This window comes from Rosa chinensis, chromosome 5 (genome assembly GCF_002994745.2).
Source record: "Rosa chinensis cultivar Old Blush chromosome 5, RchiOBHm-V2, whole genome shotgun sequence".
Classification (NCBI taxonomy): Eukaryota; Viridiplantae; Streptophyta; class Magnoliopsida; order Rosales; family Rosaceae; genus Rosa; species Rosa chinensis.
In genome coordinates, this window is record NC_037092.1 from 64456228 (window position 1) to 64528111 (window position 71884).

The 71884-nt window shown below is 38.3% G+C and overlaps 5 protein-coding genes and 1 pseudogene across 18 annotated transcripts; 2 read left to right on the plus strand and 4 right to left on the minus strand.

The window, feature by feature from the left end:
* Positions 1-4630: 4630 nt before the first annotated feature.
* LOC121053116 lies at positions 4631-5731 on the minus strand. Its single transcript, XM_040519577.1, has 2 exons — positions 5048-5731; positions 4631-4905 (listed from the first exon to the last, which is right to left on the minus strand). Exons 1-2 carry the CDS (start codon positions 5640-5642, stop codon positions 4847-4849), a joined length of 654 nt encoding a protein of 217 aa, XP_040375511.1. The 5' UTR covers positions 5643-5731; the 3' UTR covers positions 4631-4846.
* A 1932-nt stretch (positions 5732-7663) lies between these two features.
* On the plus strand, positions 7664-10610 carry LOC112167522 ((-)-germacrene D synthase). The gene is made up of 7 exons (XM_024304550.2): positions 7664-7823; positions 8037-8304; positions 8569-8944; positions 9045-9266; positions 9486-9624; positions 9761-10009; positions 10260-10610. Exons 1-7 carry the CDS (start codon positions 7701-7703, stop codon positions 10554-10556), a joined length of 1674 nt encoding a protein of 557 aa, XP_024160318.1. The 5' UTR covers positions 7664-7700; the 3' UTR covers positions 10557-10610.
* Positions 10611-18524: 7914 nt separating this feature from the next.
* On the minus strand, positions 18525-22323 carry LOC112166118 (carnosine N-methyltransferase-like). 12 transcript variants are annotated; one of them, XR_005800610.1, is made up of 9 exons: positions 22018-22322; positions 21704-21796; positions 21483-21614; positions 21243-21349; positions 20654-20768; positions 20062-20135; positions 19494-19562; positions 19350-19403; positions 18525-18954 (listed from the first exon to the last, which is right to left on the minus strand). XR_005800610.1 is itself a non-coding variant. In XM_040507142.1 (5 exons), the coding sequence occupies exons 1-5, from the start codon at positions 21327-21329 to the stop codon at positions 19651-19653; spliced, it is 324 nt and encodes a 107-aa protein (XP_040363076.1). In that variant the 5' UTR covers positions 21330-21349; the 3' UTR covers positions 19570-19650. The 12 variants fall into 12 exon arrangements, 1 of the variants encoding a protein (XP_040363076.1); XR_005800609.1 differs by having other exon boundaries at positions 21480-21614; XR_005800605.1 differs by adding an exon at positions 19053-19175 and having other exon boundaries at positions 21243-21614; positions 22018-22321.
* Positions 22324-22672: 349 nt separating this feature from the next.
* On the minus strand, positions 22673-23368 carry LOC112163835 (F-box/kelch-repeat protein At3g06240-like). Its single transcript, XM_024300088.1, has one exon. It carries the CDS (start codon positions 23366-23368, stop codon positions 22673-22675), a length of 696 nt encoding a protein of 231 aa, XP_024155856.1.
* Positions 23369-33463: 10095 nt separating this feature from the next.
* Positions 33464-37209, plus strand: LOC112202519 (F-box protein At5g07610). 3 transcript variants are annotated; one of them, XM_024343528.2, is made up of 2 exons: positions 33464-34800; positions 37041-37209. In XM_024343528.2, exon 1 carries the CDS (start codon positions 33658-33660, stop codon positions 34795-34797), a length of 1140 nt encoding a protein of 379 aa, XP_024199296.1. In that variant the 5' UTR covers positions 33464-33657; the 3' UTR covers positions 34798-34800; positions 37041-37209. The 3 variants fall into 3 exon arrangements, with proteins under 3 accessions (XP_024199296.1, XP_040375506.1, XP_024199295.1); XM_040519572.1 differs by lacking the exon at positions 37041-37209 and adding an exon at positions 36393-36411; XM_024343527.2 differs by lacking the exon at positions 37041-37209 and adding an exon at positions 35117-36351.
* Positions 37210-50528: 13319 nt separating this feature from the next.
* Positions 50529-55660, minus strand: LOC112168238 (annotated as a pseudogene).
* Positions 55661-71884: the final 16224 nt, after the last annotated feature.

Consider the following 71884-nt stretch of genomic DNA (forward strand, 5'->3'; position numbering starts at 1 on the left):
TCCCTTCACAACCTCTCTCCTCCTGAAGGGAAGACTGAGAAGCTCCCCCTGAGTAATATGGCTCAAATTCACGGAATGAGACATCAAGAGATATATGTACTGTGTTGGTGATTGCGTCATGACATCTATAGCCCTTCTGAAACTCTGTATAACCCATAAAAATACACTTCTTTGCACGAGGATCAAGTTTGCTCTGTTGTGGCTTTGGTATATGGGCATAAGCTGTGCACCCAAACACTCGGGGCTTTGATATTTCTCAGTAACCGGTCCGGTTTGGATAAACGTGGATCTGGAAAAGTTGAAGCCTTTGCCGAATTGAGTATCACGAACTGGTTGTCGGTTATCGATTTTCTCAGTTTGGATCGGCCTAATTTTGGCTAGTTTGGCCTACTCGGCTGATATTGCCAACCTTAATTTGTATTAGTTGCATACCTAACTTAGAGGTTTGTTCGACTTTTCCATACCTATTCTACCCACGTTAACTTGTAGGAGTTGGTAAAACACCTGACTTTTAGGTCAGAAATAAAAAGAAATGTATGTAGTAGGTATCACTTTAAGGTTTTGAAAATTTAATGCCAACTGGTTTTTTTTTTTTTTTTTTAAATTTTGTGAGTTTCATTGTTTACCTTTTTTTTAAATGTATGACATTTAGCGATGTTCATGCTATGTGCTTTGTTAAATGCCTTGTCAAAAAGTATATAGTTTTAGGCATCTCATTACTATGTGATTTATTGGTTACCTATTCTAGAGATAATGTCATGGGTATAATGTATTTTTAATGATATGAGTTTATTTTGATGTCTGGTCAAGAAGTATTTGCTTTTAGATACCTCATTGATATGAGCTTTATTGCTTTTCAATACCTCATTGAGGCTATTTTTTTTTGTTTTTACTTCTTTTATTTTAGAGAAATGTAGGATAATGGTGTTGCTATTAGTTTTGATCATTGGTTACTTATTTCAAAGGTCTGACATATAGCGATTATCAAAGTTATGAGGTAGGTGCAACTTCCCATTACTTATTTTTTCTTCATCCAACTTCCCATTAAGAAACGCATTCTTCATATCAAACTTGTGCGAAGGCCAATCTTTGTTTGCTACAAGTGAGATTAGAATCCACACAGTATTGATCTTTGCCATAGGTGCAAAAGTTTCCTCATAATCAATCCCATAGCCTTGTGTATATCTCTTGGCAACCAACCTCGCCTTGTATCTATCAATAGTTCCATCAGCATTAAGCTTCACTATAAACACCTAACGGCATCCTACAGTCTTCTTTCCAACTGGCATAGGTACTAGCTCCCATGTTGCATTCTTCTTAAGAGCTTCCAAGTCTTCATTCATCGCCTTTACCCATTTTAGATCCGTCAATGCATCCTGCACGTTACTAGGAATAGATACAGTAGATAATTGATCAATAACAAGTGCATGTGACCCAGAAATCCTATGGTTAGATATAAAGTTAGCTATAGAGTATTTAGCTTTGGCTTTCGTATATGGTTCATATTGTGTTAATGTTTAAAGTTCAGCGGTAGCTAAACCTTTGTTAACGCTGGTCCGATGGGCGGACCGCTACCTATGATATTCTCAGAGTTTCCGCTACCTGTCAAGTGAAATACAGAGGGCGTCAGAGGGAGACCGCGCTGGGCGGTCTTCTCTTCTCTGATGCCTAAGTTAGTCAATGTATTTATGTTGACAAAGTAACAGTAGGTAAGTATTAAATGCGTAATTAATGAGGAGAGAGGAGATAACCTTTTATAGGTGAGGAGAGAGCTAATCTTCTCCATGTTTTCGATGTGGGACTGATATGTTTCAGTCCTAGCTTCTGGAGCTTCTGGTGCTATATTGGCGCAGCGCGTGGCGGCGCGTCAGCGGTGATCTAGGTGCAAGCCGGGGCTCAGGCGGTGGCCTGCTTGGCTGTGTTCCTGTAGGTCACTCCTTTGGTGGGAGTCGGTACCGCTGGGGGGGGGGGTAGCATTTGCGTAGCTCATTATAGCTAATTATGCTTGCAAATGCCTATGTAAATACATATTGTTTCTTAGGAATTTCCTTGGTAACTCTTTGTGATTTCCAAGGTTCGACACTTTCTAACCCAGAAGACTCATTAAAGTTTAGGGTACATGAGATGGATCATTCTGAGTGGGATCTTTAGTAGCTAGGTATCACATTAAGGTTTTGAAAATTTAATGCCTACTAGTTTTTTTATTTATTTTTTATTTATTTTTTCATTTCTTTTTTTTTTTTTTATAATTTTGTGATTTCCATTGTTTACCTTTTTTTAAACGTATGACATTTAGCGATGTTCATGGTATGTGCTTTGTTAAATGCCTTGTCAAAACGTATATAGTTTTAGGCACCTCATTACTATGTGATTTATTGATTACCTATTCTAGAGGTAATGTCACAGGTATAAGGTATGTTTAATGATATGAGTTTATTTTGACGTCTGGTCAAGAAGTATTTGCTTTTAGATACCTCATTGATATGAGCTAGCTTTATTGCTTTTCGATACCTCATTGAGGCTATTTTTTTTAACTTCTTTTATTTTAGAGAAATCTAGGATAATGGTGTTGCTATTAGTTTGGATCATTAATTACTTATTTCAAAGGTCTGACATATAGCGATTATCATAGTCATAAGGTAGGTGCAACTTCCCATTACCTATTTTTTTCTTCATCCAACTTCTTGTTAAGAAACGCATTCTTCATATTCTTCATATCAAACTTGTGCAAGGGCCGATCTTTGTTTTCTGCAAGTGAGATTAGAATCCGGACAGTATTGATCTTTGCCACAGGTGCAAAAGTCTCCTCATAATCAATCCCATAGCCTTGTGTATATCCCTTCGCATCCAACCTCGCCTTGTACCTATCAATAGTTCCATCGGCATTAAGCTTCACTGTATACACCTAACGGCATCCTACAGTCTTCTTTCCAACCGGCATAGGTACTAACTCCCATGCTTCATTCTTTAGAAGAGCTTCCAAGTCTTCATGTTGCATTTTAGATACAGTAGATAATTGATCAATAACAAGTGCATGTGACCCAGAAATCCTATGGTTAGACATAAAGTTAGCCATAGGGTATTTAGCTTTGGCTCTGGTATCTGGTTTATATTGTTTCTTAGGAATTTCCTTGGTAACTCTTTGTGATTTCCAAGGTTCAACACTTTCTAACCCAGAAGACTCATTAAAGTTTAGGGTACATGAGATGGATCATTCTGAGTGGGGTCTTCAATCGGTGATGTAGATGGAGGAATACCTTGTGTGTGAGCTTCATATACGTCTTGATTTTGATCAAAACTATCAAAAAAAGTCATCTAAGGAAACGATCGATCGTCTAGCTACTGAAAATTTCTGCCTGTTAAAGCGATCGATTGCTAGGGCTGAATGATCGATTGTTTTTTTTCCACTAGGAGCTTCTATATCTCTCAGAATGATCGATCTTCAAGTTCAAACGATCGATCGTTTTTGGCTATTTTAGATTTTTTTCCTTCAAATCGTTCCTCCAAATTTTTCAAGTCTTCAAAGACATCAAAATCAACAATAGAACGAGGATTCCCTTCACAACCTCTCTCCCCCTTAAGGGAAGACTGAGAAGCTCCCTCTAAGTAATATGGCTTAGATTCACGGAATGAGACATAAGAGATATATGTACTGTGTTGGTGATTGGGTCATAACATCTTTAACCCTTCCGAAACTCTACATAACCCACAAAAATATTCTTCTTTGCACAAGGATGAAGTTTTCTCCGTTGTGGCTTTAGTATATGGGCATAAGCTGTGCACCCACACTCGGGGTTTGATATTTCTCAGTATCCAATCCAGTTTGGTAAACCGTGGATCTGGGAAAGCTGAAGCCTTCGCTGAATTGAGTATCATGAACCGCTTGTCGGTTACCGATTTTCTCAGTTTGGGCCGGCCTGATTTTGGCTGGTTCAGCCTACTCCGCTAATATTGCCAACCCTAGTTTGTATCAGTTGCATACCTAACTTAGAGGTTTGTTCGACAATTCCATACCTATTCTACCCACGTTACCTTATAGGAGTTGGGCAAAACAGCTGACTTTCAGGTCAAAAATAAAAAGAAATGCATGTAGTACATATCACTTTAAGGTATTAAAAATTTAATGCCTACTGTTTTTTATTTTTTATTTTGTGAGTTTCATTGTTTACCTTTTTTTAAACGTATGACATTTAGCGATGTTCATTCTATGTGCTTTGTTAAATGCCCTGTCAAAATGTATAAAGTTTTAGTCACCTCATTACTATGTGATTTATTGGTTACCTATTCTAGAGGTAATGTTATTTAATGTCATGGGTATAAGGTATGTTTAATGATATGAGTTTATTCCGATGTCTGGTTAAGAAGTATTTGCTTTTAGATACCTCATTGATATGAGCTTTATTGCTTTTTGATACCTCATTAAGGCTGGTTTTTTATTATTATTTTTTTTTTTTTTTAATTTTTTTTTTTAATTTTTTGTTTAGAGAAATCTATGGTAATGGTATTGCTATTAGTTTCGATCATTGGTTACTTATTTTGCAGGTTTGACACATAGTGATTATCATTTTTTTTTTTGAATAAAATAAAACTTATATTGATTCTCAACGATGGTTACAATCGTTTATAGGGGCATCCCGAACATTCACAGGAGCATAAATTGACCTACTAAGGTTATATTGAAAATCTAAGGCAGAACAAACCATATTTCGTTGGAATGGTTGTTCGATTACAAAGTTGAAGCTCACTTTCTGGAAATAAGAAAACAAAGCAACTACAAAGTGATGTAGATTATCCTCGTCCATTAAAAACCGGCTATGCTGCTCGCCAATGCTCGCAATTGAGGTGCTTACAGTATAGTAGCCCAAGTAAGACTCCTTGAAGTCATTGAGAATTTTCTCCATCGATCTGCAAGGAAAGAAAAATAAACTAAAAACTAATGAAAAACTTGGCTTATCTGCGACATCAATCGAGCGCATGATAACAACAGTCTCCTTATTTAAAATACTAGACATTAGCTAAGGCCTCCAGAAATCTAGGAAGCCCATACCCTCATCCATTCCACCCGGGTCCCAAACCCAATAGCTTGAGAAAAAAGAATGGGCCCATGACTGCACCCAAGAGTCCACACCCATGACTGTGGGCCTCTCAACCACTATGGGCACCCAAAGCCCAGCACTACGTTGCGTCGTTTGCCCGCCGGTGCCACTATCATGTACCAAAACCGGGAGCCAACCCCGACTTGTTGCGTCGCCTCTCCACCTCACCGCCATCCTTCGCAGCCAAGTCCGGGCAGTGACTGCACCACCCCGCACTACCGCAGCCAACATCACACCGCCAACCTCCCATGTCAAGGAAAACCAGAACATCCCGGTCAGCACCATCAATGTCAGATCTGCAAAGAAGCATCGAAACCACCACATAGTGCCCGGATCCCAAATCCGTATCGGAATCCATGAGCAGCTTCGCCGGCCTAAGCAGCGATCACCCATCGCTTGGTCCCGGAGAACAGAAGCAGATCCATCTGATCGGATTTGGGATTGACGGTTGAGGGCAGTGGGCTGCACCTTGTCGAGGTCACGATGGACTCCACTGGAAACAAGCGCTTGAGCACTCTGTGTTGAGAAAGCCTCAAGGGCTTCCATGGCTGTGAAGCGCCGTTGCCAGCGCTAGGTATGCGAGAAAGGGTCGCACACATTTTTTAATATACACATAGTGATTATCATAGTTTTGAGGTAGGTTGTTTTATGATACTTGTGGTTGACATTGTTGCGATGGCTTGTAGTAGATATTCATTCCATTATAACACATATGTTGACCAATGAAGCAAGTTTGTAGATACATGTATAGAATATAATATTACATACCTTACTAATATAATAACTCACCAATTAAGGAAAAGAAATATGAAATTATACTTGGAAAGAAGACTAAATAAAATCAAACCTTAGTAAATCAAATAGAATGGTCACTTACATATCTTGGAAAAAATTTTGAAAAAGAAAAACAATTAAGAATAGATTTTTTTATAATAAATTGGAAAAACAAGAATTCTTTTAAACAATTTTATTTTATTTTATTGTATTTTAAAAAAATTAATTCAAATTTCAATGAGTAGCAATAGTTAAAGAATTGCAAACCTTAGTAAATCAAATAAAGGTCACTTTTAAAAAAAAAACAAACAAACTGACAAGTCTATATTAAATAAAACTATTACAACGATAGATGTAGAAGCTACATCGAATTTAGAGATATCAAAAATAGTACGAAAAGCAACAAAAAAGGATGCAATTAAGCATTTAATGAAGCAAAGGACAGAACCTGAGATATGTAAAATGGTACCGACAATATGGTGCACCATACCTCCATGCAGAGAACTGCGTCGAGTAGCGGGTAACCCTTCCGGCACCGACCTTGTTTAAGAGACTAAAAAGAGGTACCAAGGATATGGTGCACCAAACCACCACACACCGAAATGCGTCGAGTAGCGGGTAACCTACCGTCACTGACTTTGCCCAAGTAACAAAAAAAAAACCAAATGAAAAACAAAAAAACAAAAAAAAAACCCAAAAGGACACTAGGCCCAAATCCAGAACCGATCCGGACCCCAAGCCCAATTTAAAAACCAAATCTAGACCCGAATCAGACCTGAACCCCAAATCTGGATCTGAGCATCCACCAAGTCGCCACATGAATTCCCAGATCCCTCGTCGTCCGAGCCACAACCCTACCACATGGTTGTCCTCCACCAGTCCGGCGAGAATGCTCCCCAGACGCCCCACCGCTTCCTTCCTCCAATTTTTGCTGCCCACTGTAGTCACCCTCTATGTCAAACAGGACGTGAGATCGTTGATTGTAGCTTGTGGCTGCTTAGCGTGCCATCAGATTGAACAGGAAACCCGTCCAACCTGTTGCCACTCCACACCACCGCGTCCACTATATCACTCCTTTCCTCCACCGGACTTGAATGGTTTTTCCACCACCTGAGCATCCCTTGGCACTGAACGTCATAGAGATGAACCCGACGCAAAGAAGGAAATCGGATCAATCAAAAACCTGATCCGCCGCTGTGCTTGAACCCTTCCTCGCCTTACGGGCCTCCCAAATCCTCCATGGTAATGGAGGGATGGTTTAGAGCAGATTGCGATAGCATCCGCTCTCTACCCTAGCAGACGCTAGGTTTTTCTTTTCAGATTGACAAAAAAAAAAAAAAACTAAATAATAGTCACTTATATACCTTAGCAAAGTTTTTTTTTAAGGGAAGAGAAATTAAGGATAGAATTTTACAATAAATTGGAAAAACAAGAATTCTTTTAATTGATTTTATTTCTTAAAAAAAAAAGAAGAAGACAAAGTTAGTTCAAATTTCAATAAGTAGCTATAGTTAAAGATGCTAAAATTAAGGATTAGCTATCATTTCATATTATGGGTAAACCTTAGTAAGTAGGGTGACAATTTATAGCCGCGCCCAAAATTAGTTATACATCAACACTCTACAAAGAAGGTTTTCCTACGTAGGTTAGGCATATATCAGTAGACGGATAAAAAAATTTCCCAATACCTCTTTGGAAATTAGGTTTATATCTAATTATCTAGCTATTTCAAAATAGGTGTTAAAAGTTGCGTGTGTGGCTATTCCATTATAAATAGCAAAGAAGCACTTACAACACTCTTCAACTCACGAAAGGCATTCGTACAAGAAAATGTCTCTCCAAGTTTTAGCATCTCAAGCTCAAAGGCCAGATACTATTGCTCATGTTAAGCGAAAATCAACTAATTACACCCCAAGCATTTGGGGTGATCATTTTCTCTCTTATGCTACCAAGGTAGGATATATAGACACTCGTAGACACGCAAATTGTTCTTCAAGTTAGTTATTCCCAGTTATATATACTTCTATTGATTTTAATTATAAACCTTCAGTTGAGCATCATTTTACTGTTTTGTATCATTGCAGTACCATGTAAGCTATATATATGTACAATCCCTTATTTCTGAAAATCATGCAGTATTTCATTTCTTCAAATTTGCCTGTGTAGGAAGTGGACATTAAACTTGAGAAACACGTTCGAGAACTGAAAGAAGAGGTGAAGAGGATGTTAATGGATCCTGTTAAAAAGCCTTCACAAAAATTGGACTTGGTTGATGACATTCAGCGCTTAGGCGTGTCCTATCATTTTGAAAATGAGATTGATGAAATTTTGAAACAAATTCACCACAGCTACTCTTATGGTAGTGTTGATGACCTTTACACTACTGCTCTCCGTTTTCGATTGCTTAGACAACAAGGTTATAACGTTTCATGCGGTAAGTTGTCTATTTGTGTGTCAATTCCATGCCAATAGCTCGCTTTAGAGAGTGCTAAATTAGGAAGAGTATATGTTACTGGATATGTATAAATTCAACTTTGTCATGATTTTGTAAACTCTTATTTCAATTTCTATGCGCATGCATGTCAATATATAGACAACAAGCTGACATGAAAATTGTCCATCACTTTCTTTGTCTGTATATAGTATTACAGATATATGATATATTGAGGCTCGTCTAATGGATTGCCTAGTGATGCAGATATATTCAACAAGTTCAAGGAAGAAAATGATCAGAAATTTAAGGCATCTCTTCTAAGTGATGTATCAGGACTGTTAAGCTTGTATGAAGCCACCCATCTTAGGATACACGGAGAAGACATACTCGAAGAGGCCCTAGCATTCACCACCACTCATCTTGAGTCGGTCAAACATAGTTTAAGCCCTTCACTTTCAAAACAAGTAGCCCATTCCTTAAATCAGCCACTGCGGAAGGGCATCCCTAGGGTGGAAGCAAGATATTATTTGTCAATCTACCAAGAATGCGATTCCCATAACAAAACTCTCCTGACTTTTGCAAAGTTGGATTTCAACCTGCTGCAGAAACTCCATCAGAAGGAACTATGTGAAATTACTAGGTTAATTAACCATCAAACTACATGTGTGTGTGTGTATTTACTAAATCAAAGAAATGCTATTTGGTTCTACCAATTAAATTATTTTATAATTTAATTGTAGGTGGTGGAAGGACTTGGACGTGAGAAACAAGCTGCCGTTTACAAGAGACAGAATTACCGAAATATACTTTATCTGGAGTTTGTCAGCGTACTTCGAACCTCAATATTCCTTTGCCAGGAGGACATCATGCAAAGTCACTGCCATACTATCTATTGTCGATGACATTTATGATAACTGTGGCACACTCGAAGAACTAGAGCTCTTTACTGAAGCTATTCAGAGGTTAATTTATTATTTAAAATTAATTGTCACTATACATATTTAACTATATATATAGTGAATTAACCTTAGGTCAGAATGACTATATATATAGTTAAATATATGGTTGATAATAAGGATCCAACATAAACACTACAAATCAACCGTGTGTAGATTTAAGAGCTTTTTTTGGTATGTTAAAATATGCAGGGCTAACTTCTCAATGGTTTACTGTTCAATTAGGTGGGATATCCGTGCCACAGATCCACTACCAGATTATATGAAAGTCTGTTATAAGGCAATGTTAGAAGTCTATACTGAAATTGAGGAAGAGCTTGCAAAGGAGGGAAAGTTGTACCGAATCCACTACGCCAGAGAAGCTGTAAACCCCATTCGCCCAGTACTTTTTAAGTCTATATCCATTTTTGAGTTTTGAGTCTATAAACACAATTTTTGTACATAAAATATGACTTTCGTTAGCGACTAACAAATGTTAATCGTTTGTCTCTTATATATAGATGAAAAAGCAAGTTAAAAGTTACTTCCTTGAAGCTAAATGGTTGCACCACCAACACATACCAACAATGGATGAATATATGGTCCTATCTTTAGAGACCACAGCCTACCTTATGCTAATAACAATATCTTTTGTTGGAATGGGAGATATTGCTACACAAGACTCTTTCAATTGGTTGGCCACATATCCCAAGGCTGTAAAAGGGGCTGCAGTAGTTTGCCGACTCATGGATGACATAGCGGACCACAAGGTACATACCTATCGCTATATATAGCAAGTCTTGATCGATTTATATTGTCCACTAATTCCATGATAGATCACTCGAGACTTTATAGTACGTATAATAGTTGTTAATTGATACATTGTACGTGTAGCAGGGTTTTGGTTTTGTATATGAGTCAATTCCTCTCGTGCATGCATTTTTTGTTTTGTTTTGAATACATCAATTTTTAGACTTTCCATTTGAACCTAAATGATCATGTACGTCTCTACATTTGTAGTTTGAGCAAAATAGAGGATATGTTACCTCAGCTGTAGAGTGCTACATGAAAGAATATGGTGCCACGGAAGAAGAAGCAATAACCGGATTGCGTAGACAAGTGAGTGACGCATGGAAGGACATAAACGAATCGTTCCTCCTTCCTAATGTTGTCCCAAGGCCACTACTAATCCGAATTCTTAACCTTGCATGCGCCATGGATGTTGCATACAAGAATGAAGATGGTTACACTACTCATCATGAGAGTGTGATCAAGGATTTTGTAGTTTCTACACTTGTTCAATCTGTGCCTGTATAAGCTTCAAATTATGTTTCTTACATATCGATCTTATGGCCTCTCCGGATTAATCTTTTTTTTTCTTTTTTTTTTGAATAACCGGATTAATCTTATGAAAACTTGATTATATCGATCGAGCTCCTGCCTCTTTAATTTCCTTTGCTTCTTCTCCTCATTAATATCAATATATATATAGTCACCATCATTGAACGAGTGAATGGTATCTCTCTTTCTTAACCTACTTGACCACTGATTTATGGCACAAGTACTATATCAATTATTGTATGTGGCACAAGATTGATCAAACTTTCTGTTGAAAATCATTTCGAGAAAAAAAAGTTCAAAATAGTCATTAACAATGTTTTTGACATCAACATTCGAAAACTGACATAAAGAAAAAGGGTAGGACCAAATGCAACTTTAGAAGTTTACAGAGTTACAATTCCAATAATCCATCTAATATCTTTTAGAATTTATCCACAGTACAATATTCATTTCCAAGCCGTAAGGATGAGATTCTCATTTGTCATGAATAAATTAGTCCACAGTAGATATTGAATTTTTTTTTTCAACCACTTTTTTTTTTTTTTTGAATCGATCAATCCATAAAAGATTGTCATTTCTCAAGCCAGATTGACCATTGAATAGACAGATAAGAGGTTATGGGGGTACCACAGTGGTACATAGGGTTAGACCACTCATTAGACAACCAGTTCTAACATATTAAAGAAGCAAGTCTATAAAAAAGAGGCTTGAGTTTAGAGAAAACGTACCATAGAGAGAGACAGCGCTGTGATCAATAGGAGGCTTGAGTCGCTCGCTCCTCGGTCTGATTCGCAAACCTAGACTCCAAATCTGCCTATCACTGATCTCAATCAGATCCTCCCAGTGATCATCTATAGTAGCTGGAGTAGAACTGCAGAGCGTGGAGAACCAATCTCCACTTAGGGCAGAGACCAGAGGGGGTCGCCGGAATGGAAAACCATAGCCAAGGCGGCTAGGTCTTAGAGAGAGCTAGAGACTCATCTATTCTTAATGGTTTTTTTTTTTTTTCAACAGCTTGGAACCACCAATTTTTAGTTTTATTTAAGATTTTCCATCCTAGCTTTGCTACAGTTACATAATTGAAAAAGCAAGTCTAATTCCTACACCCGCCATATATTTAGGCTAAAAAGTATATTTCCAACGGGCCAATGGAAGTGATTTGGCATCTGCTCTCTAAAAGAAATTTCGAGCTTCTTAGTCCATGATTTAAGTGATTTTAGGAGAACTATTTTGTTTTTTTTCTTGGCATTAGATTTTAGGACTACATTTGAAGCAAGACACTGACATGATTGGATAACAAAACTCTAACCAGCACAATTCCACCTCAAGTAACGTTGAAGGTGAAATCAATAATCAACACCACATAAACTACGACTCCCTTCTCGGAAAACAAAACATTTGTCACCCTCGTAAGATATTAAAACATTTTAAAATGCAACAACAATTTTGTGAAGTGATGTGCTCATATTATCCTATATTTTTATGCCTATTAATCTTGGTTTTTATGTTTAGTTCTCCTTATTTATGATTCATTCACATCTTTTAGTGCTTTTTGTAGGTTTGTTTCATAGAAACAAGAAAATAAGCTAAAATGTGCTAAGTTGAATTGAAAGGCAATTTGTAATCCCAGGTCCCAGAATCTGACTGTGTAAAACATCCAATTTCTCCGAATTACTGGGAAAGTACCAAATCAAATCAGATAATGAGCCTTATATCATTGGAAAGCTATGAATGTCTACTTTATAACTTTCTGTAGAATTTTTCGGATGTCGATTTCGATACTTCTGGGGTCAGTTATGATTATTTGAGTGAAGATAGGTCGGACATGAAATCTGCTCGGGAATTTACAACTATTCATGGAAAACTCAGGACAAAAGAATACTTTAATTCAGGGTTAATTCGATGATTTTATTCTTTCCACAGTGGGGGATATATACAAGTACGAAGGAGTAGTCTAACTCTAATAGGAAATAATCTTTCCATAATTACAGGATATCCTAATTAAATAAGAATCCTAATTACTTACAGATTTACAACGATTCTAGGACACTCCCCCCTAAATTTGTGCATAGATGTCTATCATGCAAACTTGTCAACCGAGTTGTCAAATACCTTCTTGGACACTCCTTTAGTAAGAACATCAGCTAATTACTCCTCTGAGTTTACAAATGGAAAGCGAATAACCTTTCTTTCAAGATTTGCTTTAATAAAATGACGGTCAACCTCCACATGCGCTGTTCTATCATGTTGAACTAAATTATGTGCAATCTCATTGGCAGCTATATTATCACAACGCAAACCCATAGGCCTTTTAAGCCTGTAACCCAGGTCTTTGAGGACATTACGGATCCACAACATTTCATAGACTCTATGTGTCATACCTCGAAATTCTGCTTCTGCACTTGATCTAGCAATGACTTTTTACTTTTTGCTAAGCCAAGTGACAAGGTTCCCTCCAATAAAAGTGAAGTACCCAGATGTAGAACGTCTGCCAGTTTTATCACCAGCCCAATCTGCATCTGTGTACCCAACAACTTCCAATTCATATTTTTTTTTCTCAAACAGAAACCCTTTACCTGGCGCCATCTTTAAGTACCTCAAAATATGAAAGACTACATCCATACGCTCTTCACTAGGACAATGCGTAAACTGGCTAACAACACTCATAGAATAACCAATATCAGGTCTAGTATGTGAAAGATAAATCAATCTTCCTACAATGCTTTGATACCTTCCTTTATCAGTTGGAAGTTGATCAGGATAGATAGTAAGTATGTGATTCATCTCAATAGGTGTCTCGATTGGTCTGCAGTCCAGCATCCCCGTTTTGGTAAGCAAATCAAGGACATACTTCCACTGTAAAAGTAAAATCCCCTTCTTAGACCTAGCAACTTCAATACCCGAAGAATACTTCAGTTGTCCCAAATCCTTCTTTTCAAACTCATTTGATAGATACCTTTACAATTCATTCATCTCTTTTGGATCATCCCCTGTAACAATCATGTATTAACATACATAATAAGATCAGTAATCGTACCATTCTTGCGTTTGACAAACAAGGTATGGTCAGAATTTCTCTGTTTGTATCCAAAGGCTCTAATGGCCTTTGAAAATATTCCAAACCAAGCTCCGGGAGACTGTTTCAGGCCATACAAAGAGTTCTTTAATTTACACACCTTGGCAACGTCACTTGGATAATTCTTAACACCTGGGGGCACATCCATGTACACTTCTTCATCCAACTTCCCATTAGGAAACACATTCTTCACATCAAACTTGTGTCAGTGTGTTGTAGGTGAGATTAGAATCCGGACAATATTAGTCTTTGCCACAGGTGCAAAAGTCTCCTCATAATCAATCCCATAGCCTTGTGTATATCTCTTGACAACTAACCTTGCCTTGTATCTATCAATAGTTCCATCGACATTATGCTTCACAGTAAACACCCAACGGCATTCTACAGTCTTCTTTCAAACAGACATAGGTACTAGCTTCTATCTTGCATTCTTCTAAAGAGCTTCCAATTCTTCATGCATCGCCTTTGTCCATTTTGGATCCCTTAATGCATCCTGCACGTTACTAGGAAAAGTTGTCTCAGGAAACGATCGATCGCTAGGGACCAAATGATCGATCGTCTGGCTACTGGAAATTTCTGCATGTTGAAGCGATCGATCGCTGGGTTCAAGCAATCGATTGTTTGCTTCTGCCTCAGAAAGCGATCTATCGCTAGTGCTGAATAATCGATCGTTTTATCCACTAGGAGCTTCAATCTCTCAAAAAGATCGATTGTCAGGTTCAAAAGATCGATCATTTTTGGCTGTTTCAGAATTTCTACCTTCAAATCGTTCCTCCAAATTTTCCAAGTCTTCAAAGACATCAAAATCAACAATAGAACTAGGATTCCCTTCACAACCTCTCTCCTCCTGAAGGGAAGACTGAGAAGCTCCCCCTGAGTAATATGGCTCAAATTCACGGAATGAGACATCAAGAGATATATGTACTGTGTTGGTGATTGCGTCATGACATCTATAGCCCTTCTGAAACTCTGTATAACCCATAAAAATACACTTCTTTGCACGAGGATCAAGTTTGCTCTGTTGTGGCTTTGGTATATGGGCATAAGCTGTGCACCCAAACACTCGGGGCTTTGATATTTCTCAGTAACCGGTCCGGTTTGGATAAACGTGGATCTGGAAAAGTTGAAGCCTTTGCCGAATTGAGTATCACGAACTGGTTGTCGGTTATCGATTTTCTCAGTTTGGATCGGCCTAATTTTGGCTAGTTTGGCCTACTCGGCTGATATTGCCAACCTTAATTTGTATTAGTTGCATACCTAACTTAGAGGTTTGTTCGACTTTTCCATACCTATTCTACCCACGTTAACTTGTAGGAGTTGGTAAAACACCTGACTTTTAGGTCAGAAATAAAAAGAAATGTATGTAGTAGGTATCACTTTAAGGTTTTGAAAATTTAATGCCAACTGGTTTTTTTTTTTTTTTTTTTAATTTTGTGAGTTTCATTGTTTACCTTTTTTTAAATGTATGACATTTAGCGATGTTCATGCTATGTGCTTTGTTAAATGCCTTGTCAAAAAGTATATAGTTTTAGGCACCTCATTACTATGTGATTTATTGGTTACCTATTCTAGAGATAATGTCATGGGTATAATGTATTTTTAATGATATGAGTTTATTTTGATGTCTGGTCAAGAAGTATTTGCTTTTAGATACCTCATTGATATGAGCTTTATTGCTTTTCAATACCTCATTGAGGCTATTTTTTTTTGTTTTTACTTCTTTTATTTTAGAGAAATGTAGGATAATGGTGTTGCTATTAGTTTTGATCATTGGTTACTTATTTCAAAGGTCTGACATATAGCGATTATCAAAGTTATGAGGTAGGTGCAACTTCCCATTACTTATTTTTTCTTCATCCAACTTCCCATTAAGAAACGCATTCTTCATATCAAACTTGTGCGAAGGCCAATCTTTGTTTGCTACAAGTGAGATTAGAATCCACACAATATTGATCTTTGCCATAGGTGCAAAAGTTTCCTCATAATCAATCCCATAGCCTTGTGTATATCTCTTGGCAACCAACCTCGCCTTGTATCTATCAATAGTTCCATCAGCATTAAGCTTCACTATAAACTCCTAACGGCATCCTACAGTCTTCTGTCCAACTGGCATAGGTACTAGCTCCCATGTTGCATTCTTCTTAAGAGCTTCCAAGTCTTCATTCATCGCCTTTACCCATTTTAGATCCGTCAATGCATCCTGCACGTTACTAGGAATAGATACAGTAGATAATTGATCAATAACAAGTGCATGTGACCCAGAAATCCTATGGTTAGATATAAAGTTAGCTATAGAGTATTTAGCTTTGGCTTTCGTATATGGTTCATATTGTGTTAATGTTTAAAGTTCAGCGGTAGCTAAACCTTTGTTAACGCTGGTCCGATGGGCAGACCGCTACCTATGATATTCTCAGAGTTTCCGCTACCTGTCAAGTGAAATACAGAGGGCGTCAGAGGGAGACCGCGCTGGGCGGTCTTCTCTTCTCTGATGCCTAAGTTAGTCAATGTATTTATGTTGACAAAGTAACAGTAGGTAAGTATTAAATGCTTAATTAATGAGGAAAGAGGAGATAACCTTTTATAGGTGAGGAGACAGCTAATCTTCTCCATGTTTTCGATGTGGGACTGATATGCGTCAGCGGTGATCTAGGTGCAAGCCGGGGCTCAGGCGGTGGCCTGCTTGGCTGTGTTCCTGTAGGTCACTCCTTTGGCGGGAGTCGGTACCGCTGGGGGGGTAGCATTTGCGTAGCTCATTATAGCTAATTATGCTTGCAAATGCCTTGTAAATACATAGTGTTTCTTAGGAATTTCCTTGGTAACTCTTTGTGATTTCCAAGGTTCGACACTTTCTAACCCAGAAGACTCATTAAAGTTTAGGGTACATGAGATGGATCATTCTGAGTGGGATCTTTAGTTGGTGATGTAGAAGGAGGAATATATTGTGTGTGAGTTTCAGATACGTCTTGATTTTGATCCAAACTATCCAAAAAAGTCATCTCAGGAAACGATCGATCGTCTAGCTACTGGAAATTTCTACATGTTGAAGCGATCGATCGCTAGGGCTGAACAATCGATTGTTTTTTCCACTAGGAGCTTCTATCTCTCAAAACGATCAATCATCAATTTCAAACGATAGATTGTTTTTTGTTGTTTTAGATTTTCTGCCTTCAAATTGTTCCTCCAAATTTTTCAAGTCATTAAAGACATCAAAATCAACAATAGAACGAGGATTCCCTTCACAACCTCTCTCCCCCTTATGGGAAGACTGAGAAGCTCCCTCTAAGTAATATGGCTCAGATTCACGGAATGAGACATAAGAGATATATAGACTGTGTTGGTGATTGGATCATAACATCTTTAACCCTTCCGAAACTCTGCATTTACCCACAAAAATACTCTTCTTTGCACAAGGATGAAGTTTTCTCCGTTGTGGCTTTAGTATATGGGCATAAGTTGTGCACCCTAACACTCGGGGCTTTGATATTTCTCAGTATCCGATCCAGTTTGGCAAACCGTGGATCTGGGAAAGCTGAAGCCTTCGCTTAATTGACTATCATGAACCGATTGTTGGTTACCGATTTTCTCAGTTTAGGCAGGCCTGATTTTGGCTAGTTCAGCCTTCTTGGCTAATATTGCCAACCCTAGTTTGTATCAATTGCATATCTAACTTAGAGGTTTGTTCGACAATTCCATACCTATTCTACCCACGTTACCTTATAGGAGTTGGGCAAAACACCTGACTTTTAGGTCAGAAATGTATTGGTTTAACATCAAGTATCTAGCAAACCAATTTCTTAAGACACCTTTCTAATACAGAGAAAGATAATTACCAAAGATCCAAACTTCACATAACCAAATAAATTGGTGCATTTGGTTAAAACTAAAACTTACAAAAGAAGATCATTGAACATATATTATCATGACGGTGACTCATATAGTCACTAATCTGATCTAAACAATTACAATAAAGAACAGATGGGTTGAAAATGAGGAGTGACTACTCACAATTTGAAGGCAGTTCATATCAATCATTTAGCCAAAGTAGACTCTTCATATGCAATCACGTAAAAGCACTCCTTTCTAACCATATACGTCTCAATCTTCTCTTCCTTATGACCACTCCTTATCAACTCCCACTTACACGCCCTATAACTATAATGATCACTACTCCCTTTCCCCAGAAAAATACTAGTTTCCATAGCCAAGACCGGCCTCAAATCAGTTATCCACTCACGCTGATCTGAAACCTTCAAGTCATAGAGCTTAGTCCAAGAGTCCGTGACCTCATACTCTCTCATGACCCACAAATCACCTCATACTCTCTCATGACCCACAAATCAATGCAACTATCAGAAGCCACTACTAGAATTTTTGCCTTTTACATCGGCCAGAAACCGATGTTAAAAAGAAAATCATCCGATGTCTTAGTGGGTGATGTTAAAGATCACGAAAAAAAAAGACATCAGTCAAAAACCGATGTCCAGTTCAAAAATAGACATCGAATAAGCTTATGGAACTGATGTAAAACCGTTATTATGATGACATATTAGTGTGTTTAGATATTGTTAAACCTTCATATTTTGACATTTAATGCTTAATGAAGTATAGGTCCAACAGCAGAAATATTCATTTTAACATTGTTACTCATACTAGAAACGATGTTTTATACCGTGTCACACATCGGATTCTTTGAACTTTTGCTTGCTATTTGTGAGATTCACGGATATTTTCCATATATCTCACTATTTAAGATTCAATCTACATTCTTTAGTATTGTATATATCAATTCTTATTTACTTTGTTTTTATAATTATTAACTGATTTGTAATTGCTACTAGGATATTCAATCCACATTTCTCAAAATAAAATGATTCAAAAGTAATTGCAACACTGGGGCATTGCATTAATTTATGTCTTTGATCATGATCCTTATAATTTATAAGAGACATTTACACCTAAAATGACAATGGTCAAAAAGCTAGAGGAGTGCTCCAAACATAATTGAGAGCAGATGCTCCATATGAATTAAACAAGACTACATGAAATTCTGGCAACTTTGCAGTGCTCCTCTTTGGGAGTGGTAGTAAGCAATTGTCCACGTTGCATCTTAAGTAAGCAATTAATTTACCATGTTGAGCTTTGGCAATGTCCACGTACGCTATGCTGCGAACCCAAAATCACCTACATAGAAGCAACTCACTTGAGTAGAGCCGATGGTTCTAACTTCTAACCATCATTCTCAACCATTATTTTCCATAAGTTTCCAGTATGTCTTGTGACATTCTCCAAAGATGGGAACTACATAAGAAATATAAACAGATCAGGTTATCTTCCTACCACTCAAATATATACAACCAACGGTATAGGAAATGAAAGGAATTATCAGTAGTAAGTACCGGGAATAGAAGCAGGACAAGACACTTTGAAAACATAACAAATGTTGAACAGCTCAATATACTACGTGACCCGGCCTGAACTACTGAGCACAAATGAGAATGTAGTTTAACAGAAGCCAAAGGCTGCAGGAATATTTAAGTTCTGTGTTCAAATTTTGGTCTGTTTCAGAAAGACCTTCACTAGATCCATGACCTCTAGCACTCAAGGATAACAAATACAAAGATCTCATACACTAAAAGAGGGACAAACAAAGGAAAAAAAAAGAAGGGAAAGCTTCAGTACTTGGGGATACTTACTTGCATCATTGATCTGGGATTTGTAGTGTAGGTTGTCTCAATGGTCTTTTCCTTCTGCAGTCCATGGACAAGTAGTCAATTTATACATGTATAATTGTTCCCATATGTCTAATAAACAAAAAAGAATGAAAAATGAGAGATTACCTCTATATGAAATCCATAATGTAAAGCAACCCTCTTCACGTCCTCCAAACTCAGTTCAATAGACATATCCTAAAAAAAATAAAACAAAACAAGTTTAAAGATTTAGTTCTTTATTGGAGCATGTCAGGACATGAATAAAGAGTGAATAACTTATGCCTCATTTCAAGATTCTTGATAGGGTTTCAATGTATTCAACAATGTTGTGTGCTGTATCAATAAAGAAACAGGTCACAACCGCATCCCAAGCACCAATATGTGTCGCAAATAATCTCCGTGAGATATAAATAGAGCGGTTAGTTCATATATGTTCCTGCAGCAGTTGCATGCATGTATCAACTTTTAGAAGGAATCCATGCCATTCCTTGTGAGTATAAAAATAGAGCAGATTAATGAAACCGGGCGTGGGGCTGAGCCTCCCAGCTAGGCTGGGTTCCAAACCCCTTTCAAAAAAAAAAAAATAATAATAAAGCAGATTAAATATCCATGCCATTAAGATTAAATTTCATGAGCATCAAATTCGGTATATAAGTATAAAAATAGTACCATTATGACATACATATTTGCTTACCTACTTGGCTTGGATCATTATAAACCTCAACAAAGTCACCGCCACACATAGAAAAGCCTTCAGTAATCCCTGCACTGCTTGCATGAACATCAAATTGATAGTACACAGAGCATAAGTGAAACTTTTAGGGTAAAAGTAGTATTCAAATTATTAAAAAAAGAAAAAGAAAAAAAAAGCATTTAGATTCAGCATAAACCATGAGCATATTGTAGTTCATCAAAATAAAGTGTAAGGAATATGTATTAGTACGGTAACAAAAAATTGGGAGGGTATGTTTCAACAAGGATACCAATTGATGGCAACTATTCTCATATGTTTCTAGGTCATAGTGATAAGAAAATGAAGACCATCCAAGTATCCATCAATAGCACCCGTAGAATTTCAGTGTAAATTCATGATTCATGGACACAACTAGTTTAAAGCATCCATTAAAGCTTTTCAAGACATGATATCCATGTAAGGAAAACGATATCTTTGTAGCATATCAAGGACAAAAGCAGAAGTTCCAACATGACTAATGGAAATTCAACCAGAAAAGTGTGCTTCTGTAGCATTACTAAAGACAAAAGAACACGAGTAGCAGCATGAGTACCTAGCGGGATGAATATCTGGTATTGAAACGGGACGAAGTTTGGTCATCATCTGAAAGCGAATTACAATTTCTGTGGATCCACGGATATATTGTCCACTCCCCAGCAGTTTGACAACTGATAAACAAATGAAGATAGGGAAGCAGGGGTCATTACCCACAGAAGATGGAATAACAACTAAACTAATAAACACAAAGTAGATTAACTATGACTCTGACCATAAACCAAAACAAAAATAAAAACCTAACCTAAACTACTCCGATTTCAATGAAATTTCATAGACACTAAGCGAACACACTAAACTGGATACTGGTAAATTTTTAGGGATTTTGGAGATCATTTGCTATGCTAATTAATTAAAAGAAAACAGAGGACAGAAACCTGCGAAAACAGAAACTAAAGAAATAAACAAGAAAACGATTTTAGGGTTTTTGGTTTTGAGAAAACAATCAAAATAAACAAGGTAGAGATAACCTATCCACTCCAAAAACAATCAAGCAACAAAGCTTCACAACTTAGTGAACTTAACATATATACACATTGAAATAGATATGTAAATATGTTATAATGGGCATTCTAGTGTCAAACTACCAGAGGGGATAAAGAGATATAGGGGGTGGTTGTGACGGTAGAGCCGACGGCTTCGAGCTCGTCACGTGAGCTGCAGCAGACCACCATTGGAAGACAGGGACGCCTTCCTGCTACGCCCAACAGGTCCATAAATCTCTCATGCTCAATTCAATTCACAGATTCAGTTAACTATAACCTCAACATCTCCGACTGAAAAGTATATATATAATAAAGGAGATTGAAGAGAGATAAAGATACCACATTGAACTGGAGTCTGTCGACGGCGAGATAGAAGTGGCGCTGTTCACTCCTCACAAAAACTAACCTCTCCTTCCCAAATGAAGTAAACCCAAATCCCATCCTCACCTTCACGAACAACATACTCTCCTTTATCTGCAAAAACCCAAAAAGCTCAAACCTTTATTCACAAAACCACAATTGAAATTTCATAGCACAGTAAAAAATGAGGTTGTGGGATTCACCGTAGTGCTTTGGAATTACGAGCTGGGCGATTTTCTTGAGCGAGGAGCTGGGTAGGCGCTGAAGCAGAGGAACGCAGCCCAGAAACTCAATCACTGCAAAATGCAAATGAAACTCATCAAGCTCGGAACTTTAGCGCAGAATTCGATGAATTTAGGGTTTCTGGCGAGGGACCTGATTCGGAGTCCATGGTTGAGAATGGTGAAGTTACAGAGGTAGAGGTGATCATTGGCAACAAGAACATTTGGTTTTTTTTTTTTTCCGAATTAATAAAAAGAAAAAGATTTGAGAAATAGAAACATGAGATGAATGAAACCTGAAATGGGAAGGGAGGGAACTTCAATGGCGAAGACCTCTGCAACCTACAAATTTGATCTGAGCCTGCTACCCATTCAATTTCTTGATAGAATCACAATAAAAAACCACAGTAGGGGAGTGAGCGGAGGAGAGGGAGGCGGTGGTGGCCGTGAACAGACGGGAGAGAAAGAGGAGAGGGCTAGGGTTTCGGGGAAGAGCCAGACAGAAAACGGGTCGCTAGTTCTTTTGGAGATAGAGTGAGGATGAAAATGGGTCGCCAAAAAGAATGGGAAAACTTACCAAGTGTGGGTGGCATAAAAATTTTGTTCCCCGCCTGTCCAAATATTTAATTTAATCTTTTCCGCGTTTTTTAAAATTTGTAGACATCGGTCAATAAGCGATGACAATTATATACATATAAATCAGAATTTGAGGAATCGATGTTAATAACATTTTTTAACATCGCGTGAATTCCTCACCAATTTAATTATCGTGATGTCTTTCGAACAATTACACACAGGCATCCTCTAACAGAACTGAGACTTATATTAAAATGGTGACCACCATGGTGGTAGTCAAGAGAAGTAGGCAGCGGCATTGTTCGGAACTCCTCCTTTGCCAAGTCAAATGCAAAAGTATTTCCATCTCCGCAGCTCCGCCAATGAATTGCCTCATTAAAAAAAAATCCCCTGGTAATTGATGGGACAGTAAGGGAGTTCAATAGTTTTCCAACTGTTAGCTCTTGATGAGAATACCTTAGCCTTTACTATCTTCTCCCCACGGAAAAAATTAACAATAAGTTTGCAGTCGTCAGTGGCGGCCAAATAGCCAAAACCATAAGGACCTGGGTCAGGTAATTTCTTGAAGAAGCCAGTTGATGGGTTCCAGATATACATATCTGAATTACTAGGAGCTGCAACTACCAAACCATTGCAGGAGCACAGTATTCTGACACGACGGCCCGGTTGCTTGAATGGGCACCTAACCTTTCTGGAATCCATCGGTTTCTCAAAGTCTAGGGATTCACAGTCAGATTCATGAGCTTCGCAGAGGGCTCTGCGACTTACGGTTTGCTGCTCGGAAGCTATCTGGAATTGGGATTTGGCGAAATTTGGGTCGGACAATATCATGAAGCGCCAGCGTTTCGAAACGCAGGTGAAGCGAATTAGGGATTTGATCGACAGCATCTCCAAGATTTTCACTATCAAATCTTTCGGTAAGCACTCGGAGATGTGCAATTGCAGATCGATATTCGTCGCGGCGAACGAGCCCATGAGAAGAAGTTCAAAGGGTTTAATACGAAAGAAAACAAGCACAAGTTTTTGAGGCTTTATAGTGATGGGGATCAGAGCAATGACTTCGTAAGCCATAACCGTAGTGAGGTTTGAGAGTTTTTAACTAGGGTTTCTATTACAGGTAGGGTTTGAATTTTCTTAAATCGGATTCGATTAACAACAGCAAGCCAGCAACAAGACTAAAGTGAAAAAAAAAAAAAAAAAAAACAGTTCCGCAGACAACTTCAGACATAAAGGGTTAAAGTAAAATCACAATTATAGCCTTATAGGTACAACTTTCACAAAAATTTGTACTCTTCCTCTCACAAAAGTTTTAAAACCGCACTCGATGGTACTCAGACTTAAAAGTCTAGTCATTAAGATACTTCTATTAATTTCTGTTAAATAGAGACATGTGTCACGCATGTGATCTGAATACCTCTCATGTGGCAATATATATCAGACATCTCCTGCTTTCACATAATGCTAAATTGCTAATTCAATTTCAATACACGGTAAAACAAATTTGTGGTTAAACAAATTGGTTATTTTGTTGCTTTAGACACCTTCAAATTTTTAATTTCAAACTCCAATTCATGTTTTAATTCCTACATTCTCTTAGTACAGATTGTTTTCAGAGAATTTGAAGCTCCATAATGGATTAGCTCATTCAGCAGCAAGACCAACTCTTTCAGTCCCAGATTTCCAAAGTATAATCGATAGTTCTCAAATGGAGTTGTAGTCTAGAATTAACTCCATGGGTCTTTCGAATTTTTACTTGGGACATAATTATTGAACTTTGGGATTTGTACGTAGGGCTGTCAGTTCCGACACGACCCGATAACACGACTCGAAACCCGCACGAAATAAAGCGGGTTGAACCCGCACGATTAAAAAGCGGGTCAGCCATGGGTCAACCCGCCATGACCCATTTAATAAATGGGTCGGCCACGGATCAACCCGCCAACACGAAGTGAACCCGTATAACCCGATTATGCTATACTTCTTCTTGAAATTTTGGGCGTTGGGAGTATTTGATCATAGGATTAGACAATTTGAAATATTTTTCTTTATAATTATTGGATTTAATTATTTATGAATATATATATATATATATATAATTATTTATATTCTTAGTCTTGTTGAGTTTTTAGTGAATTCAATCAATTTATGCATTTTTTTAGTTAAATGGGTCGCATTGTTAACCCTTAAATGGGTCATTTTATCTAGCACGACATGACCTATTTGTTAAATGGGTTAAGCGGGTTGGAAATGGATAACCCGTTTAATAAATAGGTTGGGTTTGGGTTTAAATTTTTGACACGATTATTAAATGGGTTGGGTTTGGGTTTGTATATTACGACACGACAAATACCTTAACCCGACACGAACCCAACCCGACACGACCCATTGACAGCCCTATTTGTACGTAGGGGCATAACCACATGGTAGGTTGTTTGGGCTATAGCCTAGACATGATTTTGGCCCAAAAACCCGTAAGTATATGTATATTTCTCTTCAGCCCATTCTAGTCCAAAGAAAAAAAAATTATATGCAGCTACTCGACTAACTCGAGTCCTCGGGTCTCCTTGACGGCAGTGCGGCACATCAGTTGCTGCTTAGTTGAACACTTGAACCCATAGACCCCCATCAGAAATCACCGTGAACCCGTGAGTCCATGACGTCCGGCAATGACCCCGAGCCGTTCTGGTAATTTGGAGATTTAAAGTCTGATTTGGGGATCATAGAATCACAAGCACAAGTTGTTCTTTTGCTTTTTTTTGTTTGATTTGGAGAATTGGAGTTGCTTTTGTTAGTTAGTTTGTTTGATTTTGGGTCTTGACCTTTTTGATTATAGGACTTGACATTTTGTGTTCTGCCGTTCTGGGTCTTCGTCTTATGCTTCAACTTTGCAGGTAATGGAACTACAGCTGCAATCCTTCTTTGACAACTTTGATCCCTGAGTTGCTGCTGCTAATTTTCATCAAAGTAACTAACCGTTATTGTTGTCGGTATTTGTTTCTAGATAAAAGTTGGTTGGCTAAAAGATCTTACAAATTTCAACTTGGAAAACCTTGACATTGAAGTTGGTTGCTTTAACGACTTCTCTATGCAGTACACCAGTGTTGTCCACTGCTAGGATATGTAGCAACGTCCAAGGTACAAGGAAAATGTTTAATTGTTGGCATCTCTAAATAAGTAGATAGATACATAACAATGATCATTTTAGAACAAGTGCTTGATTATTGCTTGATAGACCGATGTTATTTTCCATCTAGGTTTTATATTTTGAAGTTCTTTTCAGGCCTTATTAGTTGTTGTGATTTACTTATGTCTAACAAGTTTGTCTTCTTGTTTTCTTTTTCTTCATACAACTTCTAGGTTTGAGATTTCTTTTACATATCTTTAAATTCATGGTATTTGGCTTCAAATGTCACGCCCCCAAATCCAAGGCCAATATTGTATTGAAATATGGCTCGTGAATTTGTGACGTGAGTCAAAACAAATAAAATTTTCTTCTTGAATAAATCAACAGGAAGTAAAAGAAATTATATACATGTTTGAATAGTACTTTTATTAGAAAGCACATATCGGTAAAATATTTACATAACCAAAGTTAAGCAAAATTCGAATCAGTACAGGTATTCACTAGAAATAGTAGTAGAAAAATATTATTTTATCTAGTAGGTTCATCCCGTTTTCCCAAGCATCTACTCAATACCTGAAAACAAGAAGGTGTAGCATCATGAGCAACACAAGCCCAGTAAGTACACAACTTACATTCTTATATTAATGTGTCTTATAAGAAATCAAAACTGAACAACCAAGTTAAAATGTACCAAGAACCATTTATATGTTCATACAAAATTCTTAAATATGTATATATATACACACAATACATACACACATATATACAAATATATTCATTCGTGTGAATGGTTTATGAGACTGGTAATAAATCACTTAATCACATCTCCTTATTGAACCAACAAATATTGCAGCATTAATATGTGAAATAACATTAAAGCAATACATGCTTGATCACAACCAACAAATATTGCAACATTAATATGTGAAATAACATTAAAGCAACACATGCTTGATTCTTTTTTTACTAACACCTTCACATATTCAAAATATATCATAGATAGATATTTGATCAAAATAACATAAGTACACTTCTCTTTTTAGTGAATTTTCAGATTAACTGGTAACAAATCACAAATCCACGTGTTAGGGTCCGACGTACTATACCCAAAACACGGGAAAACCAGGTTGACTGGTATCAAATCACAAATCCACGTACTAGGGACCGACGTACTATTCCCAAAGTACGGGTAAGCCGCAGCATACCAAAGACACAACTAAGGCATGTATACTCAAAGTAAGCACACTTCCTAAGAGTATAATAGTGCACTATCTGAAGGGACTAGGGCCCACAGCTTAACAACCACGAAGCACAACCACGAAGCACCAAAACACATTTACCAGTAATTCACTTAAGCACGGGGTTGTTGAAATCACCCGGCTTCACAATTGTACTTTTCAGACATAATCAAATTCACAACATACAATCTTTATAAATTATAGATTGTATATATGTATATGTATACACACATATAGATACATATACTTAGGAATAATCTCATATGAAAACATGTATAACATAATTGTATATCACAAATAAATAAATTCACTAGCAAACAACATAATTAAAAAGAAACTTGTACATAATTGAAATCAAGTAAAATAGGTAATAATAAAGCACAAGCATTAAATAACTATAAACAATTTAACAAAATTAAATTATAGTTAGTATAAACATTAAAAAGAAGCTTATACATAATTGAAATCAAGTAAAATAGGTAATAATAAAGCACAAACATTAAATAAGTAACTATAAACAATTTAACAAAATTAAATTATAGTTAGTATTTCAGTCCTTATGTCCAAATCCATTGAAGTTCATCAACCATGTTCATGTTTCTCCGATTAGAGTCATCAAACTTCAAAATATGTTATGTTGTCCATCACAAGTCCGAATTAGTCAAATGAGTACACCACTTCAAAGGGTTTTTCACAAGGAATCCAATGGAATAAGTCATGTAGTCCAAATCAGAGTGATATAGTCCAGAAATGGTGAAGATCCATAACAGTGCAGATGTGACGTCTCGAACCCGAATTCACCGGGTTACTAGTCATTTGGACGGTAAACAACTTTTACTTTCACTTTTACTGTCGTTTCAATGCTTTTAGGGGGCCCTAAAAGTTGACTTTTTGTTTGGGTCAAAATTTGAGAAATTTTCCTTCATGAAGATTGTAGAGGACGTTAAACCGAGCGCGTGCATATGTGGTACGTAAAAATCGGACTTTGTATGTGAGAGTTATGGCCAAAAATGTGAAGTTACTGTTCATGGTAATTTTTGATTAAAATAGAAAGTTACCCCGGGTAGGTTTCCATTTCCGGAAACCCACCCTTCCTCTTTCTCTCTCCTCCCCCCCGAGCTCTCTCTTCTCCGGTTCGGCGATTTTTCTCCTCCCACCGATTTCCGGCGATTCCGGCCACCAACCGGCGTGTCACCGGTCACCAGAGGAGCGCCTCCTCCCTCTGAGCACCCTAGCAACCTTGGTTTTCCACGATTTGGCCGGAAAACCACGGATCGAAGCCAAAACCCCACCGGCTGCAGTTTGGAACTTTTGCCGATTTCCGGCGATTCCGGCCACCTCCGGTCCCCATTTTTCCGTCGAAGGTTCGGTTTTCATCACTGATCATTTCCCCTATGGCCTTGTATCACGATTTGTTGTGTAGATGCCGAATCGACGAATTGAAATTCTAGGGTTCTTGAGGATTTCTGGGTTTTTGTTCATTGATCGATTTCGGCCGTTTTTAATTGTTATTTGGGAATGTTGTAGTTGAGAAGTTGAATCAGTGTGTTGAGAAGGTGCTACTGTCAAATTTTGGTGGCCATCGGAGATGGTGGCGGCGGCGCCGCCACTGTGGGCGGCGGTAGCGGCGGCTAGGGTAGTTTATAAATTTCAATTTTTAGCTAGTTAAATTCTATAATTATCATAGAGCTTATATATGAAGTTTGGTGAATTTTGGAGGAGTTTGGAATTGTTTGTGAATTTTCAAAGTTTGGAGTTTTGTGGTGGAATTATGGGAAATCCGACGGCCGGATTTCCCTCGTTTTCATTATGGAATATGTAAATTGAGGAATTAGAATTGTGGAAGAGATTTGGGTTGAATTTGAGAAGTATTGGAGATAGGGATTTTCGGATTTCGTTTAAGTTCGTAATTATTTTATCGGATTGCCGTTTACGGAAATATAATTGTGTACAGGGCAATGTCGCGAGCTACGGTTAGATGAAGGAACTCGTTTGCGTGGTTGCCAATAGTACTGTGAGTGGACATTTGTTTTTAAATTAATTCCGCATGCAGTATTATTATTATTTTCTTCCAATTGAGATTTAATTATGTTTTGAATATTTGAGATTTAGTTTATCGAGATTTATTTATGGATTACGAGATTAGTATTGAAATTCCTTCTCGAGGGCTTTTAGTAGATTATTGAGATAGTCAATCATGAGTTATTGAATTGAGGAATGATTTTCGGGAAGTGACTGATTCAGAAAATATTATGAGGATTCACGAGTACGAATGTTTCATCGCATATTTGAGCATGATTGATTTATCGAGATTTATTGAGCTTTGAGCTCCGTACTTATCAGCTTTGAAGTTACATTGAGTTTTCTTCCGAAGGCATTTATTGATTTACAGAGTATTTGATTTTATGCTTTCGAGGATTTATTGAGATATTGAGGTTTGATTTAGTGAGTTAATCCTGAGTTATGCTTTCGGTGAATTATTATTGATTTATTGAAGTAATACCGAGTTTCTTTCCGAAAGCAAGTAATTGAAAGCGGTTATTTTCAGTTTCTTGAGGAGGCTATTCAGTTTATTAAGGAGGCCAGTTTTGGCGCATGCGTATCTTACCTAGTTGGCAGTCCCTTCTAGGTAATGGTCTGGTTGGCAGTCCCTTCCAGACTACAGCTCGGTTGGCAGTCCCATCCGATGCGTCACCTGGTTGGCAGTCCCTTCCAGATGACATGAGGTAGTTGGTCGGCAGTCCCGTCTACTACCTGTGGTTAGTCGGCAGTCCCGTCTACTACATGTGGCTAGTTGGCAGTCCCATCTATCCACCGCCTCCTATTCCGGTTGGCAGACCCTTCCGATGCGTCACCTGGTTGGCAGTCCCTTCCAGATGACATGAGGTAGTTGGTCGGCAGTCCCGTCTACTACCTGTGGTTAGTCGGCAGTCCCGTCTACTACATGTGGCTAGTTGGCAGTCCCATCTATCCACCGCCTCCTATTCCGGTTGGCAGACCCTTCCGATGCGTCATCTGGGTGGCAGTCCCTCCTAGATGGCATGAGATGACTAGACAGCAGTCCTTTCTAGTCATCAAACGAGCCTCATGAAAATCATGTTTTTATAAGGATTGAGGATGAGATTTTAAGAGACTTCAAGATGTTCTTGTTACGCGATTGAGATTTCAGTAAAGAGGATGATTAAAAGTATTTCCAAGATTGTTACTGCATGCGAGGTTTTAGAGAATAACTTGGGAAAGCATTAAGTTTTACTTATTCATTTGAAATTACTTATTTTTCGTCCACTCACTCTAACGGATTTTAAATGTTTTCCCCTGGGCCCTTCGGTTTTAAATGCCCAGTTTGCAGGCCAGTTTAGCTTGAGGTCGAGCGTACTTGGGGTTGAGGCATAGCTGTCATAGCTTCCGCATTATATAAAGCATCGGTCATTTATCTGGCTTTCTATTTTCTTGTTCGCCTGTATATTAGATTGCTCTGATAACCTATGAGATTAATATTCTTAAATTCAGAATTGTTTATGAAATGAGATTTGTGAGATGTTGTGATATAGGGAGCAGGGTGGCTCCAGGAGAATAAGGATGGATGATTTAGAAGTGTGGATGTTTTTCTACAGGTGTTGGGTTGTCCATTTTTAGGGGAAATTCTGTCAAATTTTTGGTAGAATTTCTTCTAAAGTGGGCCCCGCAGGGCCTCTTCGGATTTCAGGGTGAAAACCGGGGCGGGTCCTGTCAGCAGAAACCGATATTTTTGATACTGTCCTTTGATATCTAAGTCTTTACGTACAGTGTAAAATTACCATTACTTCTCAAACTCTCCAGATCAGAAGTAGAAGTCCTAAGCTTTAAATTGATATAAAGTTTGTAGAAAATGGGTAAGAAATGAGGGAGATATGAATTTATGAAGTTGTGATGGCTGTATGAGATTTCCAGCAAGTTTAAAAGTTGAAAACTTTGATTAGCCATAACTTCTTCATTTCTTAAACTTTTTTAGTGATTCAAAAGCCTAAATTGAAGAACTTTTGATGAGGAATTTAATACTGTAATTAGTTTTGACAAAACAGATTTTTTTATATACGAAAATACTGGTTTGCAGCAAAGCAGATCTTTTTCCATCTTATCATTGATTATGTAGTTTGATAAATCTTAAAGACAAAAGAACATAAAAATGTATTCATGTACTTACTTAAGGAACTCAGAAGGTCTTGTGATCAAACTTTGGACTTCTTTCACAAAAGGGAACTTCTTAAGAGAGAAAGGGTGAAGGATTTGTGTGAGGAACTTCTAGTTGAGTTTTCTCTTCAACTAAGGGAGTTTTAGATCAATTTTGCATTTGATCTTCAAGCTTGTAGGAAGTATGATCAGATCATATGCTTAAATAGGCTAGAATTAAGCATAAAATAAGTAAGTGACAAATTATTATAAGGTGAGTGACTAATTACTATTTAGGTTAAATGATTAAAAGGTAAGATAAAATTAAGAAAAAGTAATAACAGAAAGAAAGCATAAATCCACTTGCTAAATATATATATATATATATATATGTATGTAACACACACATATCCATATGCACATTTACCCAAAGTAATAAGTAAAGAACTTTAGTGATTTCTTAAGGTAAAAAAAAATTACAATAATTAGTACTAAAATGACATGCATCAAAAAAATATAACATAGATGAGAGTCTTGAGCTCAATAACAAAGATTTTTCGAATATAGTTAATAATATAGTGTTCTATAGTTGACACTAATTTTCGGGTTATTACATCAAATGTCATCATCCATGTAAAGAACAGCAGAGCACAAAAGTACACATGCAATCTTACATGTTATTAATAAGCGAACTATTTTCTTTTGTAGGTTGAGATGCAAGGGAAGTTGGCAAAAACAGTTGCAGTTTAAAGGCAAAAAGACTTTGGAGACTGGTTGGATTCACATGATTGTAGTTTCGAGGTTAACTCAAGTGCTCAACTTGTTGCATTTATACCGTTCCTATTTATATTGTAAAACCTGTATGTAGTACTCTTTAGTTAGTTCATTGTTGTTGTACAACAAATTTATGCTTACAGTTTTTAATTGACGGGGTTTGGTTTTATGTCCTCCCCTGTTGTATGTTTTGATTGAAAATAACAAGAGCGTGAGGATGAACCTCCCACTGAGTTCCAAACCTCAAAAAAATATATATATAGAAAAATTCTAAAATTTTTGTAAATGATGAGACTAGACAAATTTAGGATCCTGGATCCGCCACTGTTTGTACGCATAATCAGAAAAGAGGTAGAGGCATTACCCTTAGGTTTATGTATAGGAGGCCATAGTGATGACGAGTGTCTCAATAATATTTTGATCTCCCATAGTATTTCTTTGCTCAAGGATTCGCTTTGAACTCCATGGTTTCATTTGAAACGTCCTTACTAGACTTTGAGGCCAGCGGTCTGAATTTCTAAGTTTTGGCTTAAACTAGGTTGCTGAGTGTTATTAAGGGCTATAAAAGTGAATTCCATGTGAATAGAAGGTCAAAAGTCTTATTTGTCCTTTATTTAACAAAGATTTGACGGAATTCTAATGGATATTATCTTAATAGTATGAACTTTAGAGTCTAAGTACCTAATTGATCACTTTTATAGTCCGGGTATTATTTTGCCTGGTTCATATAAGTTCAGACTCCTATTCATGATAAAAACCCTTTTAACTGATGTTTGACTTCTACTATGTCCGTTATTTTAAATAAAAAATCACAATTCACTAACCATGAATTGAGAGTTTATTTAGTTGTGTGGTTTGCAAAATCCTAACAAATTATTTGGAAGTGCCTTTTCAAGTCGCAACTCGACCGGGTCGGGGCTGGTTTAAGAAAAAGTCAATAGTTTTTCGGTTCTCTAGTAATAGTTTTTCAGCTCACGAGAGTAGCTTTTTGGTTAACAGTAGCTTTTCGGTTCTTCGGTATTAGTTTTTCAGTTCATCGAGAGTAGCTTTTTGGTTTGTCAACAATATCTATTCGAAATATGCTAAGAACTTTTCAAAGAATTATCATGAATAACATTAACTTTTTTAGAAAATGACAATAATTTTTCAGTTATTTAGCAAGACCTTTTCAAAACATAATATTGACTTTTTTGATAAATGACAATAACTTTTCTGAAGAATGATAGTAGCTTTTCAGTTCGTACACACTTACTTTTTGGTTCTTCAACAGGGAAAATTCTACCATAGCTTAACATATGACATACATACAATTAACATTTTTAGGACTTAATTACTCAAATGAAAACATACTCTACAATACCAATTTTTACTCAAATGAGAATCTAATTAACGAGGGTCTTGTAATTTACCTTAATGAGGACTTTTTTTTTTAGTTAACTACTTTACTCTAACATTGACCTATTTATTTTAATGAGGAATTTTTTTCTAGTTACTATATGAGTCCTCAAAGCGGTAAATATTACATGAATATGAGAAATCTTAACGTACCACAACTTTATCCCTTCGACAATAGTTTTTTTTTTTGTCTGCAATAACTTTTAAATTAAGAGAAGTATTAAATGCACACCCCTAGCTACTAAATACACACCCCCTACTCAATATACCACACATTTAATTTCTCATTTTAATATTTTACTAAATACACAACTAGATTGCAAAAATCAGTTGCTTGGTTAGATTTTTGTTAGAATAGTGTCATGGACTTCCTAAAATATGTGCTTACTCTAGATGTGCTGGGTTCTATTTGTTTTAGAATAAGGTTTTAGGTACTCTTAAAGATTGCTCTTTCTGTCCTATTTGTTTTAGAATAAGGTTTTAGGTACTCTCAAATATTGCTCTTTCTCTCGACCCCATCAGTGTACTGTGTGATACTGCTTGCCATCAGTGTACTGTGTGATACTGCTTGCTGAATTATAAAAACAGGTTGACCTCTTCCTCTAAATAAAGGTACAAGAAGGTGAAGAATTAAGATATCTTTGGAGTCCTCACACTTATCGGAGCGAAGCAAACGGAAAATGCAGAGTAGCATAGCAGCAGCAGAAACAGTTGGTCACAACGAAGACCTCCTCAAACAGCTTCTCCTGCGCTTACCAGCTAAATCACTCACCCGCTTCAAATGCGTCTCTAAGCTTTGGCTCTCTCTCATCTCCAGCCCCAAATTCTGCGACTCCCACACCCTCCGAAACCCAATCCCTAAATTCCCCTCCGCCTTCTTCTTAAGCAGAACCGCCACAACAGACCCCCAATTCATCTCCCTCCTTCCAAACACCAATCCAAACCCATCCAAACCTCTCGATTTCATCCCCGACCCGCAGGGCCTCCAGATTCTTCAGTCCTGCAATGGCTTGCTCTTGTGTTGTTCCTCTACAGATGAATTCACAATCCCCAGCAAATTCTATGTTGTCAATCCCACAACTAGCCGATTCTCGGAAATAGCTCTTCCACCTCCCTCTCCTAAACCCGTACCCACAAGGCTCTTGAGTGTTGCATTGGCTTTTGATCCTTCCAAATCGCTTCATTATAATGTGGTTTGCGTTTCGGGCTCCGGTACCATTCCTTCATTGCATCTGGAGATTGAGATTGAGATATATTCGTCTCGTACTCGAACCTGGAGGGCTGGTGGGTCTACTCATATGTGGTTTCCATCAATTGGTAAGTTCCTACCCGGTGTATACTGCAATGGGAGGATTCATTGGCTCAGCACGTTTTGTTGGTTGGTTCACTATGACATAGATGAAGGGCATTATGGAGTGGTGGATGAGCCCGGTTTTTCGGTGGAGAAGGAATGCATGTGTTTTGGGGAGTCTGGTGGCCGTTTGCATCTTATTGAAATGTATGGGAGTGATCTAAACAAGCTTCATGTGCTGGAGATGGGGAAGGACTACTCTGGCTGGTTTGTCAAGTACCGGGTTGATCTTAATCTCATGACTCCCGACTTTCCTTATACTCCTGCTGCATCCTGTCGTCCATTTTTCTTTCTTGATGCAGAGGAAAACGAGGAACAGAATCCTGTTCTTGTGCTGCGCATAGGTTATAAGTTCATCTCCTATGACATCAGGGATAAGAGCTGTAAGACACTCTGTGATTTGTTCATACCTTTGCTGGTTGGATGGAGAGATGCCTATCAATATATGGAGACTTTGGCTTGTGTGTAAATGGTAATCGTATTTCGATCTCTTTTCTCTGTTCAGCTTTTACTTGTGGAAACTAAGAATGTTTGGTATTAACTAATTTCGTTTGCCTCATCAATCTAATAGTATCTTAAACTTATAAGTGGACTAGCTGTGTTTTGTGATTGTCATACTTCAAGTAAGGGTGCGCACCAAGATCCTCATTGGGGTGGATTGTTGGCTTTAGATAATTGTGCATATTTTGGTACTTTAGATTTGCTTATTACACCAGCCAAGTTGAGATGCTGAATGTAGTGTATAGCTAGACTGCTTTTTTTCTGAAGCAGAAATTTTGCCTCTGCAGTTTAATATAGGTGTTTTACACATCCTCTAGTTTGGGATAGAAAAGACCACTAATGTTATTAAGCATACTGCAAAGGTCACGTCGCATAATCTGAAGAGTAAGACTTTCAATAGGCTCTCTTAGTCTCAGTTGGCTTCATGCGGCACCAAGATAAAGGGTTATGTACAATTATTATCTTTATTCTAAGGTTTGGGTGATGTAAATTCTCATTGTAAGTGCTAAACTCTCAAGAAGCGATTAGGTTAAGCTTCCGCGAGTCCTATGCATCTTTGAACAGCTGGATTATTATCGGTACATTGGGAGTTTGGCCAGTATTTATGATACTTAGATCTTAATCATTGATATGTGTGTTAAAGTATATGGTAATATCACTCCTGTTATTATTTTGGTGGTTTGATCTATAGTAGTATTATCATGAGCGTGATTCTAGTTACAAGACCTTTCAAATCCCATGGACTCTTTGCTCAAAACTCATAAATAAAAGAACTTTATCAAGGCCTACAACAGAGACCCTTCTACATTCTTCATCTTTGTTGGACTGAATGCTAGCTCTTACAATTGAAGAGGGTTGGTATTTAAAAATAAATAAAATAAAATAAAAAATTTCTAGGATGTTTAGTGTTTTTGTTTTGTCTCTAATTCTTATAAGGTTTTGACAGCGATGTAATTGATTCATTCTTATTTTCAAATCTCAACTGTTTTTGTTGGAGATGTGGTGAAAGAAGTTGAGGAATTCTTAACATCTGGTGAAAATTCTCAAGCACAGAGAATTGACATTTTGTGAAAGCTTAGGGAGCTAGTTATTTCACTTATTTGCAGTTTTTGTTTGCTCATGTGTAAGTTGCTGAAGTATCAGGGTTCAATTTGCCATCTATGATTTGGAGCTCCAGCATGATTACAAATGATGTCTTCTATATAGGATTAGAATAGGAAGCATGTGTCATTTGTATGCCACATGATTGTCTCCATAGATTTTAGACTTTAAGGAAACATGACTACAATTTGTTGTGAAGCACCCGAGGAGTCGGTTAGTTATTTCCATCTTATAACTGCTTGCACCAGGTAGATAGCTGATTCATTTTGCTGATATTGTTCCATAAAATGCATTGTTATTGTTAGCCTTTTGGCCTTCAGTATGTGTTGTTAGCTTCATATCAATTTTGGTATGTTTTGGTTTATTGATTGTTATGGTTTTAGTTACATTTGTTGTACACTTGTACTTACCAGAACTGTTCTCATACTTGATCTATTCCCCTCCTCCCCCCCGGTATTGTAGGTCCTTATATATGTTCTATGCGATGTAACAAATTCAGCTGCCTCCTTTGTTCTTATGCTTAAAGTGCTAGTTCAAATTGTGTGGGGGGATATGAGGAACCTTCTGCCAGTAAGTAATAAGCCTTATGCGATCTCCAGTTCTGTTGAAAAGTTACATATTGCTAGGTGATTCTCACTCGGCGCTATCTTATGTTTTAGTTAGATTATGCCTATGGTAGCTTTCCTTTGTTACGTTGGATTACAAGTTGATGCCATTTTAAAGTTTCTAGTTGTGGTAAAGAAAAATTAGTTCTTATCTTCTACTTGTACAAGCTATAGCCAGTAATAACTATTAGTCCCAAAAGTGACTTGGTATGCTGATGCCCTTTTGGCCACGTAGCTTCATATTGATTTGGGGATTGTACTTTTTTGATTATTGTCATGAAATGCCTGTGTGGCAATCGAAGCCCCAAAAGCAGCAAGAGGCCAAAATCAGTAACGAGGATAATGTCTTCTCCTGTGTCGAAGATGGGCCGGATTGGTTCAAGGAGATGATTAGTTAGGACTTACCTTTCTTAATTTCAATGAACGGTTTTCTTATTTGATCAATATATATATATGGGTTCAAGCATGAGAAATTACTCGGGTTTATAAGTGAAATTTGGTTCAGGAACAAGTCCCGCCCCCCTAAAGACAAATCAGATTTTGAAGTCTGGAAAGTGGGATCGACATGGTGGTTTAGGCTTTCTGATCCAGTAAAAGCATAGCCATATATGTTAAGAATTGACGGAAAATGAGCGACATTCCTATTCTGATTCAATATGGATTGTAAACAGGTAATAAATCTTTTCTTTCATACCATTTCTCTCTCTCTCTCATTATTTCATTCCAAGTAAATAAACATGACATTACTCGATAAATGTACTGGTGCACGTGCAAATTTAGTTTACAACTGAGTTCTTTATTTCCTTTCACTTCTGCAAGTGTTCCCTTTTATTTTGTTTAAAAGATAACAGCCACTGTCGAAATCTATTCTTATTTGGTTAATTTTATTTTCTTTAATTACTGGAAACTACAAGTCCAAGACTTCCTTTAAAGTCAAAGCTTTGCGAATGAATCACCATCAGGATACTCAACTGAAACAAAAAGGAACTTGGCATGGGGAACGCCTTGCTGTAGGTGGATTACAAGTAACACTACCCTTTGACACCTTCAAAACAACTAGTATTTTGCCAGGCAACGCAAAAGATTTGATGGTCAGGCCAAAGAGTAAGCTCAAGTTCGAGAATCTTGTGCTTAATGACAGTGCAAAATGCAATAATCACATCATAAACACGAGATAACTCTTCAGACTCAATCGAGATAGTAAGTCATATACATCAAGAGGGAATTTTCATATGTCTCTCATGACTAATAATGATTGTCATTTAAATCAAGATCCACAAGACACTTCTATAAGCTGTTCCATCTTTAGGACAGGATGGGGATTCACACAGCTTGTAATGTGGGAAGGAAAGAGAGAATATAACAAACAGGCAATCAGATAAATATTGCATTAATCGAAGAATGGAGATTGTAGTAGCGCAGAAGATGATTTAGTGCAAAAAATTCGAGGAATTGACATGAATAGCAGAATTCCAAACAGGCCAAATATAGACCAGCTTTTGTTTTTTGGGGAGAATCATCTAGTTTTGGGAATTACCAACTTTTAAGCTGGTCACGAAGTGTGCTCGATCGACTATGACAAAACGTATTATAGTCAGTCATGTTATATATAGTAGAAGAATGAGAACTAATTAAATAGTTGACACGACGTACGTACCCGCCCTGTTTATAATAATGTGTTAGCTTGGAATTAAATTAACGAACGTTACCTATGAAAGCGAGTGATTCGTCTACCAATACATAAATAATCCAAGATCTAAATGATAAATGAGTCACAATATCAGCTACACGAAGAAGTCCCTTTTTAATATGTTTTAAATGATTTTGTTGTACCTTGTAAGTTGTAACCAAGGAAATTAAATTAAGCTCAATGTCTCTTCTGTTGTATGCTTTGGCTCATCTTCCTGGCTTTTCGTGCCTTGCTGTTAAGGTAGAAGCTAGCTGCTTGTTTTTTTCGTATTATCATTATTATCGAATGGAAAGGGAAATTTGAATTTAGGTACTCTCCCAACCTGTAGGCAACTAGTAGTTTGATGAAAGAGTCTCGCTAGTCAAGACCAATTCACAGAGTGCCCTCAAGGTCCAACCCACTTGAGCCACTAATGAAAGAGTCTCGCTAGCCGAGACCAATTCACAGGATGCCTTGGAGGTCCAACTCACATGAGTCACAGGTGAGCAAGTCTTAAACAGCCGAGACTAACACACATAGTGCACTCGAGTTCCGACTCACTTGAGTCGCCAGGTGAGCGAGTCCCAATAGCCGAGACTCGCAAAGAACACTCGAGGCTAGTCGATCGACTCCCAATTACCACCACTAGTTGTGAGATTTTTAGACCGAACAATAGTTAGCGGTCTTACACTCCCTTATAAATTATGCTAATAATCTAGTTGGATTGGCAAGAGTAGGGCTGCACGCGGATTGGATTGGATCGGTTTTGACTCCAAACCGTCTCTATGTCAAAGTAAGCGGTTTAGACATTATAGACAACCGGTCATCGAAGAAAATAAACTTAATCCGATCCGATCCAATCCAATCCATTTAAAGATGGTTTGGTTCGGTCAGTAAGGCGGTTTTACCGTTTTAACCTATATAGCATTGACATTTTGTTTACAAAAAATTTATAGTAAAAATACTAAAACTCAATCTCAATAATAAATATTAAATTATCAAAATCCAAAACTAATATTCAAAGAACAAAATCCAAAATAGTTTCAAAATGATTCACTTATTTGGGTTTTAAGTCTTTTGGGTCTAGGATTCAATATGGTAGTATATCATTTTGAGAATCAAATTATAATTGGAGATTTATAACTTACTTATAAAAGACTACCCACAAATAAATAAATATATATATATATATTATGTATATAATTTAAATTTTTTTCCTATTATATTTAATACATATCGGTCGGTTCGGGTTTCGCGGTTTAAGTAAAAGAAAAACCAAACCAAGCCACTTCATAAACGGTTTGGTTCGGTATTGAACCGGCTTTCATATTTTAATGCTAAAAAACCTTAACCAAACCATATTTACTGGTCGGTTTAGACCGGTTTGGCCGGTTTGTACCGTGTTTTGCACACCTCTAGGCAAGAGTAGGCACAATGCACTTAGGTGCAAAAGTAGAGCCAATAGTTAGAACTCAAAGGGAAACAAAATGAAGCCATTTAACCCATCCTCCTTTGTCAATGATGTAACCCTTCTTTCTATTGGAGATCACTCACCAACGAGTTTAGTCTCCTACTATGGACTTTCGCCATTCAAGCTCATCATCCCTTCTAGTCGAGGATGTCGTCCTCACCCACTTAGGACCTCAATAGTTCAACCTTCAAGCTACCTTGATAATGTCATATCACATATAGAAACTCACCCCCACACAACAGGGTTAACATTTTTTTACATCCATTCTTAGCCTTTCACTAAGAACCACCTACTCAAGCTTAATTCACCAAATTCTTCCTCATATTGAGTTTCCTACCCAACATAGGACTTGGCTGGCTAGGGAACTAGGGGCTTGTTGATGTCATAATTTGGTTCGACAAATACTTTTGACTTTTCAACCCATTCCACGTAGGACACGTTGAAATGTCAAAGAGTCCACGCAAGATTGACTTTCAACGCACTTAAACATTTCATCTAGAAACAAAATGAATCCTTAGAGATAAATAACCATGACTAGTGAGATGCCTAACCTTGGTATTCCAAGTCTTTAACCTTGGACCTCCACCTCATTAATCTTGGACGGTCACCATGTGATTGACTCACCATCTTGGATGGCAAGGCAAAAATATATCATGACCTCACTACTAGAGAAGCATAATCCAAAGAAATCAACAGCCTCAACCCCTAAGACCAATAGTTTAACCCCCAAGCTTAGAAGCCACGACCTCCAAGACTAAGGCCTCAACTACCAGGATCACTCTTAGACAAAGTGATTGCAAAGGAGACATAGTTAGTGGAAATCAAGGGCCAACTCTTACCTTCTAGGCCAGGTGTCACTCTCTGATGACAAGTATGGTCTATGGGCATGGTCTAAGAGTGATGTGAGGGGAAGATACCATATAGTGGTGACACCTATCATGTACCAACTCTGTCAACCCATCACTTAGAGTGTTAGTAAGCAGAAAGTAGGGGTTGACACCCCCGATTTTAGGGAAGAGCCCATACCCTTCCTTTCCACCTTAACTACTCCTTATCCTATAAATATGAATCCTTCACAAGCAGAAAGGGGGACTTCAGCTCTCTCTTCTCTCCCAACACTATGCCAAAATATATATGCCATGAAGCTCTGCCAGTTGGAGGTGGTGGAGGCCCAACATCAAGTGAAGGAAGTCTGAGACGAGACTATCAGTTTCACTCAACAAGAAACTTGGACGCCCAACATCAGGTGAAGGAAGCTCGAGGCGAGGCTATCAGTTTCACCCAACAAGGTAGCTTGTAGGCTCAACATCAGGTAAAAGAAGCCCGAGGTGAGCCTATCAGTTTCACCGAACAAGGCGGCTTGGACTCCCAACATCAGGTGAAGGAAGTCCGAGACAAGACTATCAGTTTCACCCAACAAGGAGCTTGGACGCCCAACATCAGGTAAAGGAAGCCTGAGGTGAGGCTATCTGTTACGTCCTGTACCTCAATTTACCAGTTTACTAGTCATTTGGACGATAAACGACAATTACTTTCACTTTTTACTTTGTTTCGATACTTTTAGTGGCCCTAAAAGTTGACTTTTTGTTCGGGTCAAAATTTGAGAAAATGTTCTTCATGAAAGTCGTAGAGGACATTAAACCGAGCGCGTGTATATGTGGTACGTAAAAATCGGAGTTCGTATGTGAAAGTCATAAGTGAAAATATGAATTTACTGTTTATGGTAACTCTCTCTATATATAAGGAAACTTACCGATGTAAGTTCCCATTTCAGAACTTACCCTGACCCTCTCTCTCTCCTCTCTCTCTTCCCCCACGTTGCCCTCCCTTCTTCATTTTCCGATTTCTTCACCGTCCGGCGTCCGATAGATGTGAGTCCAGTTGTCCTTGGACTATCACTTCCTCCTCTACACAATGGTACCAGTGGGTATCGACAATTTGGCCGGGAAACCCCGAATTTATGCAACCATTGTTACTGTAGCAGTTTGCTTCTCCGACGAAATTCTCCAGTTCCCGGCTATCTTCGGAGGTGAAATTGGCTCTATTAGGAGCGCGGCTCTATTAGGAGCTCCTCGAGTCACTGATCATCTTCCCTCAAGACTTCTAGCTGAAATTTCCACGTTTGGAAGGTGAACTTGAAGGATTTCCAAATTGGTGGGTTTGGAGATTTCCAGGTTTGTGTTCATCGGCAAAATTGGAGCACTTCAAGGTATTTTCTCACTTGGTCACAGTTATGAAAAATTCTTAGAATGTTGAGATGATTCTGTGGTTGAAATTCGGGGCGGGTCCTGTCACTATCAGTTTCACCCAACAAGGCAGCTTGGAGGCCCAACATCAGGTGAAAGAAGTCTGAGACGAGACTATCAGTTTCACCCAACAGGGAGCTTGGACGCCCAATATCAGGTGAAGGAAGCCCGAGGTGAGGCTATCAATTTCACCTAACAAGGCAGCTTGGAGGCCCAACATCAGGTGAAGGGAGCCCAAGACCAAACTATCAGTTTCACTCACCAAGGAGCTTGGATGCCCAACATCAAGTAAAAGAAGCCCAAGGCGAGGCTACCAGTTTCACGCAACAAGGTAGCTTGGAGGCCCAACATCAGGTGAAGGAAGCCTGAGGCGAGCCTGTCAGTTTCACCTAACAAGGCAGCTTGGAGGCCCAAAATCAGGTGAAGGAAGTCTGAGACGAGACTATCAGTTTCACCCAACAAGGAGCTTGGACGCCCAACATCAGGTGAAGGAAGCCCGAGGTGAGGCTATCAGTTTCACCCAACAAGGCAGCTTGGAGGCCCAACATCAAGCGAAGGGAGCCTAAGACCAAACTATCAGTTTCACCCACCAAGGAGCTTGGATGCCCAACATCAGGTGAAGGAAGCCCGAGATGAGGCTATCAGTTTCATCTAACAAGGTAGCTTGGAGACCCAACATCAGGCGAAGGGAGTCCATGACCAAACTATCAGTTTCACCCAACAAGGAGCTTGGATGCCCAACATCAGGTTAAGGAAGCCCGAGGCGAGGCTATCAATTTCACCCAACAAGGCAACTTAGAGGCCCAACATTAGGCGACAGGAGCCCAAGACCAAACTATCAGTTTCACCCAACAAGGCATCTTAGAGGCCCAATATCAAGCAAAGGGAGCCCAAGGCCAAACTATATCAATTTCACCCAACAAGGTAGCTTGGAGGCCCAACATCAGGCGAAGGGAGCCCAAGACCAAACTATCAGTTGCACTCACGAAGGAGCATGGATGCCCAACATCAAGTAAAGGAAGCCCAAGGCGAGGCTACCAGTTTCACGCAACAAGGTAGCTTGGAGGCCCAACATCAGGTGAAGGAAGCCTGAGGCGAGCCTGTCAGTTTCACCTAACAAGGCAGCTTGGAGGCCCAAAATCAGGTGAAGGAAGTCTGAGACGAGACTATCAGTTTCACCCAAAAAGGAGCTTGGACGCCCAACATCAGGTGAAGGAAGCCCGAGGTGAGGCTATCAGTTTCACCCAACAAGGCAGCTTGGAGGCCCAACATCAAGCGAAGGGAGCCTAAGACCAAACTATCAGTTTCACCCACCAAGGAGCTTGGATGCCCAACATCAGGTGAAGGAAGCCCGAGATGAGGCTATCAGTTTCATCTAACAAGGTAGCTTGGAGACCCAACATCAGGCGAAGGGAGTCCATGACCAAACTATCAGTTTCACCCAACAAGGAGCTTGGATGCCCAACATCAGGTTAAGGAAGCCCGAGGCGAGGCTATCAATTTCACCCAACAAGGCAACTTTGAGGCCTAACATCAGGCGAAGGGAGCCCAAGACCAAACTATCAGTTTCACCCAACAAGGCATCTTAGAGGCCCAATATCAAGCAAAGGGAGCCCAAGGCCAAACTATATCAATTTCACCCAACAAGGCAGCTTGGAGGCCCAACATCAGGCGAAGGGAGCCCAAGACCAAACTATCAGTTTCACGCAACAAGGTAGCTTGGAGGCCCAACATCAGGTGAAGGAAGCCTGAGGCGAGCCTGTCAGTTTCACCTAACAAGGCAGCTTGGAGGCCCAAAATCAGGTGAAGGAAGTCTGAGACGAGACTATCAGTTTCACCCAAAAAGGAGCTTGGACGCCCAACATCAGGTGAAGGAAGCCCGAGGTGAGGCTATCAGTTTCCCCCAACAAGGCAGCTTGGAGGCCCAACATCAAGCGAAGGGAGCCTAAGACCAAACTATCAGTTTCACCCACCAAGGAGCTTGGATGCCCAACATCAGGTGAAGGAAGCCCGAGATGAGGCTTTCAGTTTCATCTAACAAGGTAGCTTGGAGACCCAACATCAGGCGAAGGGAGTCCATGACCAAACTATCAGTTTCACCCAACAAGGAGCTTGGATGCCCAACATCAGGTTAAGGAAGCCCGAGGCGAGGCTATCAATTTCACCCAACAAGGCAACTTGGAGGCCCAACATCAGGCGAAGGGAGCCCAAGACCAAACTATCAGTTTCACCCAACAAGGCATCTTAGAGGCCCAATATCAAGCAAAGGGAGCCCAAGGCCAAACTATATCAATTTCACCCAACAAGGCAGCTTGGAGGCCCAACATCAGGCGAAGGGAGCCCAAGACCAAACTATCAGTTTCACGCAACAAGGTAGCTTGGAGGCCCAACATCAGGTGAAGGAAGCCTGAGGCGAGCCTGTCAGTTTCACCTAACAAGGCAGCTTGGAGGCCCAAAATCAGGTGAAGGAAGTCTGAGACGAGACTATCAGTTTCACCCAAAAAGGAGCTTGGACGCCCAACATCAGGTGAAGGAAGCCCGAGGTGAGGCTATCAGTTTCCCCCAACAAGGCAGCTTGGAGGCCCAACATCAAGCGAAGGGAGCCTAAGACCAAACTATCAGTTTCACCCACCAAGGAGCTTGGATGCCCAACATCAGGTGAAGGAAGCCCGAGATGAGGCTTTCAGTTTCATCTAACAAGGTAGCTTGGAGACCCAACATCAGGCGAAGGGAGTCCATGACCAAACTATCAGTTTCACCCAACAAGGAGCTTGGATGCCCAACATCAGGTTAAGGAAGCCCGAGGCGAGGCTATAAATTTCACCCAACAAGGCAACTTGGAGGCCCAACATCAGGCGAAGGGAGCCCAAGACCAAACTATCAGTTTCACCCAACAAGGCATCTTAGAGGCCCAATATCAAGCAAAGGGAGCCCAAGGCCAAACTATATCAATTTCACCCAACAAGGCAGCTTGGAGGCCCAACATCAGGCGAAGGGAGCCCAAGACCAAACTATCAGTTTCACGCAACAAGGTAGCTTGGAGGCCCAACATCAGGTGAAGGAAGCCTGAGGCGAGCCTGTCAGTTTCACCTAACAAGGCAGCTTGGAGGCCCAAAATCAGGTGAAGGAAGTCTGAGACGAGACTATCAGTTTCACCCAAAAAGGAGCTTGGACGCCCAACATCAGGTGAAGGAAGCCCGAGGTGAGGCTATCAGTTTCCCCCAACAAGGCAGCTTGGAGGCCCAACATCAAGCGAAGGGAGCCTAAGACCAAACTATCAGTTTCACCCACCAAGGAGCTTGGATGCCCAACATCAGGTGAAGGAAGCCCGAGATGAGGCTTTCAGTTTCATCTAACAAGGTAGCTTGGAGACCCAACATCAGGCGAAGGGAGTCCATGACCAAACTATCAGTTTCACCCAACAAGGAGCTTGGATGCCCAACATCAGGTTAAGGAAGCCCGAGGCGAGGCTATCAATTTCACCCAACAAGGCAACTTGGAGGCCCAACATCAGGCGAAGGGAGCCCAAGACCAAACTATCAGTTTCACCCAACAAGGCATCTTAGAGGCCCAATATCAAGCAAAGGGAGCCCAAGGCCAAACTATATCAATTTCACCCAACAAGGCAGCTTGGAGGCCCAACATCAGGCGAAGGGAGCCCAAGACCAAACTATCAGTTTCACGCAACAAGGTAGCTTGGAGGCCCAACATCAGGTGAAGGAAGCCTGAGGCGAGCCTGTCAGTTTCACCTAACAAGGCAGCTTGGAGGCCCAAAATCAGGTGAAGGAAGTCTGAGATGAGACTATCAGTTTCACCCAAAAAGGAGCTTGGACGCCCAACATCAGGTGAAGGAAGCCCGAGGTGAGGCTATCAGTTTCCCCCAACAAGGCAGCTTGGAGGCCCAACATCAAGCGAAGGGAGCCTAAGACCAAACTATCAGTTTCACCCACCAAGGAGCTTGGATGCCCAACATCAGGTGAAGGAAGCCCGAGATGAGGCTTTCAGTTTCATCTAACAAGGTAGCTTGGAGACCCAACATCAGGCGAAGGGAGTCCATGACCAAACTATCAGTTTCACCCAACAAGGAGCTTGGATGCCCAACATCAGGTTAAGGAAGCCCGAGGCGAGGCTATCAATTTCACCCAACAAGGCAACTTGGAGGCCCAACATCAGGCGAAGGGAGCCCAAGACCAAACTATCAGTTTCACCCAACAAGGCATCTTAGAGGCCCAATATCAAGCAAAGGGAGCCCAAGGCCAAACTATATCAATTTCACCCAACAAGGCAGCTTGGAGGCCCAACATCAGGCGAAGGGAGCCCAAGACCAAACTATCAGTTTCACGCAACAAGGTAGCTTGGAGGCCCAACATCAGGTGAAGGAAGCCTGAGGCGAGCCTGTCAGTTTCACCTAACAAGGCAGCTTGGAGGCCCAAAATCAGGTGAAGGAAGTCTGAGACGAGACTATCAGTTTCACCCAAAAAGGAGCTTGGACGCCCAACATCAGGTGAAGGAAGCCCGAGGTGAGGCTATCAGTTTCCCCCAACAAGGAAGCTTGGAGGCCCAACATCAAGCGAAGGGAGCCTAAGACCAAACTATCAGTTTCACCCACCAAGGAGCTTGGATGCCCAACATCAGGTGAAGGAAGCCCGAGATGAGGCTTTCAGTTTCATCTAACAAGGTAGCTTGGAGACCCAACATCAGGCGAAGGGAGTCCATGACCAAACTATCAGTTTCACCCAACAAGGAGCTTGGATGCCCAACATCAGGTTAAGGAAGCCCGAGGCGAGGCTATCAATTTCACCCAACAAGGCAACTTGGAGGCCCAACATCAGGCGAAGGGAGCCCAAGACCAAACTATCAGTTTCACCCAACAAGGCATCTTAGAGGCCCAATATCAAGCAAAGGGAGCCCAAGGCCAAACTATATCAATTTCACCCAACAAGGCAGCTTGGAGGCCCAACATCAGGCGAAGGGAGCCCAAGACCAAACTATCAGTTTCACGCAACAAGGTAGCTTGGAGGCCCAACATCAGGTGATGGAAGCCTGAGGCGAGCCTGTCAGTTTCACCTAACAAGGCAGCTTGGAGGCCCAAAATCAGGTGAAGGAAGTCTGAGACGAGACTATCAGTTTCACCCAACAAGGAGCTTGGACGCCCAACATCAGGTGAAGGAAGCCCGAGGTGAGGCTATCAATTTCACCTAACAAGGCAGCTTGGAGGCCCAACATCAGGTGAAGGGAGCCCAAGACCAAACTATCAGTTTCACTCACCAAGGAGCTTGGATGCCCAACATCAAGTAAAAGAAGCCCAAGGCGAGGCTACCAGTTTCACGCAACAAGGTAGCTTGGAGGCCCAACATCAGGTGAAGGAAGCCTGAGGCGAGCCTGTCAGTTTCACCTAACAAGGCAGCTTGGAGGCCCAAAATCAGGTGAAGGAAGTCTGAGACGAGACTATCAGTTTCACCCAACAAGGAGCTTGGACGCCCAACATCAGGTGAAGGAAGCCCGAGGTGAGGCTATCAGTTTCACCCAACAAGGCAGCTTGGAGGCCCAACATCAAGCGAAGGGAGCCTAAGACCAAACTATCAGTTTCACCCACCAAGGAGCTTGGATGCCCAACATCAGGTGAAGGAAGCCCGAGATGAGGCTATCAGTTTCATCTAACAAGGTAGCTTGGAGACCCAACATCAGGCGAAGGGAGTCCATGACCAAACTATCAGTTTCACCCAACAAGGAGCTTGGATGCCCAACATCAGGTTAAGGAAGTCCGAGGCGAGGCTATCAATTTCACCCAACAAGGCAACTTGGAGGCCCAACATCAGGCGAAGGGAGCCTAAGACCAAACTATCAGTTTCACCCAACAAGGCATCTTAGAGGCCCAATATCAAGCAAAGGGAGCCCAAGGCCAAACTATATCACTTTAACCCAACATAGGAGCTTGGAAGCCCAAGACCAGGCACAAGACCATCGAGGTCGTATCTTCAGTAATTCAGTCACAAGAGGTCGATGACCAAGACTAGGCACAAGACCATCGAGGCCGTACCTTTAGTCACACAAGGTAGAAGACTGAGGCTACTTATGTTGTCAAACTAATCAAAGGAAAAGATAAGCCCACTTGAAGAAAACAACCCTACCACTTTACACTTGGATTTCAACGGAACTTCCGTTGACTCGTTGATGTTGAAATTGGCACCAACAAGTAGAAAATATAATTTTGAAGGATTTATAACTTTATAACCACTTGAAATCACAAACTAAACTGACAAAAGCAAATGGTACATGGAAGATATATTATCACGAGAGTCACTCAGTTTAATTTCTAGTATTAACTAAAATCAAATAAAGAACGAATGATATAGGATTCAAATGTGAGTATGTAGAGTAAAATTGAGGAGTGACTAAGCATAATTTGAAATCATTCATCCAAGCAAAAGTAGGCTCTCTTCATATTCAATCATGTCAGGTCTATGCCTGGTAAACATATATGTGTCAAGCTTCTCTTCCTTATGACCACTCCTTATCACTTTATAATACATCCCCCTGCCACTAGTATGAGTCCATTTATACATAAATGTACCGGTTTCCGAAACCAAGATGGGCCTCAAGAAATATGTCTCCTTAGGCAGATCGAAAACCTTCAAGTCGACAGCTTCATCCACTACTCTGCCACGTTATATTATCTCATGATCCACGAATCAACAGCCAACATCATCAGTATTCCCACGACCAAATACACACAGGTTCCTCTAAAGGAAGCCCCTAGATGAACTAGATGCTCCTCATCAAAGTGATAGTCAAGAACAGGGGGCATTCTTCGGAACTTCTCTTTGGCCAGATCAAAAACAACGTCATCGCCCAGGTCTTCCTTCTCCCCATGGTATTCAAGTTATGCAAGAACTTTGTAATCGTTAGTGGCCGACAAATAGCACGGTCGATTGGAAGGGCACCTAATCTTTCTCACCAAAGAATTCTCTCCAAACGATGACGACGACGACGTCGCTGCCAAGTCTCGGGATTCAAATTCAGATTCATTGGGGGTGGAGATGAGGACTTTGTGACAGAAGGATTTGATCGGCAACCTCTCCAGGATTTGAACTATCACATCTTCGGTTATGCGCTTCGCCATTGGCGGTGCAGTGTTGACAAATGATAATTTAGATGTGGACTAGACTAGATTGAGGGTGTACAATTTCACCAGTGAAACATGAAGATTTGAAATTGAAAACTAACAAGGGTTAAAAGAATAGGCACATGATTATTTACGATAAGAGTAAAAGGGACATCTTCATCTCCATCTAAATTTACAATTAATAGAACAAAAACTAAAAAGCCTCTTGGGTAGTCGTCTCTCTCCATGCTGCTTTTGTATCTCTCTCTCTCTCTATCACTCATATTGAATATCTAAGTTAAAATTCATGGTATAATATAGAAATGTAAGATTGAAATTCGAAGACAAAGGGGGGTTCACGTTGGAGGAGAAGGTTTTCTGTAACTTGAAGACTACGTACTAGTTCGTGGAGGTCAGAAGAGACTCTCTTTTTTTTTTCTCCCTTTTTTTGTCCTTGATGGTAATTTGACATGAGTTGATAGGAAAATTATAACATGGTTTCAGACCATTGTACACGTAGTGGTCCGGAGTGATATTATTGGCTCATGTGACATAGTGATTTCTGATTGGTCTCTTAAATTAATTTTTCTTCTCTTTTTAACCCCCCTGCATAGTCTCCACCACACTCAAGTGATATTATTAGTTTAAACCACCACATGGTAGTGCCACGTGGTACTCCAGGACCATAGAACAATTCCTCGAGTTGACAAAGTCAATTATAACTTGAAAAAAAAGAGAGATCCAAATGCTAATTTTAGATGTATGAATAGAAACTCTCTTGATACTTTTGTTGTTGAGTGGAGAAAAAGAATAAATTTGCTGATAATAGATGTCAAGATGGGAGTAATTATGGTTGTTTATACCATATATATACAGTACACAAACACTGGACGAACACGGTCAACTAGCCACCAGATGAGACTTGAGCATTAATTCCACAAGACGGGCCCAAAGCTTAATGCATACATAAGTCACACATTCTCAACTTCAATAGGCTACTTTTGGGCCCACACGAGAAATAAAAGGGTGACAAGCTCAAACCTATATTATATATACATGCATATCCTCTCATTTAAGGTAAACAATCATTCTCCTTTTACTCCTACCTTATCTACATTCCTACATGTATCTGACTTAGGCATCGGAGAGTTAAAGGTCAACAACCCCTGTCTTCCCTCCGACCTCTGTTCATGGTTGACATATATGAAACTTGAAGATGGTTGCTTTCATGGTGATTCTCGATTCCTCTCGAAGCCACACAGAAACAATGGTAACAAAAGAATAACATGCAAACCATCATCTTTATTATTCAAAAAAGATTTGTGTATTGGTGTTCTAACTATCGGTGCCCAGTCCATAACAACTCACTTTATTTTAAACGGTGGTACATAACTTTTAATACACTAATTCCAAAATAGTGGCCCAAATCATAATCTTATGACCGATTTTGTAGTAATCAGCTATATGTAACCAATTATTAATAAGACTTGTGGGGAGACCATAATAATAGTTATACAAACAAAATGAATAGTAACTTGAAATATTATACAGGCACTTGTTGGACAAGCGTAGAAGTTATAAGATCCTTGAGTATACCATGCTGATCAGTAGTGTAACCATCTTCATTCTTGTAAACAACATCCATGACGCATGCTAAATTAAGAATTCGAGTCAGTAGTGGCCTTGAAATGGCATTGGGGAAGAGGAACGATTCGTTTATGTCCTTCCATGCGCCACTCACTTTTCTACGCATTGCAATTATTGCTTCTTCTTCTGTGGCACCAAATTCTTTCATGTAGCACACTACAGCTGACGCAACATGTCCTCTTTTTTGCTCAAACTACAAATGAAGAGACATACGTACATAATTATATAAATTAAAATGCAGAGTTTTTAAAAGTTGTTTTAATCATTGTGTATGTACGTACCTTGTGAGACACTAAGTCATCCATAAGTCTGGCAACTACTGCACACCCTTTCACAGGTTTGGGATAAGTGGCCAACCAGTCAAAGGAATCTTGTGTAGCAATATCTCCCATTGTAACAAAAGAGGTTGTTACAAGCAGCGGGTAGCCTGAGGTCAGTGATGATAGGGCAATATACTCATCCGCTGTTGGTACATGTTTCTGGTGGAACCATTTCGCTTCAAGAAAGTAACATTTAGCTAGCTTTTTCATCTATATGAGACACAATGATCAACTCAAATTAATTGATCAATAATTTCTAATTGCTAAAAAAAAGTTGTTCTTTACCGTAAACTAGTGTGTGTATATCTACACACACACACAGACACACTCAAAAGTAATGGATGAGCTTACAGCTTCTATGGCATAGTGGATTCGATACAATTTTCCCTCCTTTGCAAGCTCTTCTTCAACTACAGTATACACGTCTAACAGTGCCGTATAATAGACTTTCATATAGCTTGGCAGTGCATCCATGAAACATATATCCCACCTAATCAAAATTATTACATAAATAAATTAAGCTAAGAAATACAAAACTAACTTTCTCGATTAAGCCTAGATTGTTTTGATGAATATTTTCACCATTTGACTAGTTCTAGTTAGTCTATTTTAGGGGTTAACCCTTCAATTTAAAATTACCCAAAATACTCTTTAAGCTAAATGCAGATATATAAGATAACACACTATATTTCAATAATTCTTCACTATTGGACAATCAATTTTAGATAGGACTGGCTAGGTAATGAAAAGTAATTTCAGATTAGTAATAGATTAACCTCTCAATAGCTTTAGTAAAGAGCTCTAGTTCTTCGAATGTGCCATACAAATCATAAATGTCATCGAGAATGGATGCCAGGGCAGTAACTTTGCATAATGTCCTCCTAGCAAAGGAATATTCAGGTTCAAAGCAGACTGATGAAGCCCAGCAGAAGTAAACTTCGGTAACTCTGTCTCTTGTAAACGGCAGCTCGTTTCTCACGTCCAAGTCCTTCCACCACCTACAATTAAGTTACATTGAGTAATTCTTAAAACCACCTAGCATTTATTTATCCAATAGATACATATATATGGACGTGGCTTAATGGTTGATTAACCTTGAAATTTCACAAAGTTCGTTTTGATGGAGCTACTGCAACAGGTTGAAATCCAACTTGGCAAAAGTCAGGAGAGTTTCATTATGTGAATCGCATTCGTGGTAGATTGACAAGTAATATCTTGCTTCCACCCTAGTGATACCCTTACGTAGTGGCTGATTTAAGGAATGGGCTACTTGTTTCGAAAGTGGAGGGCTTAAATTGTCTTTCATCGACTCGAGATGTGTGGTGGTGAAGGCTAGTGCCTCTTCGAGTATGTCTTCTCCGTGTATCCTAAGATGGGTGGCTTCGTACAAACTTAATAGTCCTGATACATCACTCAAAAGAGATTCCTTAAATTTCTCATCATTACCCTCCTTGAAGTACTTGTTGAACATATCTGCATCACCAGCCGATACCCGCAATAGATGAGCCTCTATATATCATATCATATTATCTATATATAGACAAAGAGATAACAAATACTAGGCATGGGATTATAAATTCAAATAAGAGATTACAAAATCATGATGAAGCTAATGTATATAGCAAGTATCTGGCTAGTGACATATTATATATGTGTTGTCTAAATACAAAACACAGATGAGGAACACCTACCACTTGAAACATTATAACCGTGTTGTCTAAGTAACCGAAAACAAAGAGCAGTAGTGTAAAGGTCCTCATCATATTCCACATCACTACCGTAAGTAGTCTGGTAAATTTGTTTCAGAATTTCATCGATCTCATTTTCAAAATGGTAAGATATGCCCAGGCGCTGAATGTCATCAACTAAGTCCAATTTTTGTGAAGGCTCTTTTGCTGGCACCATGAGGATCATTTTCACTTCTCTTTTAAGTTCTTGGACTCGTTGCTCGAGATTAAAGTCCACTTCCTACGGAGGCAAATTAAGAAAAGAGACACTGTGTGATCACATGTAGGGAAATCAAACCAGTATGTGTGTGTCTATATATATATATATATATATATATATATATATATATATATGGGTCTGGATCAAGGGACACTTTTTTTTACACAAATTTTGACATACCTTGTGAGCCATTAGATTTTAAAATGTTCAATGGTACAAATTTATTGTTTGAATAATGTCAACATACAACAAGGTGACGTGGCAAATGACATGGGATTACATATTTCTAATCTAAAATTAAACTTTTCTTCATTAAAAGAAAAAAACAAAATTAAAATTTCAAGAATCAAAATCAACAAAAACTAAAAAGAAATAAAAGAGGAAGAAGAATAAGGAGTACTATTCTTATCAATACTGTACACGATCAAAAGAAGAAGGAAAAAAAAAAAAGATCATGCCATTGAATCTTTTGACGCTCTTTAAAATTACCCAAATCATATTCTTTCCACGATGCACCTTCAAAATTGCCCAACTTTCCATCACCATGAAGCTTGAGTGACAGCTCTTTGCCATCATAACTTGGATTTTGATTTTTAGGTCAATATATACTTACTTTGAATTGGTAGGGCACAATAGAATACCTTGCTTATTGATCCTTCCAACACGAACATAGACAAGTGGTATGCAGAAGCACCTCGCTGCTCCAATTCCCGCCGTCTCAAAATGATGTTCATAAAAAACTATTCTCCTATTTCAAGCAATGTTCAAAAAACCTAGCCCAACAAAATCACCAAGCCATGCAGCAATCACGTTAGTCTAATTGCTACATACAATTTCAAATACATGCGTTAATTTCTATAATTCAATTATCTTGGATCATGGTTTATAGCATATACCTGAATTAACTGAAGCTAGCAACCAACCCTCTACGACATCATTCGAGGCATTCATCTTCAACAAAGGCTTCAACCACTTTTCGGTGGGACACTCAAGGTTGGTGATGGAAAGTTGGCAATTTTGAAGGTGCATCGGGGAAAGAATATGACATGGGCAATTTTGAAGGCCTGTCAAGACCTTCAATGGCGTGATCTTCTGCTATTCTTCTTTGTCTTTTATTTCTTTTTAGTTTTTGTTGATTTTGATTCTTCAAATTTAATATTATTTTTTCTTTTAATGAAGAAAAGTTTAATTTTAAATTAGAAATATGTAATGCCATGTCATTTGCCACATCACCTTATTGTATGTTGACATAATTCAAATAATAAATCTGAACCATTGAATATTTTAAAATCTAATGGCTCACAAGGTGTGCCAAAATTTGTGTAAAAAGAAGTGTCCCTTGATCCGGACCCTACATATTTATATATATATATATATATATATAGATTTTATCCAGAGCAAAGCTCTGCTTTGAAATTAACGTGTGAAGTTCGAGTTTTCGGTCACTTTTCGGTTGCATATCCACATCTCAACCGTTCAGTTTTTAGGTACTAATGTATAGATCATCTCTGCAAATTTTCAGCCAAATTGATGATCGTTAAGGTATCTAACTCGCTTAAACCAATGGACGGACTAAATCTGTCAACCTGAACCGTACTAGCCTTAATGCAGTTATCAATGCCTTAACGATCATCAATTTGGCTGAAAATTTGCCAACTTTTTTAAGGAGGGATCCTTTTTTTTTTGTCTTTTTTAGGGATAGGGCATTAGACCAACTTTCTGATCATATTTTTGCATCTCAACTATTCAGTTTTTAGGTCCTAATGTGTAGACCACTTATGCAAATTTTCAGCCAAATTGATTATCATTAAGGTATTCAAAACTGCGATTTAAGATTATAAGTATGAACGGTTCAAGTTTGACCGATTTAGTTCATCCATTGATTTAATCTAGTTTGATACCTTAATGATCACCGATTTCACTGAAAATTTGCAGAGATGATCTATATACTAGTACCTAAAAACTGAACGGTCAAGATGTAGATGTGCGACCGAAAAATTGGTCTAATGATCTATCCCTAGAAAAACCAAAAAAAGTATAGAGAGGGCCCTTCCACTAAGGGATCTCTTTTTTTTTGTTTTTCTAGGGATAGATCATTAGACCAATTTTTAGGTACTAATGTGTAGATCACTTCTGCAAATTTTCAGCCAAATTAATGACCGTTAAGGTATCTAACTCTCTTAAACCAATGGACGGACTGAATCTGTCAATCTGAACCGTACTAGTTTTAAGGCAGCTATCAATGCCTTAACGATCATCATTTTAGCCGAAAATTTGCAGAGATGATCTATATACTAGTACCTAAAAACTGAATGGTCGAGATGTGGATATGCGACCGAAAAGTGACTAAACTCGAACTTCACACATTAATTTCAAAGCAGAGGCTCTGGATAAAATTTGTTTATATATATAGATAGAGGCAAATTTGTTTGTAACCAAAGTTCACTTCATATAGAGGCAAATTCAACAAAGAAAAACTAATTTGTTTGTAACCAAAAAAAAAAAAAAATCAAGAAAGAATAATTGTCTGATCATATATATGGATGAAAATCAAACCAATATATGCTCTAATTGTACACATATATGCTAGTAGGAATTGCTACATATCTTACCGCCTTAGCATAAGAGAGAAAATGATCACCCCAAATGCTTGGAGTGTAATTTGCTGAAGGTCTGGTATATGGAGCTTGAGATTGAGATGCTAAAACTTGTGAAGACATTTTATCACTAATTCAATATTGAGTCGAAAATGTTCGAATGAATGACTTGTGTGAGTTAAAGAGCGTTGTGCTGCTTTGCTATTTATAATAGAAAAGCTACGCCAGGCACAACCGTACAAGTCTTGCTAATTAATGGACTTAATGTGGGGTCTTAGGGATCGAGAGGAGACACAAAATTTATTCAAGCCTAGCCTACATTAATTTGGTATGATAAATTTTAGGGTTAATTACATATAAGTGCATCTTTGAATGTTTTTTTAGCCATAAGGCCACCAACAAGTTTTTTCCCTCATAAGGCCACTAGATTAAAAAATGTGTTATATTTTGAATATTAAAAACCAACATATTTACATAAATGCCACTGGAGTAAAAAGTCAACAATCATTCTCTCTCTCCTCTCCGGCAAGGTCTCCGGCCAACTCCGGCGGGTCTCCGGTCGACCTCCGGCCAACTCCGGCGAGTCTCCGATCGACCTCCGGCTAACTCCGGCGGGTCTCCGGCCGACCTCCGGCGACTACAAAACCTACTGTCACTAATACCAAAAGCTACTGTCGCCAGCAATAAAAGCTACTATGGTGAGATTTCCGGCAATCTCTGGCGAGGTCACAAAAGCTACTGTCGCCAGCAACAAAAGCTACTATTACCAACAAAATCTACTGTCATTAGCAACAAAAGCTACTCCGGTGAGATTTCCCGCAATGTCACAAAAACTACTATCACCAGCAACAAAAGCTATTGTCACAAACAAAAACTACACTGGTGAGATTTTCAACGAGGTCAGAAAAGCTACTGTCACTAGCAACAAAAACTACTATTACCACAAAAAAATCTACTGTCACTAGGAACAAAAACTACTGGTGAGATTTCTGGCGAGGTCACAAAAGACTACTGTTACCAGCAATAAAAGCTACTATGACAAACAAAAGCTACACTCCTCAAAACCAAAATCTACTATCCCCACCAACAAAAGCTACTGTTACAAATACCAAAAGCTACTGTCATCAACAATAATAACTACTGTTATCAACACCAGAAAACTACTATCACCAGTAACAAAAACTACTCTCACCATCACCAAAAGCTACTCTCATAAATGTCAAAAGCTATAACCAAGCAGAGTCCATAAATCAACCACAAAATCTAGTGACAAAAGCCAACAATGCATCAAATCAGGCACATGGAACAAATGAGTTTCTACCTTCTCCAACAACAGTAACAATACAAAATTAAAACCACAAATCTATACCAAAGTAAAAAAACTCAGCAAAATGAATGGCATTGAGGACAACTCGTCACCGGAAAGAAGCCGAACGAAATCGAATCAGGGACCGGTGCCGGAATCTCATTTTCAGATGCGAAGGACGGCGGCGTCAGTCACAATTCTCCCAGGTACACGCTCAATTTCGAGGACGCCACCACATGCGTCGATGACATCCTTCTCCGGTTGCAGCTATCGGTCTTCGCCTCCTGGAGTTTGACCCCGCCGGAGAAGTCGACCACGATCTGGCGTATTCTGGACGACTTTCTAAAGGAAGATGAGGACAACCGGAGCTGGAGGTCACCGACGAGGAACAAAGCAGGAGGTCACCAAAACAGAGGATTCTAGGGCTCTGAAATGAGAATCAGAAGCAAACAGAGCCGGAATTGAAGAAAAAGCGAGAAGGAGAGAGGTACTACCTGAGTCAGCTTTCGGTGAACAGAGTCCGAGTTGGCATCGTTGAGGCTTTGTAGGAGGAACTGATAGAATCTGGTTCGCAGTAGTCTGCGAAAACTTCAGCATCGCGGAGACGACGAAGCCTGGTAGAGGGAGATAGGGTTTGCTGAGAGAGCGAGCGAGATTGGGGAAGGCGCCGTGCCCGTGGTCGCCGGAATCGGAGGCGGAGATCACGAGGTGATCTGTGATCAAGGAAAGAGAGAGAGCGCCGTGCCGGTGGTCTCCGGAATCGGAGGAGGAGATCAAGACGTGATCTGTGATCGAACGTCGACGATCAGGTGTTTTTCCGGCGAGCTTGTGAGGTCTAAGGTCTGCAACGGTGAAGGGGAGAGAGAGAGGCAACGACGTCGTGTGGGTTTGTGAAGGGGTCTACAACTAGAGAGAGAGAGAGAGAGAGAGAGAGAGAGAGAGAGAGAGAGAGAGAGAGAGAGAGAGAGAGAGAGAGAATGTGTGGAGCAAAATGGTGGCAGTTATTTATCGAAACGAAGGTGGAAGGGCAAATTGGTCAAGCGGGGAAAAAATTGAAGCATCAGGTGGCCTTATGAAGACAAAAAATATAAGGTGGCTTTATGACTAATTAAAGTTTCAAAAGATCACTTGTGTGTAATTTTCTATAAATTTAGCTTCAAATCCTCTGTCCAGTTTTCTCTCAAAAAAAAAAAAAAAAAAAATCCTCTTTCCAGTTGTGACACATATCCTGCCACCTAAGACAATTTAACAGCCATTTACCTTTGTTAACCTACTTTTTTTATTTTTGGTCTTTGCTCTCGCAAAAGCAGATCTGTCTCTCTCTGGGGAGACCAGATCATGTCAATATGGGATCCAGTCCTACTGATATGATCGAATAGCAATGCAGACCAGATCATCGACGACACCATACAAACTGACACATGAATTCCGAGTTTCCGACCTCTACACCAAGTATGCATAACATTTGGTCTTTTTCTTTCTTCACCATCTGCTCCTAATAGAAGAATCAAGGCATTTTAGATTTAGAGAGGTAGAATAGCCTTAATAAATTTCAGTTTCTAGATTCCTTTGCTTCTTATATATGCCCATAATCCCATATCATGCGGGTTATTTGGACTTCCCTTGAAATCAAAAGACTACCTAAGTTTCTTTTTAAATATCATGAATCCTGGATTTCATAGATTGAAATTTATTGATGAGAATTACTGGGCATATGTGATTGAGGCTTTTGAGCGGAAGAGTTGGTCTAGACTGGCCGACTGGGCAAGAGAAGAAGAAGAAGAAAAGAACTCTAAATTTACTTTTATTAGTGTTTTTTTGTTTTCTGGTGTAATTAAGAGTTAACACTTAATAGCCCAAAAAAAAAAAAAACGAGTTAATAGAGTATCAATAAGTGGGACAGGTGTCACAACTTGAATGGGAGATAGAGAAGGAGACGGGGTTTTGGGACAGAGGATTTGATGCCATAAATTTTGTACAACAAGCCGAGGGGTCCCAATTAATTATGGCAACTATTTATTCATGCACACTTAATTATGGCAACTATTTATTCATGTACACTAAATTATAGCAACTATCACAAATTCGCACATTTTTTTTGTGCATGAACATGACAGAGATCACTAAATGTCGTAACTTTCAAACCTTTTGTGAATGAAAGTAAATTACAAACCTGCTCCCCTACTAACTCATGGATTAAAGTGTTATATTTGTCCTAATTGAAAATCACATAGCAATGATGTATCTAAAACTATATATCTCTTAACAAGGTAAACTCATAGCATAACACTACCTACCTCATAACCATGAACGTCACTAAATATCATATATTTGGAATAGGTAACCAATGAAACTAATAATATAAAAAAAAAAAAATTAAAAAACTGGTTAATTTTTTAGGCCATGTTTTTTAAGCTGACGTTCAAATTTTTATAACTTGAAAGTCACGCCTACTACCTTATGGGAAAACTTCTAATAATAACCACTAAAATGATGACTAGTTAAAATGTTGGTTAACCATGAACGTCACTTGATTTGCCGTAATATAATCAAAAAGTGGGTCTTCCAAACCGTTCATTAGAAAGTCCTTAACTAGTCCTTATTAAAGTGGTCACCATTATAATGGCTCCCCTACCTGATAACTAGACCTGTAAATGGACCGGATTTTGATCCGTACCCGCTCCAGATCCGTGGCTATTGGACGGATGGATCGAAAATCTTGATCCATTAATGATCCGAATCCGTTAACCTGTTATAGATTCACTACTAGCAAAACAACAATTACCCACGGATTTTAATCTGTGGGTAATAAGACTATCTCACACTGATTTCAGTGTGTGATAGCTTTTACACACAGTGCACGCACAGATTGGTATTACCGTGCGGTTTGGAGGGGGGGGGTAATGCTCATCTGCCACGGATTATGTTGTCCGTGTGAAATACTTACGTGGGCCCCACTATAATTCCATAAATATAAATTACCGGAATTAGCTGCAATCCGTGTGAACAACTCTATTTCACACGGATTTCTGTGCCAAATACGTACCTATCTCACACTGATTTCTGTGTCAAATACATACCTATCTCACACGGATTATTTTGTCCGTGTAAATATTAGAAGTGGGCCCCACTATCTTTCCGTAAATATAGATCACCGTAATGGAATGCATCAGTGTGAACAACTCTATTTCACATGGATTTCTGTACCAAATACGTACCAATCTCACACGGATTTCTGTGTCAAATACATACCTATCTCACACGGATTATTTTGTCCGTGTGAATATTAGAAGTGGGCCCCACTATCTTTCCGTAAATATAGATCACCGTAATGAAATGTATCCGTGTGAACAACTCTATTTCACACGGATTTCTGTACCAAATACGTACCAATCTCACACGGATTTCTGTGTCAAATACATACCTATCTCACACGGATTTCTGTGTCAAATCCTTTTACCCTAACTCTCACTGATTTCTGTGTGTAAAAGTAACAGCATGTTAAAAAAAAATTTCTGCTAATTAATTTGCAACCTAAACATAATAATACTTTTATTTTTTATTCAAAAAAAAATACTTTTATTTTTCTACAATTTAAATATATTACAAATATTTACAATAAAATGAACAAATCCACAACTCAATCGAAAATATTCAAACTTTACATTCATAGCAAGATATTTTTTTACATTTCATACCAATGCTAATTAGAATAAAAATTAGTACATGATCATCAACAATGCAAGTACTACTAATTTCATTGTCTGCCCAAGCTGCAACATTCCAAGTGAAATGTGAAAAGTTTGGATGAGAGCTTGACATAACCGAACTTTGTCTTCGATTACCGGTATTCGATTGATGGCAACCAAGACAATGTCATAGAGTAACACGTCTCAAGCAAATTGAAAATCAATATAGGTAGGTAGTTTCTGCAAGACCCACATTTGTGACAGTCCTACGATCATCATATCAAAATTACAAGTCTAACGGATGGTCCGATCTTCACATATCACAAATCGAACTATCAAAATCGATCGAAATTGTAAAATTCACAACTAAATCATACGATATCCAAAATTCACATGCTATATATCAAAATGATCGTATCGACATGTAGAATCTAAAAATGAGCAGAAACTGCTCTTGGGACCCCCGGAACTGGCCGAAAAAGGTCGCCGGAGTTAGGGGCAGAGCCGCCGCCGACCACCTCCAATGGTGTTGGGGCCGGGCTGCTCCGCTTCGTTTCATCATTTTGAGAAACATTTATAACTAGCACGAAGTCAGAAAATGAGTATAAGTGATCGAAAATTACCAAAACAATCCGGTTTGGCCGGAAAAACTGCAGTTTCTGATAGCTGCTCCGTTCAACGTAAAAACGGTTGCTTCGGGTCCGGTCCTTCTTTCTGCGTGTTCTACTCCTTGATACTAGTTCAACAAACTAAAGAACTCGAGTTTTGGTGGCCGGAGATAGGAGAAATCTCGGTTTGAACCAAAACGGCCGAAAATGGAAACGTGGTTACCGCCGCCGATACAGGCCGTGCCGCCGCTCAAGGCTACCACAGGCATCTGCACAAGGAAGATACGAAGCTGTAGGATGTGGTTTGGCGTCAAACGGTGGCCGGAGGAGGGAGAACGGAGCCGGAGACTCCATGCTCTGTTTTCAGCTCGGGGAGAGGAGAGAGAGAAATAGGGATCGATATGCTTCAAATTTGGATCAATTTGCTGGTTATAAGCGGAATTTCCACGGATATCCGTGTGAAATACATTTACCCTTGCTACTGATATCCGTGTATATGGCTCAGTAATCCACAGAAATCCGTGTGTAGTACTACTAGGGGAGGAAAATTGAATTTATTCCAAAAAAATGAGCGGGAAAAAAATTTACCACGAAAATCCGTGTGAGCTACATATCTGTTAGTATTTCACACGGATTTCTGTTAGTATTTCTATTTCACACGGATTTCTGTGGCTTTTAAGTACAGTAAATCCGTGTGTGTTGTTATTTTGTGGAAAATTTTCTGGTTTTAAGCAGCATTATACATGGAAATTTGTGTGTTTATAGTATTTCACACCGAAATCCGTGTGAAATACATTTGCATTTACTACAGATATCCGTGTGAATTTACCTCGGTAACCCAATAGCTATCATCTATTGTTATTTAAATATTTACAACAGCACCCACAGTAATCCGTGGGAATATCCAAATATTGAGCGGGAATAAATTGATTGGCCCGCCCTTGTTTTTTGAAACTAAATAATTGTCATTCAATTGCAATTTGCTGGGTATAAGCGGAATTTCCACGTCAATCCGTGTGAAATACATTTACCTTTGCTACGGATATCCGTGTGTATGTACTTAAGAAATCCACGGAAATCCGTGTGTAATATTACTCCGGGAGGGAAATTGAATTTGTTCCAAAAAAGTGAGCGGGAAAAAATTTACCACGAAAATCCGTGTGAGATACATATATATTTACCACTGATTTTCGTGTGTATTTATCTCGGTAATATATAACTGTCATGTTAATTATTGTTTACACTGAATTCTGTCTCTATTCTATTTTTTCACACGGAATTTAGTAGCTAATTTTTCTTTTCACACAGATATCCGTGTCTACATTTCACACAGATATTCGGGTGTTGCTCATTTCACAGATAATTCTGTATCAAACACTTGTTGTAACGGAATTCTGTAGCTAATAGAGTTTTTCACACAGAATTCTGTAGCGAATGGTTCTTTTCACACGGATTTCCGTGTTAACATTTCACACAGATATCCGTGTGTGTTACTTATTTCACACAGATGTCTGTACCAAAAACCAGTCAACCCTTTAAACGCTACTACTTCCCTAAGGGGAGCCGACCCTTGAGGAGATAAAATTTCAGAAATTTTTACATTAGTTGATATAGCTTCTACCCATGAGAGCATGAGAGTTTACAGATCAAAAAAATAAGTTACGAGTGAGCGGTTATGAGCATATTAGTTTTATGTAGTCTTTAAAATTTAGGGTTGACCTACTAGATCGAAACCCAAACGACAACGAAAATAGCTAAAATTTTGAACACAACCATTTATTCTTATCATGATAACATCCTACGGTCGATTTTGATAAAGTCTATTTCCTACGCATTGTTGCTTAAGTTTCATTATAACTAATAAACTAGTTATACCACATTAGTAGACATATAAGAATTTTGTGCAATCCAAAAAATAAAAATAAAAAATTGATAAATTTGACATTACTCATCTATTTATAGCGTATTAATAGGTACGGTGTAAAAAAATTAACTCAATCCGCCGTTCTTTCAATATCAAATAAGTGGTTAACTTTATATACACATATACTTTTTCACACGGAATTCTGTAGCTAATTGTTCTTTTCACACGGATATCCGTGTGAATAGGTTTTAGTTTTTACACAGACATCAGTTACTGTTGTTTATTCACACGGATTTCTGTGTGTAGTCTCCTTTTTCACACGGAATTTTGTAGCTCATTGTTCTTTTCACACGGATTTCTGTGTTAACATTTCACACAAATATCCGTGTGTATTACTCATTTCACACAGATGTCTGTACCAAAAACTGGTCAACCCTTTAAACGCTTCTACTTCCTTAAGGGGAGCCGACCCTTGAGGAGATAAAATTTCAGAAATTTTTACATTAGTTGATATAGCTTCTACCCATGAGAGCATAAGAGTTTACAGATCAAAAAAATAAGTTACGAGTGTGCGGTTATGAGCATATTAGTTTTATGTAGTATTTAAAGTTTATAGTACTAGATCGAAACCCAAACGACGACGAAAATAGCTGAAATTTTGAACACAACCATTTATTCTTATCATGATAACATCCTACGGTCGATTTTGATAAAGTCTATTTCCTACGCATTGTTGCTTATGGAAGGTATACTTTTCATTATAACTAATAAACTAGTTATACCACATTAGTAGACATATAAGAATTTTGTGCAATCCAAAAAATAAAAATAAAAAATTGATAAATTTGACATTACTCATCTATTTATAGCGTATTAATAGGTAAGGTGTAAAAAAATTAACTCAATCCGCCGTTCTTTCAATATCAAATAAGTGGTTAACTTTATATACACATATACTTTTTCACACGGAATTCTGTAGCTAATTGTTCTTTTCACACAGATATCCATGTGAATAGGTTTTAGTTTTTACACAGACATCAGTTACTGTTGTTTATTCACACGGATTTCTGTGTGTAGTCTCCTTTTTCACACGGAATTTTGTAGCTCATTGTTCTTTTCGCACGGATATCTGTGTCAACATTTTCACACGGAAATCCGTGTGTATTACTCATTGCACACAGAAATCTGTATCAAATACTTATTATAACGGAAATCTGTCCCTCCGTAATTCACATAACAAACAAAATTAATGATCCCGAAATAAACTAATTTCGGATTTTCACACAGAAATCAGTGTGAATTGATCTGCACACAGATATCCATGTAAAAATATTTTATCATTTACACAGACATCTGTTACTATTGTTTATTCACACGGATTTCCGTCGATATTGTTATTGTATAAATCACTGTAGGGCTCAATTATGTTCTTTTCACACAGATATCTGTATCAAATGCTTATTGTAACGGAAATCCGTCCCTCCATAATTCACATAAAAAAAAAATTAATTATTTCGAAATAAACTAATTTATAATACGTACAGAAATCAGTGTGAATTGATTTTCACACAGATATCCGTGTGAAAATGTTTTAGTTTGTACACAGATATCTGTGACTGTTGTTTATGCACACGGATTTCCGTTGATATTGTTATTGTATAAATTATTGTGGGCCCGATTATGCTCATTTCACACGGATTTCTGTTAGTATTTCTATTTCACACGGATTTCTGTGGCTTTTAACTACAGTAAATCCGTGTGTATTGTTATTTTGCTAGTAGTGATTTAGGTCGATCCGATCAGTTAATGATCCAACCCGTTTTCGTAATAATAAAATATTATTTTTATTAATAAATTATTATTTTTAAAAAAATATAAAATATTAAGAATTTCTAATACAAATATTTGTAGAAATGCAAGGGACAGTCTATCACTTAAGATTCCAAGAAGCATTAAGAATTTTGATAATATAACTCTACTTTTGTGATACTCTTCATGTTGTTTTAATATTTTATTAATATTTTATGAGGTATCATGATATAAATTTAATATTACTATCTAAAATTTTAAAATTTTTGACATTATAAACGGGTTAGATTAGCGGATCAAGTATCCGTTAATCCGGCAGATACATATTTGAATCGAACTGTCAATGATCCGCCGGGTTAATGGAGCGGGTTTGGATTGAAATTTTTTTTTTAAGTAAATGGATTTGGATTTAGGTTGATCAAATCCAAATTCGGTTCATTTACAGGTCTACTGATAGCCATGATGTTAAACATAAGGTGTGACTATTGCCACTCTACTAACTACTTTGTTTACCCTATATTCTCTTCTCACCCTACACATATTTTTCTAGTTTCATGTTTACTTTGTTCACCCATTTACAGTACCAAAAATACCCTTTTCCAATATAGGGCTTAACTCAAATTCCTCAGTGTCTCTCTCAAGTTGCCAAAATCCTCCTCATCTCTCTTAGTCAATCTCATGAAGTCTTAGTCAATTAGTCTCACTGGGTTTAACGATGAATGAAAAAATTACAAATGAAATTTAAGTACGTATTCTGTAAGGGTAATAAAAAAATAATAATCGAAATTTTTAGTAAGATTTTATCCTTTATTAATGTAATTTCATATTAGGATATTTTACTATTTTAAAAAAATCAGAAACTTGTAGGGTGAACAAAGTAGTTAGTAGGGTGGCAATAGTCGCACTCTAAACATATTATCCATGATATTAAATAACATATCTCTAGAATAAGTAACTAATAAATCACAAAAAAATGACATATATATATATATATATATATATATATATATATATGTAGACCCCTTGATGGGGTATCAGAAAAAAATCATAACATAAAATAACCTACCTCATATCCATGAACATAACTAAATATACCTTTGAAATAAGCCAGCAGACATTAAATTTTTAGAACTCGAAAGTCACACCTACTACTTTACAAATATGATATTAAATAACATATCTCTAGAATAGGTAAGTAATAAATCAAATAGCAATGTGATAATATAAAATTAGGATTAATTTCAGTTTACCCCCCTGAGGTTTGGGGGTGTCATCATGTAACCCCCTCGACTCTCAATTTTGAATTTTTACCCCCCAAACTTTCCAATTTCAGTTAGTCATGTCCAATTTTTTAGATTCCGTCCAAATTGGACGTTAATTTTGATGATCTAACCCACTTTGAGGGCTAAAATGGTCATTTCAAGACAAAAAAAACTCATATGTGTCCTTAAAAGGCTTCAAAGTGGGTTAGATCGTCAGAATTAACGTCCAATTTGGACGGAATCTGAGAAATTGGACATGATTGACCGAAATTGGAAAGTTTGGGGGGTAAAAATTCAAAATTGAGAGTCGAGGGGGTGACATGATGACACTCCCAAACCTCAGGGGGTAAATTGAAATTAATCCATAAAATTATATACATCTTGACATAGTATCAGATAGGGCTGTCAACGGGTCGTGTCAGGTCAAGGTATTTGTCGTGTCGCAAGATACAAACCCAAACCCAACCCCAACCCATTTAATAATCGTGTCAAAAATTTAAACCCAAACCCAACCTATTTATTAAATGGGTTACCCGTTTCCAACCCGCTTAACCCATTTAACAAATATACCGTGTCGTATTAGACAAAATAACTCATTTAAGGGTTAACAATGTGACCCATTTAACTAAAAAATGTATAAATTGATTAAATTCACTAAAAACTCCACAAGACGAAGAATATAAATAATTATATATATTCATAAATAATTAAATCCAATAATTATAAAGCAAAATATTTCAAATTGTCTAATCCTATGATCAAATACTCCCAACGTCCAAAATTTCAAGAAGAAGTATAGTATAATCGGGTTATACGGGTTAACTTCGTGTTGGCGGGTTGACCCGTGGCCGACCCATTTATTAAATGGGTCATAGCGTGTTGACCCATGGCTAACCCGCTTTTTAATCGTGCGGGTTCAACCCGCTTTATTTCGTGCGGGTTTCGAGTCGTGTTATCGGGTCATGTCGGAATTGACAGCCCTAGTATTAGAGGAAACTCATAGCATAAATCAACCTAGCTCATAGCCATGAACATCACTAAGTATCATATATTTAGAATAAGTAATCAATGAAATATATTCATGGCATAAAAACAAAAAAGAAGGCCAATAGGCATTGAATTTTTAGATACTGGAGTCACGCCTATTACTTTAAAGCCATAACATTAAATAATATATACCCTAGAATAGGTAACCAATAAATCAAATAACGAAAAGATATCTAAACCTATATACCTCTTGACAAGGTAACAAAAAAAATCGATGTCAAAGCATAAAACAACCAATCTCATAGCCATGAAAATAACTAAATGTCATACATTTGGAATAGGTAACCAATGAAACTCACAGCATAAAAAAATAAAATAAAAAAACTGGTAGGCGTTAAAATTTTGGAACTTGAAAGTCCCGCCTACTACCTTTTATCCAAATTTTTTGAGTAGGAGGTAAACCATTTTATCAATAGGAAAAAGCAATATTACATAGTGATCCGCCCTAGTGGAACCGTCAAAAAGAGAGACCGCTAAACACAATACCACTCCACCTATTCAGTGAAGCTTAAGGGGGAGTAAACTAAAGAAATAGAAAACAAAAATTTTCTGCAGAATCTATTAGTAAACTTGCTGAGAACTTCAGACCAATAAGTCATGCAGTTCCTCGCTGGTATTGATCCCAATAAAAATAAAAGAATAGGTACCGAACCGAGGTCTGTCCGGGATTCAAAATTTTATGGAAAAGCCACCTGAATCCAGAACTTGGTAAGCCCAATATCCTCTACCATAGGTCAGCCAGTAAGACTCAGGCCCAAGTCTAAGTAACATACTTGTCACGCCCTGATTTTCAAACACAATTAACAAACAAGATAAAGAATCAAAATACATCAGGCATGATGGTTCAAACATAGACACAAAATACATGAAAATATTTTTTTTTTCTTTAGAACAAGTATACGACAATTTCCTGAACCCACAATGTCAATACAGATGTAATGACCTGGATTTTCATTTTAATTTCTTGTATTTTACGTGAAATTAATAAATGTCCCAGTTAATACAAATTATGGTTTCGATGCTTTGTTCTTATGATTAATCGATAATTAGAAATTATTTCAAACAATTATTCGCTCAGAGTGCTTCGATTCAAGGGTTGAATTTTTATATGTTAGGATTCCATGAAAACTTCCTTCATGGAAATCGTAGAGCGCGTGTATACGAATTCGTGGACATGCGGAGCGTAAAAATCGGAGTTCGTATGGAGAAATTATAGTTATCGGAAAAAGTTTCCATTTTTGTATAAAGGAAAAAATTTCAGAAAATTGGGAAAAAAAAAAAAACCTAGTTTCCTTTTTTGGAAACTTGATACTCTTTCTCTCTCTCGACCAGAAATAGCCTCCATTTTTTGTCCGGCCATAACTCCGCCATCCGGCCACCATTGGTCACGCTACCGGTCCCAATCTCTTCGTCTCTCCTCCCTCTCTAAGTTTGTGGTAGCCTCGTTGCACGATTCGAGCATTAGAAGACGCAGCAAGGCGGAGAAGCTCTATGGAAGCACTGCCTCAAGGTCTCGTCGAAAATCACGATTCCGGCCACCTCCGACGATGATTCTTGAAGGCTTTTGAAGCCCAGGAGATGGAGACGCTTCCCTTCAAGCAGCTTGCAACAATTTGAAGTTTGGAGATCGAATTTTAGATTAGAAATTCTGGGGTTTCAATAGGGTTTTTTTTGTTTTGAGGTAAATTCCGGCCAAATGGCTTACAATCTGACTTCAGTGTGGTTGTGAAAGTTGTTGTACATGTTGTGGGGAAAATTTTGGCATAGGTATCATGACCCAATCTGGGGATTGCCGGCGGCACGTCCAGCCAAGCTTTTGGGTTCTGTTTTCATGGTTGTCACCTGCTTGTCAATAAGAGCATGTCGATATATCATGAGGTCATATTGTGATTAATTGAAGCATGCTAGATTTAGGTCATTTTGGTTTTCTCAGTTTGCGATCCGTGAGGATCCGGCTGTTGGATTGTCTTACAATTTTGAGAAATTAATTATAGAAGTGTTCCAAAGACCTTGGGAGGTCTTGGAGGAAGTTGACTCGATTGACGAAATCTTTGGTTTTGGGTTCAAATGCTCGGTTCGAACTGTAACCACTTTCGATTTAATCGTGTACTGAGTTGAGGCATTATTTTAATTAGGTGAATGACAAGTTATACTTTATCTCTGTTGTAAGAGAAGACGTAGTGGGATTTAGATGTGAGTAAACCTCACGTGGTTCATTTATTAACAGAGTTATTTTATTGTTCCGTTTAATCTCTAAATTGTGAAATTATTTTCTGGAAATAAATATTTGTTTTAAATTGTATGAACTTGATCGGTTACGGTTCATAGGTAAGTAAAATGAGATTTTAATTATAAAAATGATTTTCCTGAGTTTTACGATTGTGAGCTATAGTTGGTATTAATGGCATTCCTGAGTGGATGATGGTGTGGTGTTGTGGTGGGTAAAATATTTATGAGTTTATTCATGATGGTGTTTTTTTTATTTTACTCTTCACGAGAAAACAATATACTTGAGAATGTTGATTTATATTGTTTTGAAAGAGTACCTCGTGTTGTGGTGTAACATTTTGGGATCGAGTGGGATTCCTTTGGTGTACGGAAAGAAAAGTAATTCCTTTGTCTTTCCCATGGGAAAGGAAATGAAATTTCCCAACTTTCCATTCCGATGTTTGGTAAAGTAAGGAAAGTTATTAGGAAAGTTGTTAAAAAATTTGTAAATAATGTAATAAAATAATATATTTTGAGTAATAAATACAAGGAAAGAAGGGGGGAAAGTGATTCCTTTAGTGTTTGGAATGAACCACTATTCCCCTGATTTTCCCTCCATTCAGGAAATGATTTCCTTTCATTTTGCATCCCAAATGCAGGAAAGGAACAAGTTTCTTTTCCTGATGCTTAATTTTCGTGAACCAAACATGGCCTAAATGTTTTGTACTAAGAGCCGATAAATGTTTTGTACTAAGAGCCGAAAGGCCTAAGTCCGAAGGTTACATTGATAACCTCAATGCAAGTGAATCGAGATACGAAGCCTTTGGCCGGGTGATTGGTTACGATTCAGTTAGAGCTCTAGTATGTTTGCAGGGTACTGTCATGGTGGTAACTGTGTGTTATTGCACCATGAGTACGTAATTTTCAAAGAGTGTTTTGGGTGTTTTCTTTCTTTCCCAGTCCAAGAGGGACTTGGGATTTTTACTTAATGGTGGAGTTGATTTGGTTGCTTTAATTGACTCTTGAGTTGAGAATTGTTAAGCATGTGTCGTTTGAATTATTCTGTTTGAGTTTACTCATATGAACTTAAAACACTTATCGGGTTTGTTGTTTGCAACCCGGTGCACTATTCCATGGTGTAGGGGTTATTTCTGCAGGTCAGAACCACCAGGGTTGAGATCGAGGTGTGTAGTTGCAGCAGTGTTAGGTTCAGAACCTATTTTCTTATCGTACTACTGTTTGTAGTATGCTCTTAGTGAGCTTTACATTTTACTTTGATGCTTTCGTGTTTATGTAAACAGTTGGTGCTATAATATTTGACTCTAGTGATTGAGTCTGTATTGACATTTGTGGTTTCAGTTTATTTTGTTGCTTAGTTTAATTGAAAAAAATTGGCTAAATACTGTTTAGTCCTTGAGCTTTTAACCATAAAACACTTCAGTCTCTGACCTTCTAATTTCACACGTTTAGTTTCTGTACTTTAAAATTTCAGACCAATAGGTCCTTGCTGTCTAAAATTCGCAACGAAATGTCTGTTATGCCCTCAGTTCTTTTTTTTATATTAAATTTATTCCTTTCTCTTTTTTTATTTATTCTTTTTTCTTTTTTTTATTCTTTTTTTTTTTCAAACAGAAAGAAAGAAAGGGATAAAAACATAAAAAAATAAACAGAAAGAAAGAAAGGGAAAAAAAATTCTTTTTCCAAAATAAAATAAAATAATTAATTAACTAAAAAAAAAAGAACTGAGGGCATAATAGATATTTAGCTGCAAATTTTAGATGGCAAGGACTTATTGGTCTGAAATTTTGAAGTACATGGACTAAACGTGTGAAATTAGAAGGTCAGAGACTGAAGTGTTTTATGGTCAAAAGCTCAAGGACTAAACAGTATTTAGTCCAAAAAAATTCTAAGCATTTGGGAGATTTGTTGAGTTATCGCGTTTCGGATTTGAATTTTCTTTATTCAAAATTCGGGGTGTGACAACAAACTCGTTCTTTAGAGTCATATATTATATTACACAAAGGCTACGATCGAATTAAGTTGAGTTAACAATTTACTAAGTAAACACCCCCCTCAAAACTTACTACATAATCAAACCAGAAACTGCGTTAATACATAAACTGATAAACAAGACAAAATTGATACTAATTGAAATGAACAAAATAACAAATTGCATCATTGCAATATCAAACTGAAATGATACTAATGGATTGAACAAAATTGATACTAACAAATTGAACAAAATAGCCGAAAGGCCCAAAATTGAACAACACAATGAACAAAGCATAAAGCCATAAACTGAACTGACATAAAGTCATAAACTGATCTGTATCACTCTTTTAGACATTAATACACAACACAATGAACAAAGCATAAACTGATATCATCAGCACAAATTGCATTCTATACTTACTGAATTGAACAAGTCACAAACTGAATGATACACACTGAAATCAAAACAGAAACAAAGTTGCTCGCCTTAGGCAGTCACTTTGATGGTTCTTGAACTTTTTTTGGTTGACTTAGCTGCATCAGAAGTTGTGGATGTCCTGCT

What these genes read in the sequence shown, in the direction of transcription:
- LOC121053116 (XM_040519577.1), bottom strand. Translation starts at nt 5,642, where the DNA reads ATGGAAGCCCTTGAGGCTTTCTCAACACAGAGTGCTCAAGCGCTTGTT. An exon ending in CCCGGGTGGAATGGATGAGG is followed by an intron (nt 4,906 to 5,047) that starts GTATGGGCTTCC and finishes CTTTCCTTGCAG; the next exon opens with ATCGATGGAGAAAATTCTCA.
- LOC112167522 (XM_024304550.2), top strand. Translation starts at nt 7,701, where the DNA reads ATGTCTCTCCAAGTTTTAGCATCTCAAGCTCAAAGGCCAGATACTATT. An exon ending in TTCTCTCTTATGCTACCAAG is followed by an intron (nt 7,824 to 8,036) that starts GTAGGATATATA and finishes TTGCCTGTGTAG; the next exon opens with GAAGTGGACATTAAACTTGA. An exon ending in AGGTTATAACGTTTCATGCG is followed by an intron (nt 8,305 to 8,568) that starts GTAAGTTGTCTA and finishes CTAGTGATGCAG; the next exon opens with ATATATTCAACAAGTTCAAG.
- LOC112166118 (XM_040507142.1), bottom strand. An exon ending in CCAGATATTCATCCCGCTAG is followed by an intron (nt 20,136 to 20,653) that starts GTACTCATGCTG and finishes TCATGCAAGCAG; the next exon opens with TGCAGGGATTACTGAAGGCT. An exon ending in TAATGATCCAAGCCAAGTAG is followed by an intron (nt 19,743 to 20,061) that starts GTAAGCAAATAT and finishes CGACACATATTG; the next exon opens with GTGCTTGGGATGCGGTTGTG.
- LOC112163835 (XM_024300088.1), bottom strand. Translation starts at nt 23,368, where the DNA reads ATGGCTTACGAAGTCATTGCTCTGATCCCCATCACTATAAAGCCTCAA.
- LOC112202519 (XM_024343528.2), top strand. Translation starts at nt 33,658, where the DNA reads ATGCAGAGTAGCATAGCAGCAGCAGAAACAGTTGGTCACAACGAAGAC.